The sequence below is a fragment of the Rhodamnia argentea genome, chromosome 1 (assembly GCF_020921035.1).
Source record: "Rhodamnia argentea isolate NSW1041297 chromosome 1, ASM2092103v1, whole genome shotgun sequence".
NCBI classification, from domain to species: Eukaryota; Viridiplantae; Streptophyta; class Magnoliopsida; order Myrtales; family Myrtaceae; genus Rhodamnia; species Rhodamnia argentea.
Window position 1 is genome coordinate 14006165 of NC_063150.1, and position 62215 is coordinate 14068379.

General features: G+C 37.6%; 2 protein-coding genes across 4 annotated transcripts; both read right to left on the reverse strand.

Annotated features, from left to right (window-relative positions):
• Positions 1 to 756: 756 nt before the first annotated feature.
• LOC115757198 (probably inactive leucine-rich repeat receptor-like protein kinase At3g28040) lies at positions 757 to 15999 on the reverse strand. 2 transcript variants are annotated; one of them, XM_048279704.1, is made up of 3 exons: positions 15970 to 15999; positions 2457 to 4039; positions 757 to 2344 (listed from the first exon to the last, which is right to left on the reverse strand). In XM_048279704.1, exons 2-3 carry the CDS (start codon positions 4025 to 4027, stop codon positions 874 to 876), a joined length of 3042 nt encoding a protein of 1013 aa, XP_048135661.1. In that variant the 5' UTR covers positions 4028 to 4039; positions 15970 to 15999; the 3' UTR covers positions 757 to 873. The 2 variants fall into 2 exon arrangements, with proteins under 2 accessions (XP_048135661.1, XP_048135664.1); XM_048279707.1 differs by lacking the exon at positions 15970 to 15999 and adding an exon at positions 7550 to 7559 and having other exon boundaries at positions 2457 to 4033.
• A 694-nt stretch (positions 16000 to 16693) lies between these two features.
• Positions 16694 to 29981, reverse strand: LOC115757193 (importin beta-like SAD2). Of its 2 annotated transcripts, XM_030697322.2 has the most exons (23): positions 29648 to 29981; positions 29196 to 29331; positions 29006 to 29093; positions 28617 to 28766; positions 28458 to 28511; positions 25895 to 26057; positions 25569 to 25753; positions 25306 to 25479; positions 24324 to 24469; positions 24132 to 24255; positions 23789 to 23969; positions 22966 to 23125; positions 22783 to 22824; positions 22582 to 22700; positions 22305 to 22503; positions 20244 to 20375; positions 19554 to 19657; positions 19283 to 19462; positions 19002 to 19141; positions 18779 to 18918; positions 18492 to 18640; positions 17627 to 17753; positions 16694 to 17532 (listed from the first exon to the last, which is right to left on the reverse strand). In XM_030697322.2, exons 1-23 carry the CDS (start codon positions 29735 to 29737, stop codon positions 17372 to 17374), a joined length of 3144 nt encoding a protein of 1047 aa, XP_030553182.2. In that variant the 5' UTR covers positions 29738 to 29981; the 3' UTR covers positions 16694 to 17371. The 2 variants fall into 2 exon arrangements, with proteins under 2 accessions (XP_030553182.2, XP_030553183.2); XM_030697323.2 differs by lacking the exon at positions 28458 to 28511 and having other exon boundaries at positions 29648 to 29980.
• Between the last annotated feature and the right edge of the window lie 32234 nt (positions 29982 to 62215).

The following is a 62215-nucleotide window of genomic DNA, read 5'->3' on the forward strand; positions in this document are numbered from 1 at the left end:
AAGTTGTAGGTTTATGATTGAATTGGTATCCTTTTAATAGGTTTAGGATTCATTAGATAATTTTCCCACTTAAAAAAATAAGGGTCTAAGTAAGATAAGAAAATTTTGTTCGTTAATAAACTCAATCCCTATGAATCCTTCCATGTACAAAGATTTTGAGGGTTTAAAGAACATATAAATTTAGCTAATTCCAAATCCCACCTAGTCGTTCCTAATCGTTTTCCCCTTCTCTCTCCATCTGCTTCCTTCCAAATACGACAACCCCATTAAAAATTCTCTCTCCCTTCCTAACCATCTCTACCAAACATAACGGAAGCATTCCTTGCTCTGTCCTCACTTGTAATAAACTCAGACAACTTTATCATTTGATCCCGGATTAAGGTTGGATCGTAAGTGCAATGATTTACTTCACGGGGTGAGGTCTCTGGTTCAAGTCCAGGATGGGCCAGGAGAGCAGCTTTGGCTAAAACTCGAGCAGTTTCTTGAAAACTTGCTAATGTTTCCAATCTGTATGATCCATTTCGTCACATGAACTCGCGTGAGAACCTCATGATCCTCAAGATAGAGGGCATTCAGCCCCTGTGATCTCGGTTCATGCAGGAACTACAGAGACCTCTTTATCTACCAGACAGGAAGAAACGACCAGCACCACCAGTTCATTGGAGCCCATGCGATTCGCTTTTAGACAATAGAAGACTGGGACAGTTATGTAATAAATGTGCAGAGCAGCAACAGAAGTAGGAGGAGACAAGAAAGAACGAAAAAGAACAATCTTTCATCTATTGAGATGATTTAGTAGGAGGAAAGCAAGTGAAATTTTAAAACGCATTACCCAAAAAGTAGTCCATAAGAAAGGATGTTTCAGACAAATTGTCAATATGGTTCCATTCGATGTGGTACTGGGGTCTTAATCATCTGCAGTATGTGCACCACTTCGGCCATGGAAGGCCTGCTTGATGGTACCTGAGAGGTGCACACCAGCGCCAACTTCAGCACCGGCAAGACCTCATCCTCCGGGTACTCGGCCATGCTCAGATCCACGCAATCCAACACGTTGCCGTGCTCGAGCAAGACCCTGACATGCTCGCTCAGGATCATCACGTTGTCTTCTCCGTACTCCACTGGTCTCCTCCCTGTCACGAGCTCGAATATCAAGATCCCGAAGCCGTAGACGTCGCACTTCTCGTTGACCCTCAAGCTCTGGCACGTCAGTTCTGGTGCCACGTACCCTGGCGCGCTCTGGAACCGGTTGTTCATCACGTGCCTGTCCAGCTTGGTGAGGAGCCTCGCCAGCCCGAAATCCGATATCTTGGGATTATTGCTTTCGTCGAGCAAGATGTTGCTGGGTTTGATGTTGTAGTGGATGATCGGCGGGTGGAAAGAATGGTGCAAGTGGGCGAGTCCTTTTGCGACGCCAAGCATGATTTTGAATCGGGTTGCCCAAGAAAGTGGCGGCGAAGAAGGAAGCCTCTGGTGGAGTTTGGAGTGCAGACTGCCATTCGATGCGTATTCTGTCACGATCAGTTGAAGCTGCGGAGTCCACCAATATCCGACCAGCTCGATCAAGTTGGGATGCCTCGCTCCTCCTAGGACACGAACTTCCCGATCGAAATCTTCCTGATATTGGATTGTGTTCGATGTGACGAGCCTTTTCACTGCCACCATCCTTCCTTGTGTGCCAAGCGGAACCTTGAACACTGTCCCGAACACTCCCTCGCCAATCTCGGAAGCTTTGTTGAGCAAGGACTGGGGGTTACTCAAGCTAATTTCCGGGCATACCTTCGAGTCGAACAGGATGAGCTTTCCCATAGCCAGGCTCCCGGATCTCGAAGAGCTCGAGCACATGCTTTCCAAGGCGGTATCGATGAATGCAAGCCTTCTTCGGGCAGACACGTTTAGCAGACTAATGACTATCACTCCGCAAGCAATGAGAAAGGCTGCCGAGATCGCGACAATAGCTGAAACAGAGAGGAACATGTGGTTGTGACTAGAACCTTCATGTCTATGCCTATGGCCATCCCGCGGGCCATTACCGTAAGCATATGGGTCGAGGACTAGTGGCTTCGGGGCGTTCATCACACACGGACCTTTCAATATCGGCGAGCAAATCCCTAAGTTCCCTTGAATAGCACTTTGATCCAAGCTGGGGAATATGCCTCCAGCAGGAAGCCTTCCTGTTAGCCTATTGTAGGATACATTCACAGCAAGGAGATCTTCTAACTTCCCGAGTTCTTGCGGTAATTCCCCGCTCAGCTCGTTGAACTCCAGCTTTAGAATCTTGAGATTGCTCAACATCGAGATTGATTGGGGAATAGGACCGCTCAAATTGTTATGGGACAAGCTCCTGCAGCAAGGCCAATTATAGCATCACGTCGGCACGAAAATAAAAATAATAAAATGAAACGCTAAACCTGAAGGGCAAAGTCCCATGTTCAGCGTAGAGTAACTGTACTTACAGCAAGTGTAGAGATGAACAGTTTCCGATTTCGTCCGGAATTGGCCCGATCAGTGCGTTGCCATCCAATTGAAGAATGGCCAAACTACCCGCATCGCATATATCTCCAGGAATCGAGCCATACAGATCGTTGTTGCGGAAATCCAGCACTGTGAGGTTCTGGAAGTACCCGAGCTCGGGGGACATTCTCGAACTCAGGCCATTCCACGACAGATTCAAGTACCTCAGGTTGGATAGAAGACCCATCTCGGCGGGAATATCTCCGCTCAGATTGTTTCTCGACAAATCCAGAGTGTGGAGAGATTGGAAGAGCCTACTTGAACCCGGCGGGACAGGACCGACCAACTTGTTATTCGAAAAATCGACTTCCTGCAATCCAAGATCGAACAGTTCCCCTGGTACACTACCCGTTATGCTGTTATCCCTCAGCCTTATGACCGTTAGCTTGGAACAGTAGGCAAGAGACAAGGGAATGTTTCCAGATAGCCCATTGTCAGATAAGCTAAGGTACCTCAAAGATTGCAGGTTGCGTACCGAAGTCGGGATGCTTCCGGCGAACTTATTGCTCGAGAAGTCCAAGTATTGAAGGCTAGTCATATTACCAATCCAATTAGGGAAATCTCCGGTCAGCATGTTATTCGCTAAGCTGAGAGAAACGAGGGAGTATAGATTCCGGAGCGACCAGGGCAGCGGCCCGGTGAGGAGATTGTCTTGGAAATCCAATGCGGTCAAGTGCGGGCACAATCCTACATCCCCTGGTAGCTGACCTGTGAGACGGTTCCCTCCCAAGAGGAGCACTTTCAGGTTGTGGACAGCCGAAACCCCCGCCGGGATCGGCCCAGAGAGCATGTTGTTCGAGAGATCCAATACCCGGAGTCTTTGCAGAGTCCAGATTGCCATGGCGAAATTTGGGTCGCCGGAGAATCTGTTGCTGGAGAGGTTGAGGCTGTTGAGGAAAATGCATTGGGCCAAACTGCTGGGAATCGGTCCTTCGAGCATGTTCCCAGCGAAAGAAACGAGGTGGAGCGAGGAGCAGCCACCGAAGAGGCCGTCGGGAAGCGGCCCTGAGAACGAGTTCTCAGATAGATCGAGGAATCTGATCGAGCTCATGTTCAGAAGAGAAGTGGGGAAGCGACCCGAGAGGCCATTGCGGCTGAGGTTGAGCCTCTGGAGGCCACTTGGGAGGGCGAGCTGCGGGCCGACGCTGCCGGTGAAGTTGTTGCACGACAGCGAGAGCACCTTGAGGTGGTCCAGCTTCTCAAGGCCTCTCCCGACCTTGCCCGACAGTCCTAACCCGTCGAGCGAGACCTCAGTGACTTGACCGGTGACGGGGTCGCATTGCACGTATCTCCAGGAGCACGGCGAGGTGTCGTCTTCGCTCCACGAGCCGAGGTACGAGGAGGGGTCGGAGAGGTCTGACTTGAAGACGATCAAGCCCAACACGTCGTCGTTCAGCTGGACAGGGACATCGGCGCCATTGGCCACATGGCCTCCTCCGAAGTATGCCGAGGCCATTAACGAGAGCAGCATATGCAGGGCAAGACGGAGGAATCCCATCGTCCGGATCACCATCTCTCTCTGTCTCTGTGTCTATGAAGTTAAGTTCAGCTCGACAGAAAAAGCATAGCTCATGTGATACAACACGGCAGTGGAGATGAAGAACCAAGTGTTGAGGATGAAAAACGATATTACTGTGCTCACGAGAGAGAGAGAGAGAGAGAGAGAGAGAGAGAGAATAGAATATGGATTGGAGGGTGGGTAAAGTCCCGAGTTTGGAAGGAATGAGCAGGGTCATCAATCAAACTACAAGCCAAAACCCTTACCAGCGATTCAAATACAAAATTATTTATAGTATTTCACTATAGTTCTCTACCCCTGTACCATATACATGATCTGAAAAAAGGGGGGGAAAGGCAATTCCAAAGGTAGAAAAAGTCCGTCTGCAAAATTACTTCACTGGCGAGAGAAGCGTCCAAAATGTGTTAATGAAAATGATTTTTTTTTTGTAGGTTTTGGAGAGAGGGCCACGACGCCCTCACAGACCCTATCTCTAAAAAAACATAACATAAGTAAAAAGAAGAAGAAGAAGAAAAATAAAAAACCTTACTAAAAGTCAAAAATTTGCATGCTTTTTTTAAAAAAATTTTGGAGAGAGGGCCGCAATGTCCTCGCCGACCTTGTCTCCAAAAAACAAGAAAACCATAAGTAGAAAAACAAAAAGAAGAAAAAATCAAAAAATTGCTAAAAAAATAGAAATATTTTAAAAAAAAAATGTCCACGACAGCGTCGAAAATACCACGTAAGAACTTCAATGAATTTCGATTAAAATTAGCTAGATGGACTCAATTAGCACAAATGCAAAAAGTTTATGATTAAATTGGTTTAATTGATAGGTTTATAATTGAATTGACACCAATCCACAAAAATTTTAAGACTTTTTGGACAATTTTTCCAGCGTTTAAAAAATCAATAACCAAAGAAAGTAGCATCGCCGATCGTAAATTAATCTTTCGATCAGTTCAATCAAGTCTTCACTTTTATCGAAAATACGATCGGATCATGAAACTTATGGGTAGAAGTGCAATTTAAGGCTACGTATGGTAACGTTTCTATTCCCGGAACAACTTTTAGAACAAAAACAATTTTTTTCTGTTTCTGTTCCCAGCAACGATTTTTGGGAATAAAAACACATTTGGTAACTGCAAAAAAAATCTGTTCCCGGAATAAAAAAAGAACAGAAACACGTTTGATAACTACATAAAATTTCTATTCTGGAACAAAAACGAAGAAGAAAAGAAATGCGTTTGGTAACTGCAAAAAAATTGTTCCTAATTTTTTTCATTTAATTAAGGGCACTATATATAATAAAATTAAAATGTCTTTATCTTTTTAACTTACTAAATCAAATTAAATCGCATTTGATCAATTTACTAAATCAAATTAGACCAATATATGTATAAGTAATTTATGCATGATTTTATCAAATGATGATATGGACGAGATCAACTAAAAAAAAAAAAAATTGAAAGAGAAGACGAATTAGAATTAGACAATGAGAACATTAAATATGTTTCCTATATATAGGAAAAATTACAATTATGAGTTACACGTAAATGTTCCCAAGTAGTTAAAAATATGATTACCTTTAAACGGGGACCCTAGAAAAATATTAATTGCACTTTGAGTGAAATCGGGGACTAAAATGAAAAATATTTGTGCATTTAGGTCCTTTTAGTCCAATTGTGCAATTTTTCCAAACATGAGGACTGAAATAAGATACAAGGTATTAAAAATCTCATGTCATGACTCTAAAAGTAAAAATTTTGGCTAAAATGATTTAAAATGAAATTTTTTAGTCAATTTAGGATTATCAATGAAGAGAGGCATGCGGTCCCAAACTGAGTTTTTTAAAATTTAAGAGACCAAAATGAAAAGGGCATTAAAATAAGAATATGGACTATTTTTGCACATTTTTTGGACCACGAATAATGTTTTTCCTTATTTTTGGCTATTTTTATAATTAAAATAAATCTGCAAAATGTCAAATATTACAAAAAATATTTTTTGTTCAAAATTGATTGCTAAGGCTAGGCCAAAGCTTCCAAGGTTGATTTTGTAATTTTATGAAGTTTTTTTTTCATATTTTTAATTAATTTTTTAAAATAAAATGATCAAAAATCAAGTGTCAACATCATGCAAGAACAAAAGAGAAAAAAGTGTGTTCAAAAACAAAATTGTTCCCAATTATTTCTAAAAAATGTTCCAAATGTGTTTCTAAAAAGTGATCCAAGAACACAAAAGCAAGTTTTTATTGTTTCTTGTTTCGCTCCAAAAGTGTTGTTGTTTCTCAAAAGTGTTCTTGGAACACTTTGGGAACATTTGTTTACCATACGCATTGCTTCAAACGAACTTTGGGACCCAAACGTTACCCTCAAGGATATCGAATAGGTGATATTTTAAGTGGCACGTAGTCATTTTTAAGCATTGCTCATTAAAAGTAGGGGTGAGCAAAAAAGACCGCTTGGACCGAACCAGGATCGATGGTCCAGTTCTCGATTTTAAGGGGATTCGATCTAATTCCCGATTCCTAAAATTGAAATTGGTGATCGGGTGGTCCGGTTCCCGGTTCCAAGGGCCTAGGATAGGATCGGATTGGACCGATCCTTTTTTTTAAAAAACAAAGATAACATTTACTTGTTGTTTAGGTTTAGGTCTTTTAAGGGTTTCTTTACTTCACTTTAGTGTAGCATCGCATACGTTTTTTCTTACCTCTTCCACTCTCTAGTCTCCACTTCTCCCGCTACACAGACGAGTCCTGTGTCATCCCACCGCTTGTCTCGCCTCGGACTTCATTAGATCCGTATGCAACCAAGTCGCCGGTGGTCGAGTTTGATCCGGAGCTACCAATTAAAGAGGCTTTGACTCTACCGAGCTCGTGGTAACCGATCCTTGTTTCCTTGACCTCGAGTTCGATCGCATCTTCTATCAAAGTGTGCATCCACTTTTCAGAATTGTGGATCGAAAACCCTTGGAACCACCCGGGAATGGAATCGGACCAACGGTCCGGTCCGGTTCCCGTTTCCAAGAGTGGCCCCTCCGGTCCACGGTTCGAAAAGTGAGAACCGGGACTACCGGTCCGGTTTCCCTATTTTTATGGGAACCGGATCGGATCGAAAATCGATCACCTATTTTGAAAAAAAAAAAAAAAAGATTCGGCATATTGAGCAACACGATTGAAAAGTTGAAAATCATCGATAAGGTTTAGAAAGACGAGAATGATTTTACTGTCACTTCGAGAGATAAACCAAGTACCAAGAACAGACATTTGAAGTCCCTAGTATATGTTAAACCGAGGCGAATGATGAGTGAATCCGTGAAAGGTGGGGGCGGGGGGGCGCAGATAGATAAATGGATAGATACCGACCAAATCGGTCCAACACGGGATTCTGACAGTAATGCCAACCGCACAAATCAGGGCTATTGCTTTGTCCGGGAGCCGAAGCCTCGCTGGGACTTGCGTTGTCGCTTGCTCCAGCCCACTCCTTGTCTCGTCCTTTCACTTTCCCCTTCATCATCACGAGTAAATAATTCAGCCTCTCTCTCTCTGCTGTTTCTCCCATACAGTTCGAATCCGACAGAAGAATCCAAAAAGGCTCTGAACCAGCCCGTGATGAAACAGTACAAGGGCACGAACTTGACAATGGCAATGAAGCCCTTCTGCCCCTCCTCTTGGAGTTAGTTCCTAACGAGAGCAAATACTTTCGTTCAAATTAGGAAAAACAGCATAAGAGAAGGGAACTCTCTGCTTTCTGTCTCGTAGCCATTTGGCTTGTAACTTCTTGACCTTTATTCCCACTTGGGTCCTTCAACTTTGTCTTGATTTGAAATTTTTTTCATCACATCAATGCCCTCCGATTTGTCCAGTATTTCTCATTGATCCGGTCACCCTGACATATCTCATCGAAAAAAAAATTTTATGGACCATTTTTACTGGCGAAATTTACATATTTGTTAACGATAACAAAAAAAATAAATCCATGTACACATTCTATAGGTCTCACGTACATTCCGATTCCCTCACGTAAATGATTTTACAAATTGGAGGACAAGCCACATTGCAACAAAAAAACAAAAACACACACACACACACACAAATTTATTCTCTTGTTATAGGGAGTGTTTAAAACTAATTTGATTAAGTCCACACATATTGACAAAGATGAACATGTAAATTGGTTGGTCACCTGAAAATTGAGTCTATCAAATTCAATTCCTGACAAAGATCATATCAAGTAAACAAAAATCTCCACAAAATTTCTATTTTTTTTTTTTGCTTGTCGTTTTATTTTTAAAATAATTTTCTGTTTCCTTTTATTTTTCAAAAAAGAAATATAAGAATTTTTTTTGGTCAGGAAATATAAGAATTTATAAAGCTTAGTTATTTTCCTTTTTACCTTTTTTTATTATTTTTACATCTAGAAAATGAAAAAAAAATCAACTTATCTTTTAAGCATAAAGATGTACTTTAATTTGTTTTTCATTCTCAAATCTATCCATTAGTGTACCATTTATGAGTTTATTATACGAATATCAAGTTTAGGATGAAAAGTTGGAATATGATGACATTATGAATGAATTTTTAGCAAGAACATTCTCTCTCTCTCTCTCTTTTTATAATGAAAGGGGTGAAGCCCAAAAGTTACATTAGAACTCGCCTAATGAAACTTGATCCAACCTGATCTCCTAACAATAAAGGGATCAAACATCTCGATGACCTATTTAAAACTTAGGTGTCATTCATATCACAAAAGTGAATGACCTAATTTGCTAATCAATCGACACATGGGTTTCCTTCTCTAAAATTATGCAAAAATTTGATATGTTAAAAATACAATAAAAATTTTTGAATCTGAAAAATGAGCGTGATACCAAAGTTGAGAGAACATTCTTTTTTTAAAAGAAAGATAATGACGCTAGATTAATTAGGCTGGAGAATATTATATACAAAATTCAGTTTTTTCGTGGCATTGCGCGGGCCCCTTCGTAGTACCATATAGAGTGGTGCTCAACCCCCCTTTGAATAAGAGGTCAACATGTGACTCTACAAGGTGTGTGCATATGACATTTCCAATGGTACCCTTCGCTTATTCCGATTTTGCCCTTCAAGTCTTTTTTTTTTTCCTGATCTTTATTATGAAATCAAAGTTTCTATGTTTAGTTTCCTGATAAGTAAAATAGTGTTCTAAGAGGAACTTTCAACATGTATGTTATTTTACTAAGTCTCCTTATCTTTTTGAAATGTCTAAAAAATAATTAATAGTCAATATAATGTATTGTTTAGTATAGAAAAGCATAAAAGGCATCTTGCTTGAAATTTGAGAAAATTTCAAATAAAAACCTAAAGTGCCATCATTTTCTCAAATAAGAGCCTTAAATGTACCGTATTTCAAATAAGGGCATGAAATGCATTCTTTATTGCAAAGAAGGGTTTGATCAAAGGCTTTTTCGTCATTCACTTTTTTTTTTTTTTTTTTGCCTTTTTCCTTTTTCTTTTTGTCTTTTTTCCTTTGTTTTTTTCCTTCATTTTCGCTTGTGGCTGTCGAGCGCGGCTGTAGGGGACATCCTTTCCTTGCCTAGGGAGGGTCGCCTCACCTGTACGGGCTCGTATGGGTGAGGCGAGTTTCATCTCATGGCCAGCGAGGGTCTAGGCAAGCGTCGCCTCGCCCACCATTGGCAAGGGTGACCTCGCCTTGGCAGGGCAAGGCTGCCCAACTCCCGCCGATGGCTAACCACCCTAAAAAATGAAGGGAAACAAAAAAAAAAAAGGAAAAAGGAAAAAAAAAAACAAAAAATTACACAAATGTCTTGGTTGAACCTTTCTTTGAAACAAAAAGGGCACTTTAGACCCTTATTGAAAATTTTCCCTTGAAATTCTAAAAACAACATTCCATTATCTTCTATTACTTTATCATTTTACATTGATGAGTAAAAATTTTAATCCAATAATCTAATAATTGTAATCTAATAGTATGTTATATATTAATCTAATAATATAAAAATTATATTTTGCATTGTCCATGATGTGAAAGATTACAAGATAATCTTGAAAGGTAACTAGAGAAATATTACTTCAAGTTAATCTAGCCATATAGATTTGTGAAGTCATGGGATGGTTTACATATTCTACAAAAATGCTCTAATTTATCTTTCTCCCAAATAATTAATTTTACCTTTTCTATGTAATATGAAATATTTCTTTTAATTTCTCTATATAATCATATACTAAATTTAATAATTTACTTTAGATAAGTCGTATGACTTCTTAAAAATCTGTTATGTATACCAAATCGAAAAATTTATTTTCCTCCTATGCATAGCAGAGGCTATAAATCTAGTTTTAGTTAATATCAACTTCTTGAGGGTAATTAATAGAAAAATAAATAAATATATAAATAAACTAGATCGAAGTAAGGATTAATACCATGAAAAATCATAAATTGGTATACTTATAAAAAAAATTTATCCTAAATTAATTTTTTGACCAAAAAAAAAAATCTCAAATTAGTACATCTATGATAAATTTGCCCTCCGTCAATTTTTGTTAAATTTTATTATCAAATTATTATAGTTAGATGACACATGACAATTGACGGATGTACCAATTTAGTGTTTTTAATTTTCGTTTGTCATAGGTATGTACCAATTTAGGGTTTTTCGTGATATTAACTCAATCGGAGGGTAAATTTGTTACATGTGTACCAGTTTTAGATTTTTGGTTGTCCAAAAATTAGTTTGAGGTGAGCTAATCATGAGCAGGTTGAAATTAGGGTAATACCTAGTGGAGGACCGAACTAATTTTAAATTTATTATAAGTGTACTAGCTTGGGGTTTTTTGTGGTAAAAAAATTATTTTGGGGTAAATTTATCACATGTATACCGATTTAGAGTTTTTTTGTTGCATTAACCCTTGGAGTAACAATGGCAAGTCAAGCTCAAATTCTACGGTAGTAGCCGATTTATCTATGTACCGGGAAAGAAATCAAAATTAAAATCAATGATGGTGATTACCATAAATAGATTTGATCTCTTGAATTTACAAGACAACATCATGTCAATCAATGTAAGGAAAAAAAAAAACAGTATCATATAACACAAACAACACATTGTCCACAATGATCTCAGAAACAGTAAGTCAATTGAACAAGAGCCTCCCTTTCAAATTCCCTTTGTTTCTTCCCACCAAAGCCACACAAATAGGGTGAAGCACCAGCATAGCATTTTAGTCAATTAATGAAAAATGTAGCGAGTATTACTAATATATTCGACCCATCCATGGGTGGCTCAGTTAGTTAGGGCGCACTTGGGATTGTGTGATTAGGCGCATTGGTTCCAAGTTCGATTCTCCAGCTAAGCACTTGTGATTTAAATGGGGGGTCATGACAATGGGTTGCTGTGCTAATCTCTATCGAGAAATAATTGAGGTGCCCGCAAGCTGGCTTGGACACCTCGGTTATAAAAAAAAAAAATTACTAACATATTCGGTGACAAGATCTATTAGAAGAACCAATTAAATGGAGTGCTGAAGGATTTTCAAGCAGATATTAAATAAGACTCGCCAGACATTTGCATGGTGATTACAACGTTCTTCATGGATTGCTCTAAACCGAGCTACCTAAAGCTAAGATATGAAAGCCTCGAGAGTAGGATGATTCTAGGTAAAAATAAAATTGGGAGAAATTAATCATATTAATCCTTAAACTTTGACCCAATGTGTAATATCATCCTTAAACTTTTAATTCTTTCAATGCAGTTTTTGAACTATTCATAAATGTTCAATGTAGTCCTTAAACTTTCAATTTATTTATTTTAATTTATCAATTTTCCATGATAAAGTCAAATCAACCCCTCGATACTATTCACAAGCTTTTGTAATAACCCTATCGCCTAGATTTCACAATATCTTGTCATTTCAATCGTTTCCCTAACTCAACAAAAAGTATGATATCTTTTTATTTATCAATTTACTTTTTTTATCTTTGCAAATATTATGTTAGTTCCATTCAAGTATATTTTCCCTCATGAATATATTATGATAAAAATATGGATTGTGCTTTTTTCACTCATCATTTGACTTTGACACTCTCTATCATAATATCTTGACCATATGTGTCCCTTATTTGGCTCAATCTCTCTTCCATCAATCCTCCTTCTAGAGTCTATCCTTACTCTGAAGGCTTGTCTAAAGTGAAAAATGAAAAAGAGGCTTTAGTAAGGGCAAGATAATAATAAGAAGAAGAAAAGTGGAACTCTGAGGAAATAAAATAAAAAATAAATAAAAAAGAGGGAAAATACATTTGACCAAGTAAAGAGAGGAGAATAATGCTAAAAGGTGGGCCACATAAGGGACAATATATTCAAAACACTATGATAGGAAGTGTTAAAGCCCAACAAGGACGTGAAAAAAGCACTGCCCATATTAACCTCATTTAGAATTGTATCGGGTTTATATTCATGCTATTTTAAGTTTGAGTTCTTTTCATAAGGATATCAAAAACAATATTTATTTATCTACAGATTCTAGTACTTGTGTTAATCTAGATTTCGTTCCTTAATTCATATAATGATAACATTCTCGATAATCCAAATCTTTTTCTAGTAACTTAGGTTGGTAAAAATTTTCAATTTTTGTGTTTTATGTTTTTTTAAAACAAGGAATAAGAAGTAGATCAATATAAGTACGAGTATCTATAGATTGATTAATATCATTTGTAGATATCCTTATGTAAACACTTAGACGTAAAATAGCAGGAATACCAGCCCCATACAACTCTAAATGACTATTATAGACATCGAGATGGAATTTACTTAAATTGATACCATCATAGTATTTATAAATACCAAAAATATAAAAACTAGTACAAAGATAGATTTTTTTTATTGATTGAGGAAAATGATCGAAATGCAAAAAGGTATTTTCAAATATGAGGCAAAAGTGAAATTAAGAAAACTCGTAAATATTATGAAAGGACAGATTTGACTTTGTTGAAAAATTGATGAACTAGATTAAACAAATTAAGAGTTTAGAGATTAAATTGAATACTTAAGAATAGTCCAAGGATAAAAGAATTAAATGCCAAAATTTAGGAATCATTAGTGTCATTTCCCCTATTGGAGGACCAAACAAGGTACTAATTGCATCAATTATCGAGGACGCTCCATAGTGGACCGTTTAGTGCATGTTCTCGTAATTGGCAAACTATATGTTGGTTAATTTTTTTTTTCCCAATGAGGACGACGTCAAAAAATGTTGGAGAGGGACAATTGGTGCTGCTAGCTCTTCTATGTATTATTTTTAAGGTCGCGTCAAAACCATTGCAAAATATGGTATTTGAGTTATAACTACTTTGACTTGAAGGTATACAAGCCTTTCACCTAGCATAGATGATGGTTCGTAGTATGTATTAGGGAAAATGACATATATGGTCCATGAACTTTGGCCTAATATATAATGTGCTCCCTGAACTTTAGTACAATGTGCAGTGTCGTCCCTGAACTTTTAAATTGTTCAATGTCGTCCTTGAACTTTTGTTATTTGTTAAATTTGATCCCTGAATTACATAAAAATGTTTAGTATTTTCTCTGTAGTTGAATTAATTGAAGGACAAAGTTGAGCGGTTTCACATAATTCATTGACTAAATCGAACATATACCAAGTTCAAAGATTACGTCAAACACATTAAAAAGTTTAGGAATCACATAGCATATCGAGGTAAAGTTCATGGATCATATTGAATAAATTAAAAGTCGGATATCACATTGCATATTGAGCTAAGGTTCAATGATCATTTGTGTTGTAATTTCTACGTATTGCTAGCTTCGACTGCTCTAAATACTATTTAAGGATTAAGGGGCATGTTGTTGTAAGTTTGTTTTACGAGAAAGAGTGGCAAAGGAAATGCTAAAAGGAGTACGTTGTCTGAAAGTATTGATGTACGGAGAGGTTGAGAGTCGGGTGGGCAAGATTTGCCCCGAAAGTTGGCGGGTCCAACTGCAGATTCCGAAACGGGGCAGTGTTGCATGATTTTCTTTAAATAAAAAATATACGAGCAATCATAACAAAGGCCGTCAATTTAACAAAAAATTTAGTCAACCGATTTTGTCTAATTGAAATTTTATTTACGCTTGCTATGTATGTTCCACTTTTTCAAAAGGGAAAAATACCACCATAAAGTCTTAAATCTTTTATATTTGTATCAATTTAGGCATAAACCTTTTAATTAATCGATTGAGTCCTAAACCTTTTGATAATTTGTCAATATTATCCATTTGGTCAGTTTTGGCCAAAAATCACTAACGTGGACACCGGTCGTCTTACATGACAAAGGCACAACTTTGATTTTTTTTCTAATTTTTGTTGTGTTTATATTTATACTTTCTTTTCTCTATTTTGTCTTTATTTTTTTCTATGCCGGTCGTCGAGACTCAGCCATGGCTAGAGGTGGCCAAATGGACCTGGCCGGCCCGTGACTCCCGGCTCCAACCCGAACCGAACCGACCCTAAGGGGTTCGTTGTAAATTATTGAACCGGTGGTCCAACCCGTTTTTTTTTTAAAAAAGGAGGGGCGGGTGAAAAGATTGGGCCTTGGACCCGGTGGTTCCACCTTTTTTAGGGACCGGAACCGGCCACTCTAGCCATGGCCACCGATCGGCTAAAGGAGACGATTGGCGAGGATCGACCTCTCCAGATTTGATGAGGGCAAGCCTTGCTTGATAACGGTGAGGGTGACCGCCCGAGAAAGAAAGGAAAAAAAAAACACAAGAGAAAAGAAAAGCAAAACAAAATAAAATGAAATGTAATACAATATAACAAATCAGACAAAATTAAAAAAAAAATTATCCATTTCAATGTTTGCCGTGTCACATAGGAAGGCCAATGTCCATATTAGTGGTTTCTGGTCAAAATTGGTCGGATGGACAATATTGACAAATTATCAAAAGGTTTATGATTCAATTAGTACAATTCTTGACCAATAAAAGACATTTGATACAATTGAAAAGTTTAGATTTAAATTAATACAAATGCAATATGTTTAGGATATTTTTAATATACTTCCTCTCCAATAGTTACTAGGAAAATTGAAAGATGCACCGTGGTCAGTCAAGGCCGTCAATAGTTTGATTTGGGTTGACTTTGCCTGATAGCTGAACCAAATTGAAAAATTTCAGTATATTTTCGCAACCACATCTCATCTAACTCGGTTCGGGTCAGTTCTGATTTTCGGTATTCTGTTCTTCTTCTTCTTCTTTTTTTTTTTTTTTTTTGGGCGATCATACTTGAAAGAGTAAAATGCTGAAGAAGAGCGGACCTCGACGGAGCTTTTATTTGAATGGCGTCTCTCGCTCGCGGCTAAAATCGAAACTTGGTCCAAATCGAGCAGAGTCCCCGTGTATTGAACTGCACCAAAGAGAGTCAACACCGCCATTGACAATGACTGAAAAGAAAGACCGGATTCCATCAACCGGTCAACCAAGAAGCAAGACGCACCTTCAACTTCGTCTCCAGAATTCAGGGTCTCCCACTGTCGCCCTTCCTTGACGAGTCTTTCTTAGGTTGCTAATGCAGAAGTGAGCCAAACCGAGAGAGGGCACGACGATGGGCTCGAGGGATCAGAGTTGCAGAATCAAGTTGAAGGGGACTGACGGATTCGTGGTGAAGTTAGGATTTGATACTGTGAAGGATTCATTCCGCAAACCTTTGATTTCGACCTCTTAATATCTCCAAACTGAGCCGAATGGGAAGTCAAGTTGGTTCAGGATTTTTTGACAGCTCTAACCATGGCGTAAAGAGAATTCTCCACTAATAAACTTATCTACCCACCTTTGATTTGAAAACTGTAACTACTCAATGTCTCAACTAACTAGCAAAACAATGATGATTACTCTTTAGTGTGAGCACCAGTGAACCACCTGGTGATCAACACGGTTGGAGGCCAGAGCTTGCTTTGTCCGGAGGCCTCTCTCTCTCTCTCTCGGGCTCACTGTCTTGAGCTCTGGGCTTGCAAGTTGCTGCCATGACTGCTCGAGCTCTGAACTTGCACCCCCTCAGAAACCCCCATGAGCATTCTCCAACTCAATAACCTAATTACCAAACACATCACCCTGGTGGCCAAAATTGAAAGTCGACGTCGGACTCACACGTGAAGACAAGGAAAAATTGCAAGAACAAAGGCATTAATTTGATTCTTTCTCCAGGGCTGATTACTAAAAATTAAAACCAAACGTTCCCTACTCAGTCTCACTCGCTCCTTTCAATCTTCTGCTCGAGCTTCAACTTCGTTCAAACTCGAAATTGACCATGGGTTCTTCCTTCTTCCTTCCACCAACACAACATCGTTCACCCATCACGCAATTTCTCACGAAACTAATTTTGTCCTTCCATGAGATATGACCCATCTTCGTTCCTTGTCCTCATCATACACTGATTTATGAGTCAGGATTCTTCATTTCCGTTCCCTGGAGAGTAAATCGAAAGCCACAAGGGATGAATCACCCATTACCTACCACCAAACAACTGCAAAAAGCCATCGCTCAGCCTTCAATTCGCCATCCATGGGACAGCGAGCTTTGTTCTAAGCTTTTATTACTCCACAAATCTGATTTTATAAGTTTGGTTACCAGAATGGCAGAAACGTGGTTTCCAGAAGACCAACTGAAAAAAAAAAGGAAAAAAAGAGAGCAGAAAGCTCCCAGCAGGAAAAAAATCCCTTCCTCCATGAACTGACATGTAACAAAGAATACAACTGTTTTACAATAAGCAGGAAGCTTACCCTCCAAAGCCCTCTGCCAAGATAAACGCAAAAGATCCAAAACCAAAATAAACCGATAACGAGTTATTGCTAATGACTATACCCACAAAAAAATTTTCTCAAGGAAAAAAAAAATGAATGGGGCTAACTCAGCACCCATAAATAACAATGAGGCCACCAGACCATCCCCTGTATACAAAAGAACAAAGATGAACTCTTCGACTCACCCCGGGAGAGTAGTGGCCATGCCTCATAAGAGAGAGGGACTCTATCCCATATTATGACACAACAGTATGTTCAACATTGCTGAGACGAGTCACTCTTATAATGTGATGGCAAAACCCACCCAACTGAATACTCCCAGACACATAAACTGAGAAAAGCGGCAGCCGCCGAATTCTCTACGACTTTAGGAGGTGTAAGCGCTTCAAAACTTGAACCTCTAGGGAGCACTCTCACTGACCTCAATGACTGAGAACCATCCAATTGGAACAATCACTTCATAGGGACTTGCAAGAACTCTCCGTTTCCCACAAATGAGAGATCAAACCAAAGAAAAACTTCAGACCAAAGAGCATTTCTCTACTGCATGAGGGTATTTTGCCTCAAGTCATGAAACAGGGGTGGCTGATGCTTTCTCTACCTTCTCTTTTTCTATTGCTGCTCTCCTCTGCTCTGCGTGTTGAGCAACCCCATTGGCAAGTGCTTGATAATGAAAGTCCAGTGTCTGCATGAGGTTCTGGAACCTCATTGGGTTTGACACTTGCATGGCTAAAAACAGGAAGGAAAAGTTAACAACAGTGTCTTCTACGACAAAATAAAAAATGGTGTGTCCAATTCCCAGGGAGCACCCTCTTCCACTAACCTTTGACCATGTCAACGAAGAATATGAAGGGGTCAACCTCATCTATCGGTGACTGCAATTCTTCATCGTCACTATAGTCATCATCAGAGTCGTCATCGTCTTCGTCATGTGGACGGAATGCCTTTGCCTGCATGATCAACATTGGTCTCCCTAAGAAACTCCAATGACCACTTTAAAAAGAAAGTTCAGCCCATCATGATTTTTACATCTTACTGACTGACTAATTTAATTCTTGTGGTGTATGCACTTTTGAGAATTTTTTTATAGGCAGAAACACATGAAACTTGCACAACATATAATTACTTGAAGTTCACCTAATATTCTAAATTTTAGCATGAAAGCGAAAAATACTTCAATTATCTTTAAGGGGAAAAAAAGCCCATGTCATCTTTTTTGCCGTTAGGCAATTATTTTGATTGTCAATTTCCAAAAAATTGTCCCTGATTGCTTCTTGGATCCGCACTAAGCATGCGTGCGCATATCAAGATAGTATAGCAATGACAATGCAGTGACTGATTACCAGAGAAAAGGACAATCACCAGTAAATTCCTCTATATATGTGGCATGGCCGCATGGCAGGATCTTAAAAATTCAAAACAGTTCCATCCTACTTTCCAATGTTTAGCAGCAACTGTATTCCTCGATAACTACTCCCACCCTTAGACGTTCTCCAGTTGAATGATTTAAAGATTCAGGGAACTCCATGAAATTCCGAATAAGATAAAAACAAAATGGCACTGCAATTATATCCATATATGAATGCATAAAGCGATATCAAGACCTTCTCTAAGATTCAGAATTCTGAGCCAGGAATGGAGCCCAATCAGGCCCAGCAAGGAAAGATCGAGTTACAGAGCAAATGTACCTGTGCTGCCAATTTCTGGTATCTGATGCTATCAGCTTCATCCCCATCCTCACCCATCTCTTCAGACCCGTCAACTTCATCGTCTTCATCATCTGTTTGGAAACCATCCATTTCATCATCATCTTCAGCCTCGTCCTCTTTTTCAGCTTCTGGGGATACAAAATAGAAGAGGTAAATCTTGCAGAACCACCATAAATAACAGGTGAAAAAAGACCAGATACAATCGAAAATGGGAATGAACCATATAGGGTAAAAGTAGGATCAGACAATTATAGAGGATTTGAGACCTGCAATTTGATCTTTGTATTTAACTAACAGATCAAGCGTGGCTTTGAAAACACGCCCCAAAGCCTCCTCTGGTAATTGATCAGCAGGAAGAGCCAATAGAGACGTTAGGCCCAAGCAGCAGACTTTCTTGTCATGTTCTCTGTATTATGCAAAATCAGGAAAATGATTGATCCATCAGAAATAAGGAAAAATGTCCAAGAAAAGAAGTTCACTGACGATTACCTTTTGAAATTAGCGAGAAGGCCACTTTTTTTAACTTGTTGCAGCATCTGAAACCACAGACTGAAGATTTCTGTGGCAATACCCAGCTTTTGCAATATGCTGAGTGTCAAGCTCACATTGTAATAAAGAGCATTGGCAATCTATAAGTAACATATAAAAAAACAATTTTTAATTAAAGATAAGAGAGGAAATAATGTGAGAGACAACATGATAATGAACTGATGGTAGGAAAAAGAAAGATCCATCGAATCAAAGGAAAGATTTTCTCCTCAGCTCCTCACCACTTGCATGAGAAGACATTTTAAGTAGGATTTCTCAGTACGCCGCAACCGCTCAACAGTGATTCTGAGATATGGCTCAACCCACTGATCTACCTGACCTTTGCAGTTCTGGAACACTACTTCAATGAGCTTTGGAGCTGGCTCAATGTCATTATCTTCTAGGTTTTTGTCAGCCACAACCTACTCAAGAAAATAAAGAACACCTAGAATTATCAGAAAAGATAAAAATAATCATACAACAGAGCCAGCATAGCATTTAAAAGGTACTCACAGATGAAACCATATTCCACAGACTTTGCTGATAATCGGGCTCCTTGCAAGTCAAAAAATGTCCAGTTCCTCTCGAGATGTAGTTGTCCAAAGGAACTAGTATATCTGCTTGATACAAATGTAGTAAGAAACACATATAAGGCCCATTTCAAGGGGCTTGACAGCTTTTAAACACCAAAGCACAAGCTGACATACAATTTACGCAGCCTCTGATGACAAATATGTCAGGGCCACAATGATGACTAAACCTTCTTTTTTCACTAACAGTCCGTCATAATTCCCCTAGGCCATTAATCCATTTGCTTTTAATGCCTTCTTAGGCGTCTATAATTCCCTTAAGACAGCATAATGTAAGCCTAAAAAGTGGACCTTGAGAGCGTCATTTCCCGCGTCCTAATTAAATCAAATGATAATATTCTTACCACTAAATGAACTCAAACCTATGACCCAAAAAAAAAAAAAGAAATGAACCCATACCGAGGCACTTCAAACATACAGAGCTAAGCACATATTTACCTTTCAAGATGAAAAGACAAGACACTGCTTACCCAAACATAAAAGTATTTGTTGAATAAAAGCGTGAGGCACAAGAAAAGGAATTTCATACAAGATCAAACAGAGAATGGAAATGCCAAATCACATCAAGCAACTCAATGACACATGATATCAAGAACAAAAGCTAATTACTTACTAGGAAAGAAATCAATTGCCCACTCTGCGAGTGCATCCATCATCAATGGCCAGAGAGTCCACATATCCATTGATATTGTAGGTGAATAGAAGGTCATGTAAGATACAATCTCCAAAACTTCTTCAAAAACCTCTGTCGAAGTACAGGACAAGAGACCGTCAGTAAATGTAAGTATTCAGTGTCATGGACTTCATACGATAATGTCATCACTAAGTAGCTCACTGCTTACAATTTAAGGAAAATAAATCGGCTAAGAGCATTCTCAAGGCAGAAAAGGACAAATAATTTGCAGGAAACGTTTGAATCATCCAAGGAAACTGCTCAATGTGATTGCGAAATTGAAGGCATCTTTTCTTAACACAGTGGTCCATATTTCAAGAGTTACCCACAAAGAATCCAGCAAGATGGACAAGAGACTCTTAGGCATTGCATTGTGAGGAAAAAAGAAGACCCTGATATTTCACAAATGCATAGGCTAGTATGAACTTTTCAAGAGCACCAACCAATCAACCACATCCACTGGCAACAAGTCCACAGGTCGAACCTCGTATAAATGAGGAAAGTCAGGGTTAGTCTTCAAAAAGATCTCCACACCGTAAAAAAGCTCAGTATCATGAGAAATGCTGGACTACCAAATTGTAGCCTCTCTGAAAGTTAATTTCATACTTCTCTCTATCACGTGCATGAAATTCAGAAACACATAAGGGCATCTAAACAAGATATCCATTGCCCAGCATGCAATAGGAAGAAGCAGAGAAAGGAGGAGTTGGGGGACAGGAGGAGGAGAAAAGAGAGAGGGGGGGGGGGGTTGGGGTGTGGGTGTTGAGGAGAGGGAGAGACGATTTCAAAAGTGTCACATTAAACAGAGTCAATTTTGTACTCTGAATGGAAGATCAGCTATATGGCATTATTATCCTAGCTTCACTTCTCGCTAAAACATACTCCTACCCGATTTTCAATCAGTGGATAGTAAGTAAAACCACAAATCTAAAACAATCTTTTGCCAGTACAGTACTAGCTGAACTTTTGGTTCACCAAATGAGCAAATGTGAAGTTTTTTTCAGAGAGAGTTTAAGATCACCGATGCTCCCCATTAGAGGGAAACTGTACAATTGTGAAGGCCAAAAAAGGTACTAAGTGACTCCCACCCATTTTGCTTGCCATCAAGAAAAACTAACTAAAGGACTGTTTCATCGGGATAAAAATAAGTATCTATGGTTATTCTATTTTTCACCAATTACACTTTCCATACTTCGAACTTCATGACATATATCATGGATCAAACAACTTCCTTCCAGCATCCTCGCCACACCATCCCCAACGCATAGACAAATCCGACTTTTGCAAGTAGCATATGAAGAAAATCAGCAACAATGAAGAAACCAAATCCCCACCAGCAATCAAAAGGCAAGTGAGAAAGACATTAGGCAAACCGCTTATCACAAAATACCCTTTTTGCAGCTTTTCTGTTAGGGGTAAGTGTATCGGAAGTCCTGAAACTTGTTGCAAAAGCTCAGTCATGTTTTACCATCAAAATTAAAATCTTGTTCATAGTTCCACATACCGAGAACTGATCAAAGTGAGGCAGCTGAGTCCCAATCAGCTCCTCATTCACTCCCAACCGTCTAAGAGTAGCCAAATGGCATAGAAATGTCTATCTCGTTGCTCTGATCGGAGGCTTCCCTAATGATTGAGGGGGTTGCAAATCCAGAAGTGAATAATTTCTTTGTCAAAAATTCTTTTTAAGGCTAGATCCTGGTCTCGTGTTCCGTTATAAACAAATTTTCGACAAGTAACAACAATCTAAATATCAAAAGTTGAAGATGCAGTTCCATCTGTTTGATGATTACAAGTATCTTCTATGATTGAGTGTGAGATAGTGTGGTCTATAGATCACTTTAGGTCAGATTCCACCTCATGGGTCAATTCAGGTCGCATGACACCTAAGCTAACAAAATGGACAGATCCATAGCGTCAAGCCAAAAATATAGACAAGAAAAAAGAACGAAAAGAACTTAGGTAACATGGTAGCCAGAAATAACAGCAAGGATCGGCATCCACCTTGTCCATCGGTAGTCAACATTTTACGCATTATGGGCAGCAAAGTTGGTTCAACTTGGATGAAGAGGTGAGGAAGCCTGCTCACTGACTCAAGGATCGTGCTTATGGCACGCAAACAACCAACAGCAGCTAGAGCACCAGGATCATCACCTTCATCATCAGCTTCAGCGGAGTTCATACACCTCCAGAATGCAGAAGCCTGTCATGAACCGTGTGATCAGCATTTCAAGCAAACAAGAAAAACAGCAGTGAAGAAAATCTAAACCAGACTCGTTACCAAATTCTGGCATAACCCAAGAGCATACGGTGCCATCTCCTCCCCAAATTTGTCAACAATTGTCTCCAATGTGAAAACAAGGTCCTCATTCTCAACCTCATTCATAAGCTTAAAAAACTCTGCATATCCAAGCATTAGCGGCAATTAACAGAACTCCCTATCGACTTCAGACAACACAGAAAGGTTCTCAATACCACATACCGTCAAGGAGCTGCGGAAGGATTGGACGGATTTCATTCAAGTCTGATTCCCAGGAAAAAAGTAATTTTCATAAGCACATTTTGCGACAAAATGGAAAAGGAAAGAGAAACAGGAAAAAAAGGAAAAAACTATGAAAAGGAAGATGAAGAGACAATGGAGAGGTGAATATGCAAAGCCGTATACCTCTGCAAGCTTCAACAAAAGAACGCAATGCAAAAACTGAGTCAACACGGACAGGGAGCTCAGGATCCCGTAGCCCAGAAACAACACTGTGCAAAGCTTTCCGGAAGTTGTTAGGATCAGAAAAATTGATATGAGCATACTGTCCGGCAACCCATGCAGCCTATAATATCAGTAAAACCAAAGAAAGTCATTAAGGGAACGACTGAGGTAAACAAAGTTCTAGAGTCTCTTGAAAAATCAAGCATTGCACCCAAATAAGACAAGATATTTAGTAAACGCTGAATTTTCTTTAACCTGGAAATTGAAAGGGATCCCCAGCAAGAACTTCACTACATCAATACCAATACATACACATTTTTAAGGGACAAAAGTGAAGACAATTATAATCAGTCTTTTCTATTAAATTCTTTTATCAAACTTTTCTGATTAATTGGCCCAAAAGCTCCCAAGGAAAAATAGTTCTAGTCTTAATGAGGAGCTGCGAAAACAAATGAACAACTTGCAACTCCATGGCTTCTAAGTTGCAACTTACCTAGAGAAGAATATGGCTCCAGGTACTAATTAACGACAGCAAAAACAATGTTTACCAGATGTTATCTCACCAGCCAGCCATCACGTTGATAAATCAAGAATTATTCCAGACTTCATCTTCTCGCCATGTGTTACAAAGAGCATTTATTAATAAAGAATTTTCAAGTATGTTTCCAATTTATTATGACGAATGCAAAAGCACATACCTAGGAACAAAATACTCAAGTCCTAATGAGAAGTGAGAAAAAAATAATCTTTCCCTTGAAGAAGTAGATGAATCCAATGAAACAACCTTAGCTCTCAGGTGCCCAACAGGACTGGTAAATTCAGGGAATACGTGCTGCACCAACATTCTTTCTAGTGCAGCCTTGTATGGTTCAGTTTGCTTCAATTTATCACAGAGTGCTCCAATAGCAAGAAGAGCACCATCTTTTTGTCGATAGGGTTTGTACTCCACGGGTGATTCATCATATCTAGCAAGACGTATGGGATAATTTAAAATATGTCAAACTTGATTAGCATGTGAACAATATGTCAAACTTGATTAGCTTGCTATAATGCGGTGCCAGTGGTCATACATAACCACTCCTAATGGTGCCAAAGTACACGTGGAAATTTATTAATTTAGAAGTTACCTCTTAAATATCTCCACAATGAATTGGATGAACTTTTGTAGATTTTCTTTTCCACGTTTTCTAACCAACTCACTGACAAAATCCATGGATGCAGTTCTTGGACTGTAAAGATCTTCGATAATATCTATATGAAAATGCAACAGGTCAAGCACACAGAACAAAACCATCAATCAAACAATTTAGAAGACTTACCATAACCCTTCCGCACATACTCATGCGGGTCCTCATCCCAAAGCTTCTGATCATTGTCATTGAAGCACATGAGGGGAAAAACAATCTCAAATAGAAGAACTTCAAGTCTTGGTTGCAGCAATTCGAACATGCTGTTCTTGTTGATGCTGCAATCCAAAAATAGAAGTATAGTGGAAAATTAGTGCCAGATGAGGACAGAATGACTGTCTCTACCCCTCATGCAATGAGCATTTTGATATCATAAGCTTTTACAAGGTTTTGGGACAAATAAAACACATTAAAGAAAGTGCACAATTTAAAAAGGCTTCTAGATACTAAGTCATCACCAGTAACTAAATTAGGTACATCAATGTAATAACCATGCATGGTCAGAACTAGAGTTCGTGAGATCTTCCCATACGTAAAACAGTAACATCAAAAACCAAGTCTTAATTCACTACGACGGGTCGGCTATATCAATCCCATTGCATGCCGTGTGTAATAACCATGCATGGTCAGACTCTTATATGCTCTAAATGCCACATATCTTTCCTTATCGTCTCATTCCAAGTCATAGGCCTTCCCCTGTCCCTTCTAACCGGTATTTCCATCCTTGCAAAAATCTCCTTACTGGAGCATCAGAAGGTTTCATTAAACATGACCAAACCATCTCACGACCTTTTCTCATCTTATCTTCGATTTGGGCAACACCTACCTATGTAGTCGTTCCCACATCTAATCACACAAACTTAATCGAAAATGGGAGAAGTACCAGCTATTTGGATGACAATTTGAAAGACAATATTCACACTAGATTTTAACCTATCAACAACCAGTAACCATTAATTCACCAGAGCAGACTCATCTTGCACTCCGCAGTCATATCCAACAAATCATACATTTGAAGCTCTCTAGTTTCGCAACAACATTACTGCAAAAACAAACGCATTAGAGCAAAGATCTGGCGATGCAATATGTATATGCAAGATACTATTAGTCCAACCTGTTGCAGAGATATTGAAGAATGAGATTAATAACTCTGTCAGGTAGATAACCTCCAGTACGAATAACATTCAACAAATTTAAATGGCACTCCAGTATTTTTCCTGCATAGTTCTTCTGAAACATTTGAGCAAAGGCCTTATTTTCAGGGTTCTGAACCTTGAGATCTCCAAACCTGTAACAAGAGAGGTGAAATTTTAACTAAACTACAAATTGCCTTAAGAGAAGATGTCGATTTTTTCATTAACTTACTTCGGAACTCACCGTGTGTACAGCCTGTTTAAAATGTGTACTGTCCATTTCTTCAACTTCCACCAACCCCAAGCTTTTCTATTCTCGGGATCTACTGGCTGGCCATCGATGGGAACCGGTCTTTCCAACACGTTTAAGAAAAGAATCATCCAACCATTGAACACATTAGGATCAAATAACTGCTTTGGAATTTCCAACTGCATTTAACAAAAAATGTAAGACGATTATAAAAGGTCAGCCAAATGAATTGATATCATCTATAGAAGTTTTAGTGTTTGATTTGATCAAAGTCACTAATACAAGATTCTGCCATATCTAAGAAATGAAGCCTCACATACATAGATAGAGGACCAGAATATTTTGCAAATGAGCTTAATTAGATCCGCCACTTCCAGTGATGGATTGACAATCTGGACAAGTCTATTAAAGATATTGAGCAGATGAGGGAATGTCTCTTCAACAATGTGATAAACAGGTGTCCTTTCCTCGTCGGACTTGAACCTGACAAACAAAATCAGAAAATATATGAACAATAAATCAAATATCCCAGGCAGATGGGACTCATGAATAAACACTTAGGATAAATTGCTATGATGCCTTCAAAAGGAAAAATCGCTGTTGAGAAAGCAATTCAATGCAACCAACATAACCAAGACCATCAAAACATCATCATAAGAGAAATGAGTAGAGGTGACAACCACAGAAAGATTAAATTAAACAAGAGATGCAACTTGAAACAGTTCAAAATGTTGACAAAAGAAAAAGGAGCATAGAGTTACTACAAAATAATCAGAAAGTATTCTTTAAGAGCAACATTTTCAACACCAACTTGACTCAGTTAGGTTTCTTAGGTAAAGAAAATTTAAAGAAGGAAACCTTCACCCTTACAGTATAGAATCGACTGTTTTGCTCACATCATGTTGTTGAGATATTACACTGGAAGACCAGTGAATTTGTCATTGAATAATCAACTGCGTCATCCTTCCAACACCTTGTTGAATATTGATTCGTCTCCCTTGTCATCACACCAAACTGAAAGTCTAATGCATACTCATCCAAAGGATTTTCCATGAAGTTCACGGAAATTCCTTAAATACGCAACTGAGGTTGTGATCTATTCACAAAAAGAAGCTATGACAAGGAGAATCTAAGGGTTGATTTTATCCGCCTCTTTTCTGAAAAGCTATTCGATCTATCAAGAGGTACAAAATATGTTTCAAACTCTCCTTTTCTACCATCTCCATGAAATTCAGGAAGCTGATAAACCCCCTTCTGCTCCCAATGCCCACCTAGTACTATAAGCCATTTCTACTTGAAAAGTTCTTTGGTTTCTGTGTCTTTAGCTTCACTCTCAAACTTATTTTGCATAAAAAAATAGTCCAAAATAATCTGATCTCTTGGACAAGTAAGTCCTCCTGAATTGATTGTCAACTCTGTTTTCAATAAAGAACATAGCTCCCCAAGGACATACACAAGGGCCCTCACTTGACCAATCGAAATCATCTCTTGATGATTGTATTATCATCACTAGGCATGTATTCGCAAGGAGAGGTAGAGTCTACCAATTCTTTCGATAGATTTCCATGTGTTCGACAAGTCAATGATGCAACATTTGATGAGGTAAGAATTTCGTACTCTGCACATGACAAACTATTATGTTTTGTAGCATCCTAATTATCCTAGTTTGGGCAAATCAGGTACAAAGAAAAGTAGACACTGTGTTCAGCAGTGTTTGCTATTACTTACTATGGATACTTTTAGACTTTGCAATCGAAACAACAATGCTAAATGACAAATTTCACCCGACTCTAAATGAGCGTGAACATTTTCTTTCAAAAGTATACAGTCTGGGTGACAAGTACAGTTTGGATCTCAAAATTAAAATTTTAGCACTTGTTCCGTCATCCATGCTAGCTATTGCTGTCACTGTGCAGCAGCATTTCCACATCATTCAGCTAGCCTAATCTGCTGCCCTTCAATAAGGTATTTAAAATAGGATAGGATGTTTTATCCATTTCCTAAGGCCTTCCAACTAGCGCTATCTTTCTATCTGCATATACCAACAATTCTAGCACCATCTTTCAATTGCCACATACCCAGTTGGCCAAGTAGCATTCTCCTAAGTTCTTAAAAGAAACCACCACAAACTAAACTCATCTTGAAGGAACTCATTTTAAGAGCCAAAAGTTCAAGTAAATTGCTCTCAAAGTCATACACCTTTTCCTACAACCACACACTTTACCGAACTTTTAATTCACAATCAAGTCATCAACTTTGATTTTACTTCAATAAAGTCCAACGAGCTATCAGAAGGAATGAGCGAAGTCGGATGACTATAAAAGAATGGACATAAAAAATCTTTAACAAACTGACATTTTTTTAAATGCTCTGGATTAGAGTAATTCCAAAATGGGAAACTTTTTTCATTAGGATTTAGGATGAATAACATTTACAGTAAATCAAACCCACTCAGTTAGTATAATCTTTTAACAGGTATTTCAAAGTTCGTAAAAAAAGCAAAGTTGATAAATCAACACATGAAATCCCATCCACCACATTGTCAAGTTCATGTTGCACTTTAACATCACAAAAATTTGACTATCATTGGAGCAACAAAATCCACATGCATTCATGGTTGAGACCATGAGTGATGAGTGCGCGAATATACACATACAAAAGCGAGGCATCCCACAATTCAACATTAACTACCCTACCTGCATAAGAAAATTACAAATATTAAAATGCTGTGTCTACAACGCCAAGGCCCACTTTGCTAAAATATCCATATCTAAAGGAAGCATAAGCTGGCACCACCTAAGAATGCAAATAAGCTTCCCTTGTTTTCAACTAGCCAGAGCAAGTGACTCCTCTTATTCTAGAGAAGAATGGCGAAAATCATACCCTAACTCATAATCCCGATACCCCTTCCAGGAAGAAATCAGAGCAGAATGGTATCTGTGCATTGATTAGTGTTATTAACACAAATTATGCCAAAAGAATTAGATGGGAAATGTCCGCATCAGAAGACTGAGTTCCTAAATGATTTGGATGTGTACGTACTCATATTTTCTAGCAAGGATTCTCAACACAAATAAAGCTCCATATACTTGTTGATCTTGAAACTTGTGCTTAACCCAGTCCAGTAGGTGGGGCCACTGCTCCGGATAATCAGCATGAACGATCGTCTTTAAGCACTCACCAAGCTGCACCCTGCGCATCTAAGTATAAATTAGTATTTTGAACAGTGGGCTTGGAATCACACTGAAAAATATTAACAGAAGAAATCCACAATGACCTTTCCTTTCATACTTATGATGTTCATATTAGAGGTAGCATCAGAAAACAGATGAAGTATGCCAAAAAATTCTTCCTCACTAGTGAATAAAAGCAATAGAAAGAGAAGAATAAGAGAGAGCTAATTTAATTATCAAACAAAAAAGGAACAATACCTCAGTAAAGGGGGGACTTGAGCAACAAATACTAGAATGTGATCTCGAACCATATCTTTATCGGTCTTCAAGATTGGTTGGTGCTCATCTACATTTTAATATGACAAACATAAGCAAAAGGGACAAAAATCTTACTGCGTAGCAGCAAAGAACTCAATCCAATCAATCAAACCAAGGAATGAAAGAGTACCAGGCTCATGAGGGGACCAGTGCTTAGCAATGAAGTTTTTGAAATGGATACTAGCAACCTGCCGCACAGCCATGTCGCAATTATTGTCCACGATGATCTGCAACGACCTTACAAGATGCTGCGGTGCGTATTGGAACTGCCAAAGGGTAACACACGAAAGAAAAGCAATTCATCAAAACCAAGAGAAATATCTAACAAAGCCCTCAAATTATCCTAAGTCGAGAAAGAAATAAAAGTAAATACACTTTAATCCGAAAGCAAACCGACCCATATCACCACTCGAAAGAGTAGTACTTCGCCAAAGCATAAATGAAAAAGAAGCATCCAGTAAACAACAACGACGAAACCCAATTAAGATTGGAAGAACGATGATTGAAGCTACTTAATACTCCCGGAACATAATCTAGACATCCAGAAGAAAGAGCTGAATGCGCAAAACCGACTGGCCAAACCTGGTTCAGGCTTTGCTCCGCGGCCTTGCGCTCATCGGGGTTAGGACTCAGAGCAGCTTGAAATATCACGGTGAGCCCCGGAAGATCCATACCCAAACAATTGCCACGAAGAATCGGCGATCGAGAACCTCCAAAATCGAACTAGAAAAGCTGCAAGCTGGTGATTGCTTTCCCTGATCGGCCGACCGACCTGATCGTTGCTCTAATTGCGCGCTTCCGCCGCCGAAGCCCAACGGCGGCCGGTCGCTCCCTCTCTGCGATGCTTAGAGGGAGAGATAGAGAGACAGAGAGACAGATAGAGTGTGCAGAGAGGAGAGAGAAAGGGAAGAGAGAAGGGGAGAAGGACGACGAAGAGAGAGCGGGTATTTAAATCGTTAGGGTTTACGGTTGTTTAACTAAACCGTGCGTATTTTATTTGCACGTTTGTAAGCCTCCCCCCTCCCCGCACGAGCTGTCCCCGGGATTATTCACCCACGTTTGGCCTCGCGAAACGTCGGCGTGCGCGGTCCGTATGATCCATTTGAGATGTGCATTTACCGCGGCGATCGAGATCGACCCATTTAACTCGTCATATTTTCGACCATAAAAAAAAGTTTCCATATTAACCCATTTTTTTCCTTAAATGTCGATCGTGTGGCCTAGATTTAGACCCCGTCTTGGCAACCGAACTAGGTAGTTGTTATCGATAAGGACCAATCAATAAAAACCAAGGTTAATCAAAGAACGATTGCTTATTGTTGCAGCATTGGCATGAAGGATGAGTAGAAGCCAAACCGATGGATGAATAAAAGCGAGCGGTTATCAAATCACATCCTCGATGATAAGAGAATCAAGGCATAGAATCTTAAAGTAATGACCGCCGTTGTCGATTACCTGTTATACTCTCGACTATAAATAGCCTAGAGGACTTTATTTCAAAAGATCCACAGTCAATAACACATTTATTTGTTTTATTCATTCTTTACCAGCACTTCTTATTCATCTATTGTTTAGTTTAGTTTAGTTCATAGTATAACCTTTTCGATACATTTCTTGTCGGACCACACATGACCCCGATTCAACTTTTAAAAAACCAAAAAAATGAAAGCCTTGGTGAAATATCTTTCCTCGATAAACATTTTCTGCGAAACAACATAATTTAATTATCAAAAGCTAGGGAAAGGAAAACAAAAATCAGATTGGTAAAATTTAGAAAAACCAAATATGGGGTTGTCGCCACGAACACCGAAGATGTGTTAGGCCGAAGATAGCGGCGCCTCAGCCTCGTTTGCGAGGAATTTCTCAACTCCTTGGTGGGGATTATCTATATAAGGCAAAAATGATCATAAACTTAAATACAAACCTAAGCTAGCCATTGATCAGTTTGGAAAACCCAGATAGACTGGACCCTTTAAGGTCAAATAGTGATAGAAAAGTCTCTTGGAACTTGAAATTTTAGAAGAATTCCAAAAAAACGCTTAAAATCCTCTCATTTTCTCAAATAAGAGCTCCAAGTGAACCATGTTTCAAATAAGGACATGAAGTGCTCTTATTTTCTCAAACAATAGTCCGAAGTGAATATTATTTCAAATAAGGACTTGAAGTGGCCATAAAATCTCAAGAAAGGGTCTGATTTTAAGGGCACTTTTGTCTTTTTACTTGTTTGATTTTTTTTCTTTATTATTATACTTTTCTTTTATCTGTTTTCTAAAAAACTAACAATTTTTTTTTTTTAAAAGAGACAACATACACAAGTAGAGGGCCCCACCCCCCGGAGTCGGGGGCCAAGGTCGGCGGGGTTGCCGGCCAAAGGCGAGGGCCAGTAGGCCCTTGCCAAAATCGAGAGAGGGACGAGCCCTCCCCCGGATCTGAGCGGGGGTCGTCGGCCGCCGCCCGACCTAGGGAAGGACAGGCAACCCCCTAGGTCCTAAGAAGGGTTCGTCGGCCCTTGCCCGGCTCCGAAAGAGGGCCCGACCCTCTCCTAATTTTCACGAGGGCTAGAGGCCCTCGCCTTTGGCCGGTGAGGTCACCGGTCCTTACCGAGGCACCGGCGACCCCGCCGGCCTTCGCCACCCTGGTTGACCCCCCCACTAGCAATGGGCCGGTGGCCACAAGCGGGAGGGGCACCCTCTCACCCGTGTGGCTATTTCTTTTTATTTTATTTTTTTACTTTAAAAAAAGGAAAAAATAGAGAAAAAATGAACAAAAACTCAAATGAGAAATGACGAAAATGCCCTTTAGGGTAAACTCTTTTTTGAAATACTATAGTCGGTTCGGGCCCTTATTTGTACATATTATGCCACTTCAGGCCAATATTTAAAACAAGGTTCACTTGGGGTTTTTATTTGAGAAAACGAGAGGATTTCGGGCCCTTATTTGAAATTTTCCTTGAAATTTCCATACGAGTATAAATCTCGAATGAAAAATAGTTTAGCCTCAAATTTATGTACACTTTCACAAGTGCACTTTGATCCAATCCCCAAAGTGATATTCGGAAGTGCTAATATAAAGGCCCATGGGGAGAACTGGATCGGACTCATTATTTATTATTTCTTAGATGTAAATGTAATAATCCATTGGTTATTTTTTTATTTATTAAATATAAACCTAATTTTAATTAATATATTAAAATTAAAGTCTGTGTTGCACACCCCTACTAATAATCCATCAATTCCATTGGACTTCAAGGGAACCGGATCGGATCGAACCAGGTCCCCCCAGGACCATCCCGTCCGGTTCTTGGTCCAAAAACTAAGAACCGGTCCAACTCCCGGTTTCTGGGTGGAACCAAATCGGATTGGAAACTAATCACCCCTACCAAAGAGATATTCGAAAATGCTAATCTAAGGCCCATCAACTCCAAACACAACCAATATGTAGAATATTTTGGAGTAAGCATGAACTCAATAGATGAACTCTCCAACTCTATGGTAGGATATCATTATACTATTTGAGGGAAAAGTACGCTAGAAGTGTCATAACTTGTGTACGGCGTTCACTTGAGTGCCATAACTTTCAAAACGTTCACTTAAGTGCCATAACTTTAAAAAATCGTTCACTTGAGTGCTACGTCGGAGCAAAATCGTTCAATTGAGTGCTATAGTAACTTTTCCGGCGTGCCCCGTCATCTTTCCGGCGTCTACAGTAACTTTTCCGGCGTGCTACGGTAACTTTTCCGGCATCTACAGTAACTTTCCCTACTGCCACGTCAACATGGCACTCAAGTGCACGATTTTTAAAAGTTATGGCACTTAAGTGAACGTTTTGAAAGTTATGACATTCAAGTGAATGCCGTACAAAAGTTATGGCACTTCTAGTGTACTTTTCCCTACTATTTGACCTCAAAGCACATCAATATAGTAACAACGAGTAATGACATATCACTTAAAGGAATCACTCTAACTCAAGAAGTGCCATTCAATATTTTGCTATAGTATGGTGTATATTAAACTCATTTCTTGATTAATTCTTTATTCATAGTGGAATATTTCAATTAGTCAAGAAGTACAAGATGTTTCATATATGTTTTGAGTATTGGTAACCTAATTCAAATACAACATATCGATCATTTAATCTTTTATGGGCACACATCATAGCATAAATTCATAAATAAATCAAAATCCACATCTGCAACTACATATTCAAATTTTTCATTACCGCCATTGAGTACAAGAATATCAACCTACTACGAACCACAAGCAGTCACTTACATGTTTTTAGATATATTATTTCAAATCATTTAAGACTTAAACCATACACGCATACACATATATACTTATATATGATTATAATGTGTTAATACCACAAAAAATCTCAAATTGATACACTTGTGATAAATTACCCCAAACTAATTTTTAGATCACAAAAAATCCCAAACTAGTACAGTGCATGACACATATACCATCATTTAGGTTTTGTCAAACTTAACCGTGAAATTGTTGAGCGGAATGGGAAATGGCAATAACTCGATTAACCTAGTAAGGAGAAGGGGTAAATCAATTTGTTCACTATGCTTTTGATGAAGGAATGTGAATAGTCTTTTGATCATTAGGCTCTATGAACCAAACTCCACCACCAGTAGAAAGTCTGCTCGGATATACCCGAGAATCTACATGTTCATCTCCCAAATTTTCATGTGGACTTGCTAAGTCAACTCGGCTATTGTCACGTGTCATCTAACTCAACAATTTCATAGTAAACTTGACTGAAGCTATAGGAGGGTAAATGAGTCACACATGTACCAATTTGGAGTTTTTGATGACCCAAAACTTAATTCGAGACAAGTTTATCACAAGTGTACTAGTTTGAGATTTTTTATGACCCAAAAATTAATTTAGAATAAATTTGTCACGGGTGAACCGATTTGGGATTTTCGTGGTATTGACCCTTACTATAGTCATGTGTGATAAAGTAAATGTCATGAGTTACATACAATTCAACACTCAACATACACAAATGAACGTAGAAATCTCATGTTGCGCAAGTACGACATAATAACTCATCGATATATACAAGTGAGTATCTACTCGATGCTGATCACTAGCCAAGACTCATCTCGACTAATGAGTTATCGTTGGCACCAATTTGTCACAAGCATACCAATTTGAGATTTTCAGTGACCCAAAAATTTATTTGAGGTAAATTTATTATAAGTGGACCAACTTGGGGTTTTTTCGTAGTATTAACACTAACGATAATCATGTGTCATAAAGTAAATGACATGAAAAACAAAAAACAATAAATAAATAAATAAATGTCATGAGTTACATACAATTCAACACTCAATACACATAGATGAACGTAGAAATCTTATGATGTGCAAGTACCACATAGTAAATCTCCGGTATACACAAGTGAGTATCTATTCAACATTCATCACAAGCCAAGACTCATCACGACTAACGAGGTGTCATCGGCTCCAATACTTGGTGGATGAGATTGTAAATATTTGCTTGTCATGCCTCTCGGCCCGTCCATCGTAGATGCCCTCTACACCGGCGATGATAAATACACCACTATGCAACCGCATGATGATGGCTATTCCATTATATCACATCTTAGGCTACACAAATCATAACAAGCTACACAAGCCTTTTCAATTGATGTATCAATCTTAGGACTTCATGTCCTCTCAACCAAGTAGAAACCGTCTCTAGACAGTTCAACATTTGTCTTTTCCCAAAATCTTTCACACATATTCATAAAAGGTGTGACTTTTGGCATATAAATCATGGCAAAGGCTTTCATTAGATGGCCTCATTAGCATGCCAATCATCATAACATCACAGCTGCTACATATATTTTAAAACCGTGTTTACAAATAACATCACCCTGGCCTCTTGGCCTTTTTGTATCAACAACGGAAACTAGATGCATATCTATGATCATTTGCAAACCCACTTATAAACGAGGGCTAATACCACGAAAAATGCTAAACTGGTATACCCGTGATAAATTTATATTAAACTATTTTGTTTTATCATAAAAAATTTCAAATTGGTACACTTATGACAAATTTACCCAAAATCGAATTTTTTATCATAAAAAATCTCAAACTCGTACATGTGACAATTTAACCCTCATTAGTTTTATTTAAATTGGGTTGAAAAATCTCAAACCGATACATCTGTGACAAACAAATGGTAAAAACTTTAAACCGGTACACCTATCAACCGACACGTGTCATCCATTCAACAAATTGATGGCAAAATTTAACGTAAAACCAACAAAGGGTAAATATGTCACAAATGTACTAATTTGGGATAAATTCACAAGTGAACTAGTTTAGAGTTTTTTTGTGGTAAAAAAATAGTTTGAGGTAAATTTATCACACGTGTACGGGTTTGAGGTTTTTCATGATATTGACCCTATAAATAATCGCCATTCACTACATAGTATGATCATGTGCAGGTCATTGATACATGACAAATGCCATGTATTTTAAAAAATCACATGTGTGAGTAATAATAATATCCTAATGGCATTTCATGTATAAACAGTGGTAATCAAACAATAATATGTATTGCAACATATAAGCCTTTGTCCTCTAAATACCATTTCATTCGTTTTTAGAGAATTTATTCAAATTCACAAACCATTGAGATGAAGTTTTCTTAAACAATCAACATTGTTATAATTTGTAATTTGTATGATTTCATTTCTAAAACCACGCTTGATTGAATTCACCTTAATGATCAAAACTAATATAACTTCCTATAATTCCATATTTCTAGAATTACACAATTGCCACCATAAAATTTCTCATTTTACAATTTTTACCCCTAACCATTTATCCACACTTAATCAAGCCATATTAATTAAACTTAATACCAAAGGCTATTTATTTTTTATGTAAAAGATATTAGCATTTTATTTACATAAAAGAAATGCCACATAATTTATAACATTACCAAAACAACCTACTTTTAAATTTGTTGTGCAATCAAGTCCAGTTTTGAATAGTTAGATCAATTGTCTAGATTAAGCAATAATTTCTGAAAATAACTTAACTACCTATTGTCATGAGATTTCTAACTTTTTCAATAGGCCCTTGAATGTCTAATTTTTGCAGAGTACTCCCCTAACTTGTAAATTACAAATTTGCCCCTAAAATTTCAAAAGTAGTTATTTTGAACCTATTTGATTTCCTTTACTCAATCCAACTTAGTAATCCACTAACTCACTCTTAAATTCATTGAAAATATTACAATTAAAAGAGTTATAGGTGATCAATTTCAAGGTGGGTTGGTTTTCATCGGGGAATGGAACCGGAAAGTGGACTAGATAGGGTATGTTTTCAGGTTGTGAAACAAGAAACCGACCCTATGTATCCCGAAACCGATGGTGTAATTTTTTTGGTTTATTCCATTAATATAATACTTGCACAATGCATTATGATGGTGTATGCCAGGTTTGGAACTGTTTAACTACACTAGAGGTCATTATGATAAAAATCTGAATATTGCCATTATGATTAGCAAATGACATAATGAATGTGTTAAATGCCCTCCTAGGACTAACAAAAATGAGTTGCTGAGAATATTGAAAAAAAGGCATCATATTTTCTTTGAATTTATTGAGGATCCTCTTACGCCTAGCATTTGCGAATCGTGGATTTGAATCAATGTCACAATGCATATTTAACTCACAATGAAAAGTCCAAAAAAGTTTTAAATTTATTGCATTGATATCAATTCAGTCATACTCATTTTAATTGGATCAATTTAGTCTTAAATCTTTTTGCATTGATATCAATGGAGTCCATTTGGCCAATTTTAGTCTAAAATTGCTGATGTAGATGCCGTCCACCCGTAATGGCACAATTGGTGTTAACATTGACATTTTCAATAATATTTTAATAATTTTTGAAATGTTTTAGCATTTTTTATTTTATGTCATGTTCTCCATTTTCTTTACTCATTCGGCAAGGGTTGCCGGTAGACCCTTGCCCAATCTAGGTGTTTCAACCTCGCCTAGGGCTTATGAGGGTCGGTTGGCGACCCTTGCCCACCTACCGAAAAAAAAGTAATAAAGAAAAAAGAACACAAAGTATAAAAAACTAAAATAATTGAGATATTGTTAAAAATGTCCACATTAGTGCTAGGCATGTCACGTAGGACGGTTGACATCCACGTCGGTAATTTCTGGCAAAAATTGATAACGATCCAATATGTTTGTGACTTTTTTGGTACTTTTTTCTCTTTTCAACAATTTTAGAACAAGCACATCTGAGTAAATTATTTTTAGGAACTTGCCAAGCTCACCTCAAAACAAGCACATCCTCACCAAAATGAACCAACGGTAACTCGCATGGCATGTGCAGTGTCCATTCCAAGCAAATTATTGGCTAGCATGAACAAACAATCAATACTCGGTGAATGTGAACCAACAATATCGGGAAAAGGGCTGAACAAAATAGGCCAAGTCAATTGCAATTGTATATATGGTCTACATTACATATATGAAGACCTAAATTTTTACCCAATTTTTCGACAAAGTGAATTTGTATGCAGACTAGAGTTTTATCGGGTTTGAATTATTGTTAAATGGATGAGTTTTGGGAGATTATTAAATTGGATGCAATGGATTAATTGAGCCTAATATTATAGTTGGGCGTGGTGAATCTTGTGGGACCATTAATGAAATTTTATCAAGCGATATTATATGTGATTGGTCCTGGAGCAAATCCGGTTCGCACTTTAAGCATGAAACCCTCTTGAGCAACCCACCACCGCCGAACCCAATTGATATAAGGACATTTTTACTTTTCTCTCTCCTCCCCTTGCCATCGGCCTTTTACATGGCCACCCTACCTCCACCATAACCTCCCAATCTCCCTCTCTCCCTTCTTCTTCTTCTTCTTCTTCTTCTTCTTCTTCTTCTTCTTCTTCATATTTCTTCTTTGTTTTCTTTGTCCACCGAACAGCTCCACCTCCTCTTGTGCATGGCCGGCGATACCACCAATCAACGGCAACGAATCCTTGTGTCCTTGAGCCTCGATGACAGCCCTTGACCCTGGCATATCCTTCTCACTCGGCCTTGAACCATGTGCTTCACACCAAAGGAGGAAAAGTATTAGTTCAAGATCATTTGTGCATCAATCCAAGCTCCGTTTTCTTCGTACGGTAACTTGAGGCAAGTGGTCTACTAATCCTCGCCACTAGATTAACCTTAGTTTGCAAATTGAAGTAGTTAGGGCGGTGTGGTAGCGAAGAATGCCAAAACCGAATTGTTTTTGCGTAGTGGACTAAATGGCCTTGCATGTTGGTTTTGTTGGTTTAATCGGAGTCATACGGCTATGGATAGCTTGTATCTAGAGGCTGATCGTCGCGGTGGTCGACAAATCGGGTTGAAATGGAAGTGGTGGTGTGAAAGAGGGCGTGTGGCCAAGGAGCCCTTTGGGGGCAATAGTACACTTTTGAGCTTGCAAGTTAAGTTCGGGACCCAAATTAATGTCTTACAATTTCTAGTTGATAAGAATTGTGGTTAGATGGTAATGCTTTTGGATCGAGGCAACAAAAAATGGAGAGAAGTTGTGGTTGAACATCTTGCCGCGGGTAATGGACATGGTTTGTGAAGGTTATAGTTTATAGGCTAAGTTATGGCTACTATTCTGGTATTGTGATGGGAAGTATGTAGTTGAATGTCAATTGATTCTTGCTAGTCGTATGTGACATCTTGAATTTTCCCCACCTTAGAAATAATTAGAGAGTACAAATAATTCTTCTTGACATATTCTTTAAGGAACTTTTAGAAGAGGTTATTCCTAACTTCTCAAGAAATTTATTTTGAAATTTTCCAAGAAAGTTATTATTTAAATTATTTGTGAAGTTTTCTAGAAAATTCCACTAGAAAATATAATACAAGAAATAGTTCTTGAGTTGATGTTTATAAATCAAAATAGAATAGGGGAGTCCATTCTAAGTCAATTTCCTAAAGGATAAGAATAATGTCATTTTCAAGATAGGATAAGAATAATGTCGCTTTCATTAGTAAAGTCAAAGAAAATATAATTGTGACATACATGATTTAAGCGATTAATAAATCGTATATCGATTGTATTTCTGATTAGACATGATTAGGAACATGATATAAGACGAGTAAGGATGAGACGGATTTAAGCGAGAACCACCAACCTTGTGCGACCTAGCACGGCGAAGTTGGGGCACATGCCCGGCCGGTGGTGACCATGCCTAGCGGGCGTAGTGGTGAATTGTTTCACTCAAAAAACCCACGGCCTTTTGCCCACTTGGCCAACGCCGACCGCCCGGTTGCGTCGCCGAGGGCCCGTCTCCGTCTCGATACTCCTTAGCCAAAAGTCATTGGTTAAAAGTAAGTCCATGCACAAGTCAATTGATAAGCTAATGTTCAAGTCAATGCAAAGTCAATTAGACAAGAACAAGATTAATGTCATTTTCAAGCATTAAATGCTAAGATAAGATCAATGTAATTTTCAAACATTAAATGTAGAGATAAGATCAATTTCATTTTCAAGCATTAAATGTAGAGATAAATGTATAGATAAGGATCAATGGCTACTCTAAGACCTAAGATAGTTAGCTTAAACAAATGGACCAATGAGAAGTAATCTCATTAATGAAACTTAAAATAGAAGTTAAGAAAAGTCAAGATGAATTAAATGCATGTCACATTAGCAAATTTGGGGAGCAAGCTAGAAAATCACTATAAATATAGGTGAGATCTCTTCAAAATTTCCATAACCAAACCATTCCCTCTTTCTTTTCTCTCCCTCTCATTTATGTCCTCTCCTTCTCGCGCCTAGCTCCCTCATCCCTCAAGTGTTCTCTCTTGTTCGGCCACATTCTCGCTCGATCCTCATGTGTTCTCGGGTAGTTCTACATCCAAAAGGTAGGGAATTACAAGTTTTGAAATAGGAATGTTAGTTTAATGCTTGATAGAAGTGGATGCATGGTTATTCTTTATGATTGAGATGAAATGTATGCCGGAACATGTGTATAAAACTTGCTAAAGATAGGTTGAGAAATCACGTTTTTTTAGTGTATAAGTATTTATTGCATGTGGTATAAGAATTTCTTAGAATGTGTAGATGGTTTAATAATTTTAATCAAAGATAATAAAGAAGTCATGCGTGTGCAAGTACGTGATTACCAATAAAAAAATGATAATCACCACCATTAGCTAGAAAAAGGTACGGTGCGGGGGCTCTGTGACATTCCGTATTTTCCCACATTAGAAATAAATAAGAAACAGAAGAATTTCTCTTAATTAGTTCTTTTAAACACCTAAAAACTTTTAGAGAAAAATATTTCTAAATCTTTAAACGGTTTTCAAAAAAGATATTTGCACAATTTTCGAGAAAGATATTTCTAAATCTTTGCATGATTTTGGAGAAAGATATTTGCACGATTTTCGAAAAAAAAATATTTCTAAATCTTTGTACGATTTTCTAGAAAGATATTTGCATGATTTTTTAGAAAGATATTTCTAAATCTTTGTACGATTTATGAGAAAGATATTTTGAGAGCACAATTTTCAAAATGATATTTATAAATCAAAGCACGATTTTCAAGGCTAGTGGCTTGGGAAAGAAGCCAAAGGAAGCTATAAATAGCCAAGGACCCTTTACCATTTTCTTCACTCCCTTCTCATCCCACGCCTCCCTCTCTATTCTCTCTCACACTCCTACTCTCTCTCTCTCCTCTCCTCAACGCTGACTTCTCTCTCTCTCTCTCTCTCTCTCTCTCTCTCTCTCTCTCTCTCTCTCTCACCCCATTGAATCGCCGCGTATTGCCACCCACCGCCTTGCACCACCTTATGCCGCCTTGTCTTCTTGTTGCACGACGTAGGACATCCTAGTTCGGGTAACAGGGAAATGGGATTACTACATCTAACATATATGAAGCATTGCATTAGATTGACATGAATTATGTACATTTCGTGTGTGACATGAGTGTTATTGCATCAATCCACAATGATATTTTCTTGCATTAAAATGATTTGAATCATGCAACGGCGATATTTTTTTGCATGAAAATGATTTGATGTATAAGCCTACAAGAATGTGTTTGTGCAGATCATCCGAGGAAAGACATATAGCTCGGATAGGCAATTATTTATGGCCCGGATAGGCCACGCTCCCTTAAAATCTCAAGGGTTCATATTGTGGGTATATTGAGCCGTCATTCCCGTGAAGGTAATTTTGCGAGACGTTTACCATTTGGTAATGTTGAACCCACAAATGAGCATTCTTGGGATATGTCTTTGTCGCGACCTAAAAATTCAAAAAAATTTCCAGGCTAATGGATTATCGGGTTAATTATTTAACTAGCCAAACTCATACTCTCCCAAGTCCATACCAAATCGCAACTTGAGGTTCAATTGATTAACATGCAATGTATTTTAATTTTGGAACCGCCACTAATCATTTATGGTAGGTTGATTAGAAACCTAAATAAAATAGCGGGAGAACTATTTTATTCCTACGAACCGGAGATTAAGAGTTCGGGGACTTGATTACGCTAGATTATTCTAACGCTCTTTTGGTACCATTTTATTTCATGAAAAATCATTTGGGAAAACAACATTAATTGATTTTAACGTAAGTCACTAATAAAGGTTATCATGCGGGTGCACAATCAATTAATAAACATCTAGAAATCAATATAATCAAGAGAGCATGCGCCACACAAAATTATTATTTTTTTCACTTTTTGATTTTTTTTATATGGATGCATGAAAAACTATACTACATGCAATGCGTGAAATTATTCTAGGATGCTATGACATGGTTTAAATGCAAATCTAGGCTAGATGACGTGCAAGAGATGACATGCACATGAAAATTAATTTCGTGATGTATGAATTAATTACAATTCTATACATGCAATTTTAAACTAATATATAGATATATGCTTATAGTTTAATTAAATTGATTACGTGATGTTGGCATCAATTAAATTAACCTAAGCATACAACTCTACATGCAATGCAAACTAACATGGCATGAGATGAAATAGCAAAGATGAATGACGTGGCATGGATGACATGGCAAAGATGAATTTTTTATTTTCGGATGAATTTATTTCCTAAAATAGAACTATGCCAAAATAATTTTTATCTTGCATATTTTAGAGTTTACATTGACCTAAACCCTAATTTATTGAAGATATATTATTTTAAACATAAGATTCTATTTAAACATGCAATTTGTATTCTAGTATACAATCTAACCTAAATAAAAAAATTAGATATGCAATATCTACATGATGTTATTTTTTAAAAGATGCAAAGTGAATGAATGCAATTTTTTTAGAATTTTTGAGAGTACATCATGCAACGGACTTATTCTACAAAATATGACAATCAAACAATTCAAGTCAAAATAGGAAAGTGAATATGCCAATTAATGCCAATCAAGAAAGTGGATATATCAATCAAGTTTTGAAATATTTCGCTAATATTTGAGTTAATCTTTAATTCGTAATCCTACGATTAATGATTGAACTCAAATCCTTACCTAATCGAGTATTCCATCAATAATCTTAAAGGTGGACGTTCTCGATCGTGTGACAAGTTGTGGATTACGAATGAAAATTTTCCTAATCAACCTGTATCTTGAAAAAATATCCACTTCGATGCAATATTCAAGATATGCAAATAAATCACAAAATAAGCAAGTGAATATATCAAAGTTCAAGATAGGAAATTTACCTTGTCTTGCAAAATTTGCACTTTCCTAATTTGGATTTTCGAACCACAAATTGCATACCAAGCTTCAAGCAATGGACCGAACGGCTAGGGATCACATGCGCTTGAACAATGGTAGATCGGTGGCGCAGTATTTTTATTGGCTGATTTGGAATGGTCCTCAATGTCATTTGATGATAACTTGTAAAGAATTTTGACCGAGCAAGGTCGGGCTCCTTCGGTGGTGGATGGACTTGTTGAGAGAAGCGTTTTGGATTATGGTGAAGAAAAGGACAGAACCCACCGATCCTCTTTGCTTTGTCTCTTTGTGAGTCCAATATGTGGACAAATAGGATCTCCAAGGTTGACTTTCTTCTTCACAATAAAAAAAGCGATGATGATGATGCTAATGGTGGCTGGGCGATCACTTCATGAAGGTGGTGGAAGGAACCATCACATATGGCCAAATCGGACGTCTTGTGGTGTCGTTCACCTTTCTCTCTATAGCCTTTCTCACGTGAATGATGAGTAGAATTTTTTTTTGGCGACCCCCCTAAATGTGTGTGTGATGTGTCTTTATATAGTGGATTGCTAGGGCTTCTTCAAAGAATATCACAATTTTTCTTTTTCATCCTTGGCCGAGATTCCTTTCTTCACATAAAGATATATTTTTCAATGAATATCACACTCTTGCATGGTCGGATACATCATCTCCGTGGGGCAAATCTTTCAAGCCATGAACACATATCTTTTTTTTTTCTCCCTTCACATGCATAAGAAGATTGGGCTTGAAGAATTAAATCTTTAACCAATTTGCTTGATTCTTTCCTCTTTTGACCATGAAAATATGTTTTTCCCCTCTTGCATTGCATGCTTGGCCACGTATGACCTAGCCACATCTTTTCCTTGCCTTTTATGATAATAAAATGTGGACTTCAATTGATCCAAGCAAAACTCAATGTGATTCTTGGCTTAGACCAATTTTCAATTTACTAAGTCTAATGAATTCTATTAAACTTAGAAATCGCTCATTTAAGTCCATCCACCATTAGTCATAATTAATGCGGATGTGACGCATACCCGCTAAAAAAAAAAAAAATTGATTTGATTATTTTTGTTTAGAACTAAAATTAGTCCTAATTTTTTTAAGCAAAATAAATGACTAAAAAAATAAATAATCAAAATTTAGGTGTCAACAGTCTTACTAATTCTGGCCTGGATGGGCAATCATTTATGGCCTGGATAGACACAAAAATTAACGAGCCAAGAATGACCGTTTGATGTGACTTGCTTGGATTGATGTGTTCATGACATTTGAATAAAAGTTATATGGTGGACTCCACGCATTTGATGATTCAAAATGAAGATTCATGTTCATATTTACAATAGACCACAAGATAGCTTTGTTGAGTATAAAGTCGATATTCCCGCTTTAGGCCTAGTAATTTCATTTATTGGGCTACTCGCTCATCCCCTTATTTTTCAGGAAACTAAGATAGATCCGCCTCGTGCCTCGCTATTTGGATTGCCGATTCACATGGAATATTCCCAGTCAAAAGATGTGAATGTAGAAACCGGCGTCAAAGAATAGGTGGAAGAATGCTCATGGGTCCTCTGCGCAATTTCAATGGACCATCAAGTATTTAATGCGAAGTGATGCCTTAGGAGAGTGCCCCGGTCAAGATGAGGAAGAGATCCTAACAGTTTAGTAAAAGTATGGCCGGCTTAGCCTCTTCAATTTTGATGGTATATAATAAAGGAGGTTAGTGTATATTGTAAAATACACTTGATGCAAATGTGTAAAACTAAGTAATGTTTATAAATATAATTGAAGTTGCTATGTTTGTTAATTCAAGTTAGTTACTAATGTTTCCACAAATAGAGAGTAGAGGTTGGCAAAAAATAATAAATAAATTAGAAAAGAGGTAGGATAACGGGGCAATGGTCCTGGGGTCATTACGAGCTCGGGGGTAAACAACATGAGTTTAAAGTGGTCGTTATTCTCAACAAAGGAATTGAGTACCATCATCCATTAAAAGTTTACTTGAGGGGGTGGCGCAAACGTCGTTTATCAAGTGATTGATTGAACAAATGTGCCGTCGTACATGTATAGTGACAATGTTACCCGGTATCGGGAGTCCCGTTATAACCTCGAGGAAAAAGATGCCCTAAAAGTAAAAAGAATAGAATGCATTTTGCATGTATTGACTAGTGTCTAGCGTGATGATTTATGTCAAACAAGATTGATATGAGAAATGAAAGGTTCGTTAAATTAAGACCAAAAAGTGAATTGCATATATTAAGTGTGTGCTTAATATTATGACTAATGTCGTGCTTGATGAATTTGAGTAAGTGGATCACAAGATAGCATTGTGGTTCACAACATCAGATGTTGTAATTTCTACTCTATCTCGAAACTAGTGCTTTTCCTATTGGGCCGTGTGCTTAGCCCCTTCATTTTTTAGGAAATCGGTGATTTCATCATAAGCTCCTCTAGTCGGCCAGCTTACCTATATGCATAGGTGCCCTCATGACGTTGAGGAAGTGGAGTTTTGTGATGTGGGTGTGGAGTTGTGTAATGTGGAGGTAGTAGCTAAGAGATTATGATAGCAAGTAAGTAACCTTCTTTGAATTTTGTTTGTAAAAGGGTGAACGGAAGGTCGTACATGATGTAAAATATAGTGATGTATATATAAGATTATGTGTGTTTATGTATGTCTTGAAAGTTTCTGCGTCTACTATTACCATATGAGCCCACCAATGTGTTTCCGTGATATAAAGGTAAAGAAAATCTAGTTTAAAAGTTAGAGAAAAGATTTAGGTCACAATCTGATAAACCGGTGGTATTTAATTGGGTAAAACATCTTACCTTAAGTATCCCTTGAAATTAATTGGATGAGGGTCGTTAGAAAGTTTATAAAAGAGTAAAACCCTTAGAGAAATAATTAAACGACTTACCTAAGAAAAGGAAATGAATAGCGGGGTTAGGTTCTAGGGTCGTTACACCGTAACTTTGCCCTTACGTATGTTCTTGCAATGATTTGATTGATGGGTGCCTTACCACTTATTGTGTAAATTCTTTCTAATTCTATTAACTAAAAGGTTATTTTAGTTGTTTGGGTTAGTATTCCTACTTGTTGAGCTTCGGCTCACTCCGTAGTTGTTACTTTTTTCAAATACCCAAATACAAGTGGCTATGGATGAAGATACGATGACTATTCTTGATAAAGGTCGATGGTAGGGTAATATTGGTGGTCACTAATAGTGTCCGGGAGTTGATATAATATTTTGAAATCCTCCAGGGCACCGGTTCATTTTGTTAAATGGAAATTGTATAGAACCAGCTAATCATTTATATGAGATCGGATATCTTTTGGATATGTGATGTTCAGTGTTGTGTGTGGTGTGTTTATTGTCTATCGTGTACAGATCGGTGAACTCTATGAGGCCATACCCTTAGGCGTTATGCTCGCCGTCTCTTGCATGCGCTTGTGTGTTTTGTATGACCATATGATTGTCTTGTGTTCCTAGTCTTCCGCTTGTGCCACTATATTAGGAAATATTAGATTAAAAAACAGCGCGATTAGCAAGTAGGTGGCAGGACTAGGAGGTGGCCACAATATAACACGCGTGAAAAATTGTTTTCCATAAGTTCACTAGAGCAGCAAAATAAATTAACCAAGGGTAAAAGAACACACATCTCTTGTTCTATGAATAAAAAGAGCAAGCAAAATAGCTTGGAAGCTCAAGCTTTAAATCCATAACAAACTAAGTTTACAAAGGATCTACGAGCAACTTAGAACTTAACCACAACGTTCATTAATAAAGACAACTCCAAGTTATAACTACCTTAAAACAAAACAAACAACAAATATAAGTGGGAAAAGTACACTAGAAGTGCCATAACTTTTGTACGGCGTTCACTTGAGTGCTATAACTTTCAAAACGTTCACTTAAGTGCCATAACTTTCAAAAATCGTTCACTTGAGTGCCATGTCAACGCCGACTGGTGCCGAAAAGCTGAGCATCGAAAGCTAACGTGACTCACTGGAAAGATGACGTGGCACGCCGGAAAGCTGACGTGGCACGTCGAAAAAGTTATCGTAGCACTCAAGTGAACGATTTTACTCTAACGTAGCACTCAAGTAAACGATTTTTGAAAGTTATGGCACTTAAGTGAACGTTTTGAAAGTTATGACACTCAAGTGAACGCCGTACACAAGTTATGACACTTCTAGTGTACTTTTCCCAATATAGTGATCCCTCATTATTTGTTTTAAATGAATATTACTTGAAATTAAACATCACCACATATATTCCTTTGGCTTCAATTTGTAAACTCTATTTATCATGAATAATAGATTCATTAACACAATCTCCATCTATTAAATAGAAGCTATTAAATAAAGCATTCACCCATTAGATATATAAAAAGAAATTACAAGATGAAAAGATATATGGATGACTTATCCAACTCAAATTTTTCCACATTCTTAATGCACTCTTCAGCATTAATCCTCATGGAAAAGGCTCTCAATCAATCTTGAGTGCAAATCAAGGCTTTCAACACTCTAGGAATCAAGAAACTTCAAAAGTTATCAAGTACATGGCCCAGTGTATTGAAAGTTGACTCTAAAGCAACGATAGTTAGAGGAATAACAAAATATACCGAGTTATCAAAGATAGGATTTTAAACTTTTGACAAGTAGTCTCCCACCACATCAAAAGTTTAACATCACAAGCATCTTCACATTCAATTTGAAGATACAGGCCTAGTGCCCTTGGACATTTGTTTCTCCTCATTAATGAAGTCTTTAAATAGCTCTTTGAAATTGAAATCACCGTTGTTGTTACTATATCGCCATCGGGATCGCAACTACTACCAATATCACTCACTAGTTGACCAACCAAATATCGATTATTGTACATTTTTTATTTCTCCCGAGACTAAATATCTTTCGCTGAAAGGCGTTCTTTAGCTTTTAATTTGCTAAGAGAAACCCCTAACTAATTTTGAAGTTGACAAAACAATCCATAATCTCATTGTCCGAGTTAATGCAATGAAATACTTATTTTGCAGATTATCCATAGGTGTGAGATACACAAGATTTAATATGGCCGAAAAGGCTCGGACATAGTTTTGAGAGACTTAGACATTGTATCGAGTTCGGACGTTAGAATGATGCTTAGGCTCTGAGAGGAGTATTTCACGTGCAATGATCATATTATAAATAGATTTCAAGATGATTTAATTGATATATTACACTATTACAACGGCTGGTGATCAAGCTGGATTCGTACTTAGAGATTCTCAATCATGAAAATCAATCAAGGACACGAATTAAAGGAGACGAGGATGACTTACCTAATGGAGTAATCTATCTATGAAAACTCGGAATCACGATTGTATGGGCGATTTGATCCAAAGGGGGACTCTTTTCTTTATCGACCTCAACGGCCACAAAATCCTTTGTATACTGTCTCGTCCAAACGGGGAAGTTTTGGAGAGCGATCCTCTAGAGATTTTGCAATGGACAGTTGGAGATGGAGAAGCATAAAAAGACACTTCAAGGCTGAAGAACGTACGAACAAGGGAAAAGAATTCAAAATTCCAATATCAAGAGCGTTTCTCATCTTTCACGTACCTTTGATCCTACATTGTAATACTTAAAGGAGAACCGAGTGCAAGAGTGTTAGATGAAAAGTCTATTCACCGAATTATAACCTCCGAGCTATTCACTAGTGGAATCTAGCCGATCGGTTGCCGGTGTGAAGAAGTGGATGTAAGCTTGAAGAAAGCCGAACCACTATAAATCCTCTATGCACATTTCCTTTCTCTTAGACTCTCTAATTGTTTACTATGATATTTAAATTGTGCAAAGCGCTGCATCCGAGAATATCTCTAAACTCACTAGCTATCATCATCCGAACAAACCTCTAACCACACTCATTTACATTCCACATTAATTTTCTTAAAATCCTTAAAATCACCTATTCGCCCACTCTAAGTGATAATGCTAGCCACAACATAATTAAAGGGGACAAGGTGCTGCGCCAACCAGAAAATATACAATGACCAATTGGATAAGAACAAGAGAATGTACAAATGCAAATTGTATCGAAAATTAAATAACGATAAGGTTTAGCAATACAGACTTGATAAGAAAACTAAATGCTAACAAATTATGTTGGAAGTTGATCAACAACATGGCTGAGAACATAACAGCACTATACCAAAATTTGATCGAGGACACAACACCCAAAATAGAGATACATAGGAATTTAATCAGCAACGCGAATCTAACAACTGCAACAATAAAAGATAAAGTGTAGCGTGGGAAGTAAAGATAAAGTAAATTTGTTTAATATGTGAGGGGAGCGGGATCATCCGAAGAGTACGATGTGCCTATTTAAATCTACAATCGTTGGTTGTCAACGGAGGTTACAAAGGAAGGTTACACAGGGAAGTTACAAACAGATGTTACGAAGGAAAGTTATAAACAAAGGTTACAAAAGGTTACCAAATGGTTACATCGACAGTTTCTTCAATTGCACTACATTCACGGTTGCTTTATTCCCCTATGTTAACAATTAGTTCTTCAACAGTTGCATCCGAGATTATTGACTTTATTTTATATTGATTCTTTCAAGCTGTCTATTCATAAAGTTGCCGATCCTTCAAGTTGTTGATAATTTTGTTCATAAATAATTAAACTCTACTCTTATAAACAAAGGCTATTGCATGTCGATAATTGCCAAAAGTTGGTCATTTTTTTACGCAAACAAATGCCCCTTTAAAAGAAATTGAATGATTCATCAAGCATTCGATTCTTTTAATTGAGATAACCAAGTGTTATCATGTGCCCTCTTGTTATCGGCAAATTTGATTTTTTCTTGCCCAATTTTATTTTGGTCATATTCATTATATGACTCTCATATTTCCACAAAAGGCACGTTTTTTAAAGCCTTCATGTTGTCATCTATATCTATCCTTAAGTAATTGGTCAAATTTATACACTCTCATTGCCCATTGGAATAAAATGACAAAATTTGGCCTTTGAATTTTTCTCTAAGATTGATTTTTTTTTTTGGGTAAATAATCTCTAAGATTGAGTTTCAGTCCACTAAAAGCCAAATTTGTGAATTCTTTCTCTAATAGTGAAGTAAGGCATTTAATCATGCAATCTTGAATTTAGCCACTAACTGATTGGTTGATTCATTATCGTATTGATAAATTATAGCCAAATCAACAATTGATACTTCAGGTACCATTTTATAAAATTGAGAGTGGAATTCATATACCAAGTAAAATCAATTTTTGATAAAGACAAAGGGAACAACAAAAGTCTAAGGAATTCATTTGTTTCTGCATCTCCATGTTGGGCGATAAATCGAACAATGTGTTCAACAGTCGATTGGTCAACTTCACTAGTAAACATAGTGAAGTTAGGAATTTTGTACTTTCTTGGGTAAGGTATAGTGTCAACCCAATCAAGATGTGGCTTTCTATATATCGGCCTAACCATTCCTCTGTCAACACGTAATTTTTGTAATACAAGTTCATCCACTTGATCAAGATACCTTTCTTGCCCCTAGGCTTAGGGTAAATAACTCAATAGATTTGACTACCTATCCCTAGGTTCATGGTAAATAGGATTTTCAAGCCTTTGTAGAATCTTCACCAGTGGTGGGATCGGTTGGGCTAAATTACTTCCTCCATTCAATTGATTAAGAGTTAAAATAACATACATGGAAGCCACCGTATTAGGCAAATTACTTCCATCTATTGGGAAAATCCCCTACAATATTTTGAAGATGACAAAAACAATCAAAAGTTACTAACATGTATATTGATCAAGTAGTACCAAGTGATATATACACAAATTATAGTACAGATGGCATCTTGATCAGCATTTGGTGTGATGCCAAGTGCTCTGCCACAATCAATGAATGTTCTACCGATATGGAAGGAGCACTAGAGATATAAAGATGAACAAGGTATTGGGCGTAGAGATATCTACAAGCTAGAAGGATCTCTATAAAGGTGAACAAGTTGGAAGACCTTGTCGAAAGTGAACAAACCATGAAGAATAGGGATGTTCATGATGGATTGGAAAGACTAAGATAAGATGAACAGTTGGAAGGACATTGGTGATGGTGAACAAGCTTCGTCGAAACTTGAAAGGACCACATTAGTGAGGATGAATAGCATGGTAGAATTAATCGCCAATATACTTGGAAGGACTAAAGGATAGAAGAGTGGATCGCCATTGGGACATCATATTGTTAGCTAAAGCAGTTCTCTTCGGTGAGGTGGAAAGACAGTAGTAATGCCGATGGTCCAAAGAGTTCGGTGAAGACGAGGAATCTATAGTAATACCGACGTTCTTGAAGGTCTTTGGAAGCCGACTCGGCCATTCGGTGAAGACAAGGATTCAACAGTTGTGTTGATGTCCTTGGAAATCTTTGGAAGATGAAAAAGCCAAAGGGATCATTGGAATATTGATTCCAAGTCATTCTACACGAGTTAGTCGATGGGCAACATCAATAGACTACTAATGATCTGCACTCTAGATTATACATGCAAGGGTCGGTATAGATTTCGTGACTTAGAATGTGCTTACCATCAGCTTACTTGATGGAAACATTTATTGAGATTTATATAATATAGCCATTACAAAGGCTTATAGTTCGCATCCACCAGCACCGGAGATGTATCAGAGCATTTTTGGCAATTCTAATAGAAGATAGACATCGAAAGCTGCAGAAAGACCAATTTGGAAAACTAGCCTTTCTGACACTATCAAAAGCATCCGTTTTGAAGCTAGAAATCGACAGGGAGTTGTTGTACAACCGGCAACGGATAGAACCAATGGCTACTTCGTGGAGAGACATTGCAAATGGTTATCTAAGGTTTTTTTTTTTTTTTTTTTTGGGCGGTCAAAGTCATCTAAGGTTGGATGGCTATATATACTCAATCTAAGTGAAGTAATGAGGATGGAAGAGTGTTGGGTGAAGAAGAACGAACCATCCCTAGCTATTTAGTCTTCTTCTGTCTTGGTTTTGTTTATAACAGTTGCAATACTGATTACATCTTTGTGAGGTGCTACTTACTTGTAATGGCAATGTGGTCAAAGTGCAAGTGGTTATGTCCCGACAGTGTAATCTATCATGTAGTAGGAACAACACTAGCCGGTTGTAATTTACAATGCTGATTATTGGTGGATTTCAACCTCATTGTAGCTCTTAGTTTGGAGAGTGAATGTTGGCTTGGAAATAAAGCCGAACCGCTATAAAACTCAATACCCTATCTTTTATCCCTTTATATGTTTATTAGCACCGCACTCGATTATGTATTTATTTATCAGCTACACTCTAGATTATGTTAAGCTATTTATGAAGTTGGTGAATTTTTAACTTGTTATATTCCACAAATGTTCTTTAAAGTTTTGATCTACTATCTCACTCTGTTTACATTATTGCTTTGCACATGCCGACTTGCATCTAAGACCATGTAGTGTTAAAGTATCATCACTCAACATATTCAACCCTCTTTCGAGGTTATATTGTTAGCCCCAACACCATCACTAGGTATCGTCCCACAGGTCTACAGGAAAAGTACACTAGAAGTGCCACAACTTGTGTAAGGCGTTTACTTGAGCGCCATAACTTTCAAAACGTTCACTTAAGTGCTATAACTTTCAAAAATCATTCACTTGAGTGCTCCGTTCACTTTACTGGCGTGCCACATCATCTTTCCAGCGTCCACCGAAACTTTTTGGCGTGCTATAATAACTTTTCCGGCATCTACAGTAACTTTTCTAGATGCCACGTCGGCTTTTCCGGCTGCCATGTCAACATGGCACTCAAGTTAATGTTTTTTAAAAGTTATGGCACTTAAGTGAATGTTTTGAAAGTTATGGCACTCAAGTGAACGCCGTATAAAAGTTATGACACTTCTAGTGTACTTTTCCCTGGGTCTACATACCAACAGTTTTAGCCTTTTGTAAATTACTTCCATCGACAAGTACTATTCCATGGGCTTGGGTCGTACCAATAGTTTTGGCACTTTGTAAAATCCTAGAACTTACAGGATTGGTAGGATTTGACCGCATTAATGGCTCGACGTTGTTGGCCCATGCATAATTTCACAAAAAGTGTTGATGATCATGGGCTTAACCACGTTGATGGGGTATTTCATTATGCGATCAAGCATTTCCTTCTTGTGTTCATCGAGAATCATCTTTATGGTAGCTAACATCATAAGACTTAGCTCTAATTGCTTTCCCTACTCATTAATGAGTTGTCTCGGGATGTCGTCATCTACACCTTGCTTTTGTTCTACTGGTTGTGCGATCAATAACTCAACACGTCCTCCTTTTTCATTTGTAGGTCACGGAGGCAAATTGTCTCCATCAGAGTTGTTAGAATCAAGTTGTTGTCTAGGATGAACCATCATACTTTCTCAAACCAACTACACTGGTCCCATCGAGTATGCCAAAAAGATGTTACGTCAAAATTTCTCCTACATCAAAATATCTTTCGTCGAAAGTTGTTCTTTGGCTTTTAATTAAAGGGGACAACGTCTTGCGCCAACACCAAATAGGAAATATCACAGGGAAATAAACAACAACCAATTTGATTTGAACAAGAGAATGTATAAACACAAATCATGCCGGAATTTAAAAGACGACAAGCTTTGGCAATACATACCCGAAAAGGTAACTAAATGTTAGCAAACTATATCGAAATTTAATTGATGACACGGACTAAAATCACAAAAGAACTATGCTGAGATTTAATCAACAATGAAAATTTGAAAGTTATGGCTACAAAAGATCAAGTGCAGTGCAAGAAAGTAACGATGAAGTAAATTTCTTTAATTTGTGTGGGGAGGGGGGTCCTCTGAAGAGCATGATGTGGCTATTTAAAGCCTATAATCTACAGCTAGTAACGAAGGTTACAAAGGGAAGTGACAAATAGAGGTTACAAACTATTACATTAATGGTTTATTCAACTCTACTACGTTGATGGTTGCTTTAGTCCACTACGTTAACGGTTATTTTTTTGACAGTTGCATCCGAGATTGTCGAATCCAGTTTTTGTCAATTCCTTCAAGCTTCCATTCATAAAGTTGCCAATTCTTCAAGTTGTCAATAATTTTGTTCATGAATGATCAAACCATACTCTTATCGACAAAGGCTATCACATGTAGATAATTACCAAAAGTTGATCATTTTATGGTGCAAACAACATCTCATCAACATTCAAACTATTATCATAAATTAGTCTGCAACAATACCTCAAACCATTCAATCTTTTTTCTAGGATCAAACATCATAGCTATAAACACTATCACAGTTACTTTTCCGAAATCCCCATATATTTGTCAAACTTTTGTATCATTTTCGCACCCATTATTTAACCCTAAGATCTAAAGCCTTCGCTGCTTCTTTAAAATATCTATATGGAAGAGTTATAACCTCAAAATAATAATTTGAAGTGATAAAAAAAAGTCTCTGATATCTTATTTGTGGCATTATAAAACCTTTTGAAACACTTGAAAGAATATTGGCATTTTTCCAATTTGCACTTATAAGGGTATCAAAGTTAAGCTCGCATAACAAAAAAAGATGCGCTTCTTCGATCCTTTCAAAACAATGCCTTAGCTTTATGGCGGTGTCTAACATGAGCTAGGTAGAGTTCTACCGAGTGGCAACATCAAGACAAACCGAACCCTTGTAAGTGATCATTTCACTCTCAATGCAAGAGTGAAATGTTTTAGCTCTCATGAGAGAACTCCTCACGTAGCTATTGCGTTTCAAGTATGTGCAATAGAATCACATACCTCGGTCAAGCAATGCACCTTATGTCTAAAACATCACCATCTAAGATGAATGACATTTTTCTCGAAAAATTTTCTTGCGAATAATCAATGCCAACATCAATCGAGGTGGCATTATCCTTAGTTATTGTGAACACATTTTTTCTCTATTCCCTACTTGTGGATGCATTTCTCAACCATTTTCCCAATCTCCCTACCCTTGTGACAATGCATCACCACAAAGTTGATAATTCTTTTGTGCAGCTTTTAGTCTTCATGAATAAAATGTGTAATGAGATATAAATAGTTCAGGTTTTAAATGAAACTTATGTATCGGGCTTCAATTTTCACAAACGTACAATTTCTTGTAATCTCTAACCACTGTAAATCGAGACATATATTTGAAGAAAGGTTGTGACATAGTGACACAATCATGATATTTGACACGCTCAACCAAAGAAAAAGGTTAGTCATTAATTATGATCATTTGAATAAGCATTACCTTCCGACCAAAAAAAAAAAAAAACAAGCATTTGCCTATAACAATTTTGATCAAACTTCGATGTCATCAAAGCATTAGCACTACTTGTATTGGTATCTCCCTCTTCCATGTGAGACGCATCTACATTGCATGCTACAAATAGTTTTTGCTTCTTGTCTATATTGTAAGAATAGTTCTTACCCCTTCTCAAGTGCTTCCAAATTATAAGAAGTATCATTATCAGCATTATACGTATATGGGGCCCCACAATAATTGCACTTCACCCGATATGTTTTACCCTTATCCTTATTTATGCTTCTCGAAAAATGAAGCCAAGCTACCGATTTGACCGACTAGGTACCTTGTTTATCTAGGATGCCTCTACTAAGTCTTCTTCACCATCATCGCCTAATGATTCCATTATCGAGGTCATCATTCATAAGATACCACCATTTCCATTCCATTGACATGTTATCAGATCACTTGAATCAAGCAATAGAGAGAATGTAGCCAAAATCAAGAATAAGAAGAGATTGAACCACAAATTGATAGGGCCTCCACTCTCTTCAGCTCCAAAAGTTAAGTTTGTCAAACTTATTAGCCAATGAAAAGCCAAAGAGAATAGCGGAGTCCATCACAAATGATATCAAATCGTGGCTGCATTAAGCGTGTTGCGGAAGAATGCCAAGAGAAGCATGAATTCAAATGCAAAATAGCAAAAGATGAAAGCAAAATCAAAACACATGAGACACAATATACGTGAAAAATCCAAAAACGAGACAAATCACGAGGAAAGAGAAGGGGTTCACTATCTTTAACAATGAGTACAAGCATACAATCAATAATCCAAAGATCTAACAACAAGATATAAAGAACAAAGAAAAGGGGCATAATATGGAAGCAAGTTGTTACAATGTATTATGTAACATATCCCTTTTATAGTTAGCTTCTAAAAAACCTAGAACAAAAGTGCATAGTCCAAAATGCCCCTATCACTAATTCGAAAGCCAAAACTCAATAAATCTCTATCTTGACTTCAAATCTTCAGAAGAGATTTTACCAAATGCCACAAAATCTCTCTCCCTCACCACCAAGAGTGATGACACAAGGCCATCCACCAAACATGGAAATCAATAATGCACACCCCTAAGCCTACGTAAGTGTACTCATTGTAGGAAATGAAGGATGAAATGCCACCAACTCCGCCCGAGTAACTCGAGTCACAAAAAAGGCAACCAAGTCCAAAAAATACTTGAACTTGATCAAAGCAACTGGTTTGGTCAACATATCTCACGGATTGTCCGCTATAGGTACTTTCTCCACCGTAATCGTACCCTTAGCAATCTAATCACGCTCCAAGTGATACCAAATCTCCATATGTTTCGTTCTCTCATGATACATCGCGTTATTAGTCAACTGGTGGATCACACTTTGGTTATCGTAAAATATAACAAATGCTACCTCTTACTTCATCCATAGTTCTATAATCGAACACTTCAGCCATAGAGCTTCCTTTGTTACTTCCATCACCGCCATGTACTCCGCTTTGGTGGTAGATAAAGCAATCGTGTCCCGCAAGGTTACTCTCCAACTAACCACGGAACTACCAAGTGTAAGAACATAACATGTCAAAGATCTCTTTTCATTAAGATCACCCGCATAGTCAGAATTAACGAAGCCAACAACCGAATCCCTATATCACAACCTCTTTGAAAGACCAAACCCACATCTATGGTTCCCCGTATATACGTAAGAATCCACTTCACTGCTTGCTAGTGAGCTTTACCCGGATGCGTAGTATGCCTCCTCACAAAACTAACTTCCTAGGAAATAACTGGATGGGTGCAAATCATATCATACAAAAGACTATCCACACCACTACCATATGAAACTAAAGACATCTCAACTTCCTCTTCTTGGATTTAGGCAACAAAGAAGCAAAAGGTCTAAAATGGGATGCCAAAGGAGCATTTAGCGGTTTAGCATTCTTCATGTTGAAACATTCAACCACTTTCTCAATATACGACTTCTGCGAAAGGTATAACTTTCCCACCTATCTCTCTCTAAGAATCTCCATATCTAAAAAAATTTTGGCAGCTCCAAGATCCTTCATCTCAAACTCCCCGCTAAATTACCCCTTTAATAATTGTATCTTAGACATGCCCTTTGGTACAATAAGCATGTCATCCATATACAATAGAAAATAAACAAAAGACCAATCACACAATCTCTTATAGTACCCACAACTATCATACGCACTTCGCTAGTAGCCAAGACTTAACAAAAAGCTATCAAACCTCGTGTACCATTGCTGTGAAAATTGCTTAAGATCATACAATGAGTGTTTCAACTTGCAAACATGATCTTCTTTACCCTTAATAGAAAAGCGGTCTTGACATCAAGTTGCTCAAGTTCTAGATCATTAAAGGCCACTAAAGCGAGCGACACACAAATAAAATTATGTTTCACAACTAAAAAGAACATTTTATTGAAGTTGATCTGTCCCTTCCGACTAAAACCCTTTGCTACCAAGTGTGCCTTGAATCTTTTATCTTCAACCACTGGAATTCCCTCATTCCTTGTGAAGATCCACTTACATCCAATAGCCCTTTTGCCCTTAGGCAATTTCACAAGATCCCAAGTTTGATTTTTATGAAGAGACTCCATCTCTTCATTCATTGCAACAAGTCACTTCTCGGATTTAGAACAAATAGTAGCTTCACATAAAATAGAAGGTTCTTCAATACCAAGCTCTTCAGCAACTATAAAAGCATGCTACCAAATCAGCAAAGTCATACCTCTCTAGGGATGCTTAATTTGCCTTTTAGCTCTCCCTACAACCAAAAAGCGAGGTTGTTCAACTTCTTCTACTTCATATTTAATCGAATTAGAGTCTTGTTGCTCAATGACACTTTCTAACTGAATATAATCTTCAAAGGATTTCCTTGAATGCTCTACACCAAACTCCACCTCTTTCGCAATATTCTCTTTCTAAATACCTGCATACTCAAAAACCTTTTTCTGATCAAGCATAGAATGTTCATCAAAAGTAATATCCCTACCGATTATAAACTTTAGTGATCGAGGGTCAAAACACCATAATCTATATTCCTTACCCCCATCTGCATAATCAACGAAAATGACCTTTCTTGGCTTTATGTCAAGCTTACCATCTTTTACATGATAATAAGCGGGATATCCAAATACTTTCAAAACAAACTAATCAGAAGGTTTACCAGATTATACCTCATTTGAAGTTTTTGCATTCAATTGCAATTAAAGGAGAATGATATACCAAATAACATGTCGTGTTCACGACTTCACCCTAAAAATCTTTCTCAAGTCCAACATTAGAAAACATACACCTGGTTTTCTATAAAAATGTTCGGTTCATGTGCTTTGCCACTCCATTCTTGCTAAGATGATTTATTAATATCTTCCACTTCTTGAATGTATCAAAAACGTCGATTTTACGCTTCAAGAAATAAACCCATACTTTCCTAAGAAAAGTCATCAATAAATGTCAGAAGATAAACTACACCACCCTTAGATGTAACCTATGCAAGTCCCCAAAGATCGGAGTGAATGTAGTTAACTGTGTCCTTCGTTGAGTGCACCCTAGTACTGAAACTTACGCTACTCTACTTCCCGAAAACACAATAATCGCAAAACTTCAAGTGGGACTATAGATTCCCCACAGAGTAAACCACGTTTACTTAAAATAGTCATTCATCTTTAGCTCATGTAGCCTTAGCGCATACGCCACAACTTTGATTTATTGAAATCTGAAGAGGATGGTACATTTGAAGAGCCCACAACAGTACTTCCATGCAGAATGTAAAGGTTATTTTTCTTGTTACCTCTCATCATAATCTAAGAGCACTTTCAAATTTTCAAAAACTCCACCCCCACCGGTATACATGCATCCAGTGGAGTCCAAAATGCTCAAGAAAATAAGGATTTCTTCAAATTTGGTATGTGCCTAATATCTTTCAAAGTTCTTACTACCTTGTCATGATATTTGATCCACACCATGCCAATACCCACAATCCTACAAATTGCATTATTGCCAATCAAAATTGAACCACCATTAACTTTCTCATATATGTTGAATCAATCTCTATTTGGACACATATGGTATGAACATATTGAATCCAAAATTCATTCGTCGTCCACACAACAAGCCAAAGATAAAATCAGTAATAACATTGTCTGCATTAGCCGATTCATTATCCTTCACCAAACTAGCTGAATTGAAACTCTCCATCGACTTTCTCCCCTTAGCCTTAGGCAAAGAACACTCATTTTTATAGTGTCCGAACTTGTGACATAATAGCAGTCAACTTTTCTCTTATCCTGGCCTGACCTAGACTTCGAACGCCATTTATTATATTTCATTATATCCCCGATGATTAGACTTTCCCCTAACAACTAAGCCATCGGCTTTATCTATACTACCACTCGCATTCAACTTTGTACACATCTCCATGGAATTCATCGAGGCCTTCACATCATCAAGAGTTATGGATTCTCTTCCATACAACATAGAATTCACAAAATTCTCATGCGAGCTTGGTAGAGAGTATAACACAATTAGAGCTTGGTCTTCATCATCTAACTTCATATCCATTATGATCTTGTTAAATTCTTCCATATGTTTTTGGATAAGAGTACCTTCTTGCATCTTTCGCGTGTAAAGACGTTTCAAGAATAATCTCGTTGTAAGAGATTTCTTCATGTATAGACTCTCTAGCTTTGGCCACAATCCCGAAGTTGTTTCTTCGTCAACAACTTCACAAAGCACCTTGTCAGAGTACGGCAATTGGATGGTGTTGTGTGCTATCTCTTCCATCTCCTCGGTCTCATCATAGTCATATAGTCGGGATAATTCCCGTCCAGGGCTCTAACTGAACCTTCCCGATGCAACAATGCTTTCATCTTGATCCTCCATAGCCCAAAATTATTTGGGCCATCGAAAGGTGCCTCTTCGAACTTGATAGATGCCATCTTGAACAAAAGGACTGAAGTTGCTTTGCTATGATACTAGTTTTTTATGAAAGAATGTCAAGAGATGCATGAATTCAAGAGCAAAATAGCGAAGGATGAAAGTAAAATCAAAATGCACAAGACATGATATATGTTGAAAACTCAAAACGGGAAAAATCATGGGGGAGAGAAGAGGTTTCACTATCTTCAACAATGAGTATAAGCGTACAATCCAAAGATCTAAAAGAAGATAGAAAGAACAAAGAAAAGGGGCAAAATGCGGAGGCAAGCATTACAATATATTATGTAACACATCCCTTTTATAGCCCCTCCAAAAAACCCTAAAACAAAAGTGCATGATTCAAATTATCCCTATCACTAATTTGAAAATCAAAACTCAACAAGCTAAATAACGATTTTTGATAGCTTCAATCTTCTTCCAATCCCGATCAAACCTAAGTCAGGTCCAAAAGTCAAAATGAGAAAAGACATTCTCAAGGAATTTAGCTGCTTTCACAAACAACAATGATCATGAACAATGATCGGTCATGCCTTTAAAAATCGGATGTCCAAAAATGACCGATCCACAAGAATTGAGTGTTGATTAAGCAAAACAAACTCGTGCTTGTGGTTACTAAATTGTTGAAAAGCGGGATGAAAAATTATTCGCAAGAAAAATAGCAGTCCTCCTTATTAAGATTAAAAAAAAAGGGAAAATCATATCCACCACTGTAGATAGCTAGAAGTACCCCATTATGAAACTAACTATAGATAAAATTCAATAAGGAAAACTACCAAAAAAGTTCTAAACTTATTGCAATTGTACAAACTCAGTCCTAACTTTTTTTTTGGCCAATTGAGTCTTAAACCTTTTGCATTTGTACCAATTCAATCCGTCCCACCAACTTTTACAAGTAAGTGCCGATCGGCAATTTTTAATAATATTTTTATTTTTTATTTTTTCTTTTCCTTTTTCCCTTCTCTTTCTTCCTCCAGCTGATAATCAACAAAGCTTGGCCTCGTACAAAGGAAAAAAAAAAAGAATAAAGAATAAAAATTTTGAAGGCATATTATAATATTATTAAAAATTGCCACATCAACGTCGATAACACCACAACAATGCCGGCCGATCAAAGTTGGCTAGATAGACTGAATTAGCACAAATATAAAAGGTTTAGGACTAAATTGACCAAAAAAATGCAAAACCGATTTGGACAATTACAATAGGTTTATGACTTATATGGTAATTTTCCCAAATTCAATGTATTCCCTTTCTGTTGTTAAAATAACATTTCATTCACTTTCTCGAAATACAAGAAAGAAACATCGCATTTCAACTACAAGCCAAGACAAATCCCGCACAACTTCAAAACAAAACAAGCTCCGGATAACAAAAAGAATCATCAAAATAAGATTATAGGTCATACGCTCAAAGATCACATTTATAACTTTTTCACTTAAAAATCGACAGCCAATCACCGAATCTATCTCCTATAATGAGCACACACCGATAACTCATCTATTTCTCCGGCTTTGCCTTTCGATGGTGTGTGCTTAGATTCGGCATCCCTAACACAATCACTAAGCAATGTAAAATGGTTGAACGAGTACAAATTTGACACCTATGAGAGGAAAACCTTCACAAAACTCATCTAATCTCCTTCGAAATTGGATTTGTTCAATAATGACTCCAAATAACAGCGGAACCTTGAAAACATACACTCAAAAAATCCCGAATTTAGACTAGATTGGAATAGAAATCTCCTCGAAATAGAAGAGAGAAGCTTCCGGATCTAGGCTAAATCGGTAAAGAAAAGCTCTCAAACGGGAGGAAAACAAGAAAAGGAAATAGAGAACCAAAACAACTTTAACCTATGCTTGTTCCTTTACATTTCTTGAGCAAATTCCATCTTATTGCAACTCAACACGGCGCCAAAAACATGGGAGTTAAAATAGATACTCATAGTCTTGTTAACGTGAACTATTATACATTATTAAACATACCAATATCAAAAATTTTAGTTCAATTGAATCCCATCTCCAAAAGGACACAATCTACACAAACCACCTAAAACTTAATAAGACAAGTGTTTCTATAGTTGCGGACGAAAAACTAGGGCATAGAAAGTTA

Coding starts and splice junctions, on each gene's coding strand:
- LOC115757198 (XM_048279704.1), bottom strand. CDS start 4,027: ATGGTGATCCGGACGATGGGATTCCTCCGTCTTGCCCTGCATATGCTG. Junction 2,345..2,456: donor TGTTCATCTCTACACTTGCT/GTAAGTACAGTT, acceptor GCCTTGCTGCAG/GAGCTTGTCCCATAACAATT.
- LOC115757193 (XM_030697322.2), bottom strand. CDS start 29,737: ATGGATCTTCCGGGGCTCACCGTGATATTTCAAGCTGCTCTGAGTCCT. Junction 23,970..24,131: donor ATTGTGGAGATATTTAAGAG/GTAACTTCTAAA, acceptor ACGTCTTGCTAG/ATATGATGAATCACCCGTGG. Junction 18,919..19,001: donor CTTCTCGCTAATTTCAAAAG/GTAATCGTCAGT, acceptor TGCATAATACAG/AGAACATGACAAGAAAGTCT.